Source organism: Phasianus colchicus, chromosome 14, assembly GCF_987193195.1.
Source record: "Phasianus colchicus chromosome 14, bPhaCol1.hap1.1, whole genome shotgun sequence".
NCBI lineage: Eukaryota > Metazoa > Chordata > Aves > Galliformes > Phasianidae > Phasianus > Phasianus colchicus.
In genome coordinates, this window is record NC_143449.1 from 19,211,547 (window position 1) to 19,280,305 (window position 68,759).

Here is a 68,759-nt window from a genome sequence, read left to right on the forward strand (position 1 = left end):
CTGCTCCTCCAGAGTGCTAATTGGGGTCACGGCGTGGTTTTTGGAGTGATGCTGCTCTGAGCCTGGCGTGAGCCGACTGCTCTTTGCGCAGCAGTGCTGCCTGGGTGCCGGGCGCTCTTTGTGACATGACAGATCTCCAGTGGATCTCCATATTCCCACAGAAAATGGGTTCTCCCGGCAGGGAGTCTCTTAGTAGAAAAGCCATTTCCAAGGCTGAGGAGGCTTGCAGGAGCTGGATGTCAGTATTTCAAGCATCAAATGTTAAAGACGAGCAATGGGCTGCTCTGGAGCCTCTGTCTCTGCCCATCCATTTGACCATCCCACTGGCATGGCAGCCTTGGTTAAAGTTGGGTATGTGATTCTTTCGGTGGGAATGGCTCAGAAAGGGTGAAATGGGAAAGAAATGGGAGAAAAAGAGGTGAGCCAGTGTCAGCACTTGGGAGGTCACAGACCTGGCAGCTGAGCAGGGCAGAGCACAGTCGTCAAGGAGGCAATGGGGCATGTAGGGGTGGAAGGCATCTTCCTCAGAGTTCCTTTCCCCTGTGCTGAGCCACCCCTCACTTCCCAGCAGCAAGCAGCTGATTGCAGGAACGCTGCAATCTTTGAAACTGAGGAAAAACAACAACAGCAACAGAGAGGAGCAAAAACAAAACCTAGGAGCTCTGCTGCTTCCCGAGGTTATCCTCATACCTACATCCCAGAGGAACCATCCTGGCCTGGCGCGGGGCAGCGCAGTGGATGCAGAGAGGGCACTGCTGGGTGGGGGCACTGCTGGGTGGGGGCACTGCTGGGTGGGGGCCTCGATGGGTGCGTCGGTGGGAAGCGCTCCCGGAGCCGGGCAGGGGCTGCTCCCTGGGACACAGCTCGTAACGGCTGGCTGGGGGCGAGACGGGCAGATCGCCTGATAAAGATGTAAAGGGAAACGGAGGGTAAATACAGTCACCTCCAGAACTTCCCACCAGGGTGTTAGCACTGAGGTTGTAAATACGCTGAAATCAAAGACTCATAAAACATGCAAATTGCTCCGTGTGCGTTTGTCTGTCTCCTTCCCATGTCTTTGCCCCTCTCCCCCTTCCTCTGGATTTCTATCTTTCTATCTCTCTTCTTTCCATGATCTCGTTCCCCTCCCAAGGAGCCTGTCGGGGCGAGGGAGGGAGTCTTTAAAGGCATTTTTGTGGTTCTGGGCAGCAAGTCAAAAAAATATGTGCTTTTTTTCCCTGCCACCCTGCCCCCCTCTCCATTCCAGACTCAGGGACACGTCACCCCAAACCTACACAGCCATCAAAATAAACATTAATTAAGATATTTTCCGTGATATTCGGTGTCACAAATTACCAGCCCCACAAAAGAAATGCTGCTGTGCAACTCCTCATGATGTCAGTTTATCCCTTTTGGCGATTGCTGAGATAAAACATCTTTTCTCTGGTTTCCACTTTCTGCCTCTCGCCCCATCCTGCTGCGCACCGTGAGCCAGCACTTCCCAGCATCCATGGAAAGCACTGACGGGCTGAGAAGGAGAAACCTGCGACCACAAACCCTGCACCAGGATGCAGAGCATGGGTCCAAGCACTGTGTGTGTGCGTGTGCAACAGCACGTTTTGCCTAGATGGGAGGATTTTACATCTGCATGTGAAGCTGGAGCTCCCTCCTGACCTGTGGAGTAGGTGAGGATGGGCCTTGGGGTACAGAGGAACTGAGGTGCAGAGTGCAGAGATGAAGAGATGCAGGATGTAGGCTGTGGGGTGCAGGGTTACAGGGATGTAGAGTGGGGATGCAAGTTGCAGGGATATGGGGCTACAGGGATGCAAAGTACAGGTTACAAGGATGTAGGGTGTGGGGATGCAGGCTGCAGGGATGCAGAGTGCAGGTAACAGGATTACAGGGATGCAGGCTGCAGGAATGCTGTTTGCAGAGTTGCACACTGTCAGGGTACGAGGTGCAGGTTGCAAGGCTGCAGGTTTGCAGGATTGAAGGGTGCAGGTTGCAGAGATGCAGGGTGATAGGGATGCAGGTTGCAAGGTACAGGATTGCAGGATTGCAGGGAGAGGGTTGTAGGGATGCAGGGTTATAGGGATGCACGGTGCAGGGTTGCATGGTACAGGTGGCAGGGTGCAGCATGCCTTAGCTCACTGGCCCGGGGCGCAGGGCCTGGGCTGCTGGGGCAGGGCACGGCGTGGGCCGCCCGGCGCAGGACGGCTGCCAGCAGCTGGAGCAGCTCAGGGTGGGGAACAGGAAAGGGAGCCCCACTGCTGCGCCCCGCGGGGAGAACAGCGGCTCTGCAGGAGGGCTCTGAGTACACATAGACTCTCTGGAGCCTCCCATGTAAATCCTGGCAGGGCACAGCCAGCTCTGAGCTCATTCACGTGAGATCACCGAGTTGGTCGGGGCACGCGCGGGTGGGTGCACACTGCAGGACCCTGCCCTGCCCCAACCCAGGCTGGAACGGAGAGAAAAACTCAGCCCTCCCATCACGGTGGTGTGGTTTGGTGGCACATCGCTGTGCTGACATCTCCCAGTGGGTCAGCAGAACCCACCATAATGCTAACACAGAGTCCAGGGGCAGCGGCTGGGTGGAGTCCGTGTGCCCATAATGAGGGCACATGAGATGCTGCACAACCCGGGAGCAGCACGAGTTCCTCTGCCTGCAGCGTGCACCTGGCTGCAAAGCACAGCCACGAGGCCCCTAGCATTTTCCCCGTGGGCAGGATACAGCCCTGGTTGCCTTCTGTTCTCCTGCCACCCTCAATCATCTTTCTTTTAGTGTTAAAACCTTGTGGGATATTTGCATGCCATTGTGACTTCCCTTCGCCATTCCCCGTCCAAAGAAAACAGATCCATGTGTTTTAAAATCTCAGCTTACATACCATTCCTCCGGCTCCTGCTCCTTTTTGGGGTTTTTCCTTCTTTTGGTGGACCAGTAACCTGAAAATGCACTCTTGGTTTTCCCTATGAGAGGTAGATGAGAGGAGCTCACACACTGGCCGCACACTGAGCCCCTCTCTGTGCATCCCATGGCCACAGAGCTCTGCTGCCAGCTCCCCTGGGACCATCCCCTGCCTCCTCCTCCCCAAGCAGGCCCTTCAGGGTTCATTATCATCTGGGCCTCAGCACCTTTTCCCCACTGCCCCTGGCTCTGTGTGTTAGGGAGCTGCCAGACAGACACAAGGAAGGCTGGAGCCCATGAGCTCTGTTCCTCTGCCAGCTTTCCCCTCATCTAGAGCACAGCTGAAGAAATTACTTTGCTCCCAGTGTGTGGAAATGGGGTATGTTCCTCCCACCCTTCGCAGGATGCTGTCAATGTCCCACCAGCAGCTGCTGTCCTGCACCCAAACTCCTCTCGGAAGAGAGAGGAAAGCTTTGAGTTCAGTGTCTCTCAACCACTTCAGAGGCATTGCTAATTTAAACCAATATTCTTCCCTCCCCAGGGATCCCAATGAAAGAGAGCTGCTCCACTGAAATGCTTAAGCATTAAACCTGTGCTTGAGTTCCATTAAAATCCCCAAAGAGAGCAGGGAATGGCCGGAGCTGGGGCACTGCTGAGCGCTTTCCTGAATTGGGATCCCCAACTTCTCTGCACCTGAGGCTGCACATGGAGCTGCAGCTCTGAGGCCATCCTTCCCCCAGCCCCCAGCCTGACCTTCTTCTCTCACTTCTTGTGTTTTCTTTTTCTTGCAGGGATTCTTTCCTTCCCTTCCTTTCCTTCATTTTCCTTCCTTCATTTTCCTTCCTCCCTTCCTCCCTTCCTCCCTTCCTCCCTTCCTTTTTTCCTTCCTTCCTGCCTTCCTGCCTTCCTTCCTTCCTTTTGTGACCAGTTCTGCAGTGGTAAAATCACACCACACTCCTTGCCCTTGTGGTGTTTTTTTTTTTTTCTTTTTTTTTTTTTTTTTCCCATTTTTTTCCAGGCAATGGTAGCTTACAACACCTTAATTATCGCATCTCTCAAAACTGGTTAAGGATTTTAATACTTCCTTCCCTGGACCATAATGCAGCAGATTTCCCAGCCCCATAAAACGTGGGTTCTGGAACCCAAGCATTCTGTGCTGCTGATTTCCACGCTTGCTCCTTATCCCAGCAGCCCGATGCCCGCAGCCCCAGCTTGCCGCCAGAGACCAGCGGGTGGGAATTGCCTTTTCCCATGGCTGGAGGACCTGGGAGCGCACAAAGGGCCAGGCTGGTTCCCTGCAGCCCCACACCTGCTGCCTGCACAGGTGGGACGTGGCAGTGAGGAGGCTGCCAGCAGCCACAGCACATTTTCGGTGGGAATGTGGGCTTTTAATTTAAATCACATCACCCAGCTAGCGACTACGTTGCGTCATTTTAATCAGCCGGCACATCTGCAGAAGGTGCAAGTTTCCAGGAGTCTGAGCACCAGAATGACAGTATAAATCACAGCAAGGGAAAATCCTTGACATCACCTTCATTTCTGAATCCGATCCTGTGGTCCTGCAGGGTAACATAGGCTTTCTGGCACCCTCTCAGCCTGGCTGTTTGCTATTTAAGAGCCACACGGCTCATCGGAGAGCTCCGTGCATCCGGCATGCCGCTATTCCAAAAATCCATCTGTTTCCTTATGGAGGGCTCCTGGCTCAGCCACGAGTTCTGATTCCTCACTCCCTGCCATGCAGCCCCACTGCTTTCCCCTCTGCTCAGCCCAGGGCCGCACGAGTTCAGCTGTGTGAGCCCTCACGTGTTTCAGCACAGAAAGTAGTTCGGGCAGCGTCCCCCAGGTCCCGCCGTGCCCACGCCTGTGGGACAAGTGGAGTTCATTCCCTCCTGGCTTTTATTTAGGTGAGTTTTAAATAACTCCAACCAGCTTCCCTGGGGGAGCCATCCTGCAGATTTCAGCACTAAGCACTTTCTCCAGGTGCTCAGCCTAAATTCTCTTTTGCTCCATTCCATCCCATCGCTCTCTTGCTATAAACTGTCTCAGGTAATTTCGATATGAAGAGGCTGTGGAATACATCTGATGATGCAGACCTTCATCCCTCGATGAGGGTGTGATTGTAGGTGCTAAGGAATGGGCAGTGGGCACTGGGATGGGCAGAGAGCGGCTGCAGGGCTGGGCTGGGGACCCTCAGCTGCAACAGGAGCATCCTGCAGTGCTGAGGGCTCCACAGCTCATGACAGCAGTGACACTGGATGCTCCAGGCAGCTGTCCTGGGGAGACATCAAAAGCAGCAAGAGCCACCCTTGATTGCTGCACCAGAGCTGTGGGCCAAGCCCCCATTGTGATTTTGTACCCCCACAGCCTGCTCTCCTCGCAGTGTCTGTGTCTGTGCCACAGAGGAATGCCTGACAGCTGGGCTGGGGCTGGGATGCACGTGTGTTTGTGTTTGCCCCCACGCCCCTGTGCACATCTCTGCCCAGGGGATGGGATCTTATGGGTGCTGCTTCCCCCGGTGCCTGGCTGAGTGCTGTGTGCAGGCAGCAGGCTGGGGGCAGCACTCTGGGTGCATGGAAAGGGGGAGAAGTTTGGCCGTTGGGGGGTCAGGTGTGTTTGTGTGCAGCACAGTCCCACTGTGCACACTGCACACACGTCGTGCTCTCTGTGCAAACGGCCCGTGCACACTCTCCTTGCACGCAGTGTTTATGCACACACTCTCTGTGCATGCACTGCTTGTGCACACACGCTCTGTGCCCTCTCTGTCCCTTTTGCCCTTCCTGGACGTGCCCCTGAAGATGGGTGAGGCACACAGGCAAAGCCTGGTGAGGAAACCTTGGCTCAGTTCCTTGTCCTCCAGACCCAAACTTTGCCTCAGGGCGCTCTGTGTCTGCGGGGAGATGTGGATGGGGTGAGGCTCTGCTGGTGGCTGGAGGGAGGATATCCCCACTAACCCAGCATGTGCTGGGGAAGGAGAGAGGCAGAAAATGGGGAGAGCATTGAATTCTCATTGCTTCTGGGGGTGACAAGCAGGGACAGGCTAGATGTCAGCTTGCTGGTAGTGTCTCCCCACCTTCCTGCTACTTGTTTAGGTGAGAGGAGGGCTCACAGAGCCTGGGCTTTTGGGGAAGGATGGGGTGTCCTTTCCCTACTGCACCTCCCCAGCCAGCATTCAGCCCAGCAACTACTTTGCAGTCTTTCCCCTGCTGCCCCAAAATAGCAAACCCTTCCTCCTGCCCCTGCCTGCACACAGCCCTTGGGTTTCACTGGTGTCACAGAGATCACCAGCTGAGGCCGGGAGCCATTCCTCAATCAGTTTTTTTGTATTTTTCTTCTTAATTCTGAGGTATCAGCCTCAGTTGGTGTCACAAATTTCCTTGATTGCCTCGGTTAGAAAAGCAGGGTTTGTGTCCGTGGTGATGGTGGCAGTGGGAAGGTGTGTCCCATCCTCACAGCCCGGTGTCCATCCCTCCATACCAGCTGGGCTGCAGCCCAGGGATCCTCTCCCTGAGCCGGGCTGCCTTTCCCACGCCAGGACTGTTCGATTTTGTGTCCATTCTTCCACTGAGAAATTCCAGTACAGGAAGAAACAATAAAAACACCGAGTTAGACTGGATATTGACACAGCCCAGGAGCACACAGCTATACTGGTGTGTCAGGTATGTACATACCATTTCAGCCCACGATAAAGAGGCACCAGGTGACCTTTGGATGCTCGCTGTTGACATTGCCTATCTTAAGCTTGTAACGAGTGCCCACAACAGCCGGCTCGCGCTGCTCACATGGCTGCGTTTTCCTTCATCCTAAGGATGCACCAGCGTTGATTAGCACCAAACTGGTCTCCACTGGTTTGGTTTGGGGTCTGAGAGACCTCAACAACACAACCCCAACGTGCCGGGTTGTTTGCAGACAGACCCTGGGCCTCATTTTCCTTGGAAAAAAACAGCTGAAACGCCGAAGGCAAAAGGCCTTTGTGTGCACCAGCACCAGCAGGGTTGGGCACGGCGGAGTGGAGGTGGCACGGCGCTGTGCTGTGCTGCACGTGAGGCTGATGGGCAGTGCGTTTCAACGCCCAGCGCGGGGCTCGGGCGGCATCCCAAGCTGTTTTGCTTCGTTTCCTCTCTGCCCATCGCAGTCCTTTTGGCACCGGCAAGGCGTAAAAGCACCATTCTCCCGTTTCAGAATTCCTCGGCTCCCCATCTCCCACCTGAGCCGTTGTGCTGTGAGCAGGCGTCGCCATGGCAACTAATCGTGATGTCATTTGCGGAGATTATTGGACAGGAACACCTTGGGGCTGCCACCGGCCGGGGGTGGGGGGGGGTCCTCCTGGCCGCAGCTCCGGGCACCGGGACGGCACCGGGCTGTGCCCGACGTGTCCCTCGGAGCGCCTAGGGGCACTGGGGCTGGCCGACCGACCCGGGGCTGCGCCCGCTCCGTGCCACGTACGTGTTTCTCTGATGGGAAGCAGCGATGGGAGATGCAGGAGGGAAGTCACTGACGCTTTAATGCAGTTTTCAATTCCCCAGCCAGCTCGCTTAGAATAATTACCTTTGTTGCAATATAACTCATTACGGTAGGCTCGAAATCCTCCCACCTAAAATGAAAACGATTATTTTTTTTTTTTCCTCCTTCCTCGATTTTTTTTTTTTTTCTGTCTTTTTTGAATTAAGGTGTCGTTGGAGAAGCAATTGATAGACTCATTCATTTAGTTTAAATCAAACCGACAATTGTCTCCAGGACTCCAACTGGCTGTGAGAGGCGCGGTGTAACCTGATTTAAGGAGCCGGGAATGGCCTGGCCGAGGGAAAGCATCTGCACAGCTTCAATTTAACAACACATTTAATTCCCGATTTTAATTTCTTTTTAAACAGAAACCCAATAAACGTCGATTTCAATTGGATGGCAGGGGTGTGCCGTGCGAGGCGCCGGAAAGGAGAAACGTGCAGAATGAAAGAGCGAGGGCGCTGAGGGCATTTAAGGCTGTCTCAAAACGAGGGGATTTTGGATTTCCTACATGGAAAACGATCCGACTTGGGAGTTTATGTTTTAAAAAAGTCGTAGTAGAACGCGAGCTGCCCCTGATGGAGGCACCCAGCCGACTCCAAGTGCTTGGCTGATACTTTGAATGAAAATTCATTTCAGATTTCTCGTTGTTGAACGCAGTGACCTCACTCCTCGTGACGAAGCTAAAAATCAGAAGCCCCAAACCTTAGAAAGTTTCAGAGAGGAAAAAAAAAAAAAAGAAAAGAGCAATCAGCCGGAGATGCTCCGACTTGCAAATCTCCCCTCTCCGTCCCCACAAAAGGGGACAAATCCCTTTTAGCGTGGCCCATTTACCCGCACTTAAGGGGCAATAAGCCTCAGCCGGAGCCCTTTCACATTCCCGGCAGAACAACGCCCCGTGTTCCCCCCCCCCCCGGCGGTGCTCAGCGCCGTGCCCGTCCCGAGGGGCGTGGGAAGCGCGCGGCAAATCTCGGCGCGGCACTCGGCCAATCAGCGGCCGCCGCGGTACCGCCAGGGGGCGCCATTGGATCGCGGCTGGGCCGGGGGGCGGGGCCGGGGGGGCGGGCCGGGGCCGGGCTGTCTGGGCGCCGCCGGCGGCTCTTAAAGGGCACGCACCGCCCCGACGGCCCGGCCCCGGCACGGCCCCCGGCCCCGCCCGCTCGTGCGGTGGGGGGGTGCCGCGAGGCGGTGCGTGCCCTTTAAGAACAGACAGTGGGGGCGGAGAGAGGCGTGCCCGAGGCTCGAAGGCCCCGTCGGGGCGAACGGCGATTGGCCGTTCCGCTTTGAGTCGTCCGTGCGGTTGCCTGCGAAGGGGAGTAGAGGGGGCGGCACGGCGGGCGGCGGCGCTGTGCGAGCCGGGACGGCGGAGGGGACGAGCCGGAGCCGCCGTCGAGGCGAGAGGAGGAGCGGGAGGAAGAGAAGGAGGGCGGCGGCGGCGGGGCGCTGCCCGCGGGCTGCGCGGCGCCGATGCGGGGCTGAGGAACGGAGAGCCCTGCGGCATGGGCGCCTGACGCCCGGTGCCGTCCCGCCGCCGAGGGACGATGGCGCGGCCCCGCGGCGGGCGGTGGCTGCTGGGGGTGCTGCTCGCCCTGTGCCGCCTGGCCGCGCCGCTCGCCAAGAGCCTGGAGCCCGTCTCTTGGAGCGCCGGCAACCCCAAGTACGTGCGGCAAAACGGGGGCGCGGGGGGTGCGGGGGGGCCCGCCTCGCCCTCCCCCGGTGGCAGGATAAAGAAAAATATATATATAGATATAGATATATATAAAAACCCAGAGCGAGGAAAAAAAAATCTATTTAAAATAACCTCGGTGGTCTCGGAAGCGGAGCGGTCGGTGGTGCCGCGAAGAGCGCCCGCGCCGTGCGGAGCTGCCGCCGGACGCCGGAGCCGCCCGGAGCTCGAGGCTGCGTTCTACGGACGGACGGAACCCCCCCTTGGAATATTGACCCCTGCAGCGCTGCACCGGCGGCGTTCTGCTCGCTTCGCTGCCGCCCGGGCGGGTGGTGCCTCTTTTTCTTTGCTTTTTTTTCTTTCTTTTTTTTTTTCTTTTTCTGGTCCGGAATGTTGGGAGCGCGTCGCGTCCCGCCTGGAGGCACCGGGAGCGCCCTGCAGCGCTCGGGCTGCCGAGGAGGGGGGGCGTGAGGGGTGTGGGGGGAGGTGGGCTCCGCTCCGGGCTTGGATTCGGTGTGGCGAGCCCAGCATTAGGCTGGCTTTTAGTGGTATTTTTTTTGTTTTTTTTTTTTCTTTCCTTTTATAAATAGGCTGTTGAGGAATCTGGGGAGGAGGAGCGGGCTGAGCCCCCCCGGAGCGCTGTGCAGGAATCTGGGGGCTTTGGTGTGGGGGGACCGAGCTGCCCAGCACTGAGCCGGGGGCCGGTGTGTGTGTGTGGGGGGGGGGGGGGGGGGGGGGGGGTTTGGCTCCGGCTCCGGCCTTCCAAAGCCTCAAAAACGGCGCTTTTCTGCCCCAAAGCAGGTGTGCGGGTGCGGGGCTCGGGCGGTGCCGTGCCCCCCTCCTATGTTCCCCCCGGGTGGTGCCGGGGGTGCGGGCTGGGAATCTGTCCTCCCTGTAATATGGGCACCGCGGGGAAACCGAGTCCCAACCCCCACCGGCTGCGCCCGTGGTTTCGGGACGCGAACAATGCGCGTGGCTTTCCCTTCGCTCCCGCAATGGAGAGGGGCGAAGGAGCCTGAAAAGAGCTTTAAGCGCTCGGCGCGGTCACTAATGAGCCGTCGATGTTTTGGGACCGATTATATCGGGATGTTTTTGGTAGCCCTCTCGCTGGGTTTTATCTTGTAAATCGCGGGCTGTTTGTTTATCTTACCCCTTCTCCGCTTTGAGGGAAGAAATAATCTGGTTTTTATCTCGGTTCCCCCCCCTCCCCGTCTTCCATATTTCTCAAAAGAAAAAAGTCCGTCGCGCTCTCGAGGTTTGGAGGGATCTGAGCCCACGTGGAGCCCTTCCCAGTCGGACATTCGCTTCAACCCGAACGTTTGTGGTGTGTCCCGAAGGGGCTGCGGGGAGCGCCGTGCAGACAAAGTCTTGAATTCTAATTCAGCGTGTTGGAAAAGCTGGAAGAGGTCTCTGGAGGCTGTAGGAACTCCAATAAGTTAATTCTCTCTTTTTTTTTTTTTATTATTACTTTTTTTTTTTTTCTCCCCCTCTTTTTGAAGATCCGTCTCTTAGCTCGGAGCTAAAAGACATAAAAAGGGGAACTTTTCCCCTTAGGAACTGATCTTTGGTGTTTCTAAGTCTGCTCAGTCAGCACGGAGGGGTGGGAGGGTGAGGAAAAAGCAAATTGGTTCCAGAAACCGCCACCACCTGATACGAAAAAGGGGCTCCGTTGGAGTTGGGGGAGTTTGCCGGGCAGGGCGGGGCGGTGCGGGTGGGCCGGGGGGGTTCAGTTCTTTGTGCGGGGCTTTTGGAAATGCCCGCAGCCGGGGCCGATCCCGGGCCGTGCCGAGCCGTGCGGTGCAGCTCGGGGCCGCGCAGCTGAGCGGCCGGGATGGAGCGAGCCTGGAGGGAGCGGTGCGGGTCCGGGCGGTTGCGGGGCGGCACGGCGGAGCGGGGCTGAGCGCCGGGCGGTGCTGCACGTGCGAGGGGCCGTTGTGTCGCCAGCTGCACGCTGCCGGCTGTGGGTTTGTGTCCATCGCTGTGCGAGTCCCCAGCCTTGCGGGTGGGGATCCGTCCTGCTGTTCTCGGGGCCGGCTGGGTCCCTTCCCTGTGTGTGTGGGGTTGGGGGCACGGCTCGCTGCTGTCACAGCCGTGCCGTGGGGTGATGCTGCAGGAGGAGGTGCTGGAAAGGCAGCGCCGTGCCCGGAGTGGTGTGGGCTCACGCTGTGTCGTTTCCCATCCCCATCACCCCTCCAGCTTCTCTTTTGCTTCTTTTTTTTCTTCTTCTTTTTCTTCCCTTTTTTTATGCCTTTGTGCTGGTGTGGAGTTGGGCAGAGCCCCTTTGCAGCCGCTCCTGCCAGCACAATGAACGGGCATGTTTTTAAGAAGGGCCAGAGAAGCCTCACACAGTGAAAAGGCCCAAACTGCCCCAATCCTGCACTCCTTGGGACCGCTGCCATCCCCGGGGTCACCGAACCACGTGGGTGCTGGGCTCCCATTTCCGATCCCAGGGCTCCTTTGGCTCTGAATGCAGCACAATGAGCTCTCGTGTTTATTTCTAGAGTAAAGAAATAACATAATGAAGTGGAACTTTCCAGCAGATAGGAGCAAAACGTGCTGTGCGTTGGACACTTGGCCTTGGTGTGCTGCTCTGACTGATGGAAATATTCCCCTGCCCTCTGTTATCCCCGGGCAGCCCATGGTGTGCATGGGCACAGTGCATGGGTGGTTCTCATCTGACATTGTCATCAGAGGGGCACTGATAACACAGCTGATAGCAGGATGATTTCCTCACTTTCCTACACGTGTTGGGACCAGCTTAGTCCTCAGCTGGGAAAGCTCCCGGTGCGAGCTCTGAGCTCCAGACTTGTTGCTGTAATTGCACCGTGAATAATTCCGTGTCCTTAAAGGAAGGAAAACGCAGGCGTGCAGTGGCTGTGCTGGGTGAAGGGCTGCCATTTGGCAACGCTGTGCCTGGGGCAAGTTTGGGCTCCATGTGGTGCCTCTCGTGGATGTGAGCAGAGCCCCTTTAAGGGGTCTTGGCGAACCGATCTGGTTTTAATTTTATCCCATCGTGTCTGACGGGGCTCTCTGCAAACCGTTCCCTGCGTTTATGGGAGGGGGAGCTGGAGTGTGGTTCCAGGGATGGAATCGGCCCTTTCGCTACTTAGCAGTCAGTGCTTGGGGTTTGCTGCTATTGTTAAACAGCCCGGAATGGCACGAGGAATTCTGGCGAAATCCGCTCTGCGATCCCTCGGCTGTAATTCAGGAGAAATATTGACCCTGGTGGGCTCCTGCGCCAAGCGTTAAAAGGAAGCGTTCCTAATAAAATATGGGTTGGAAAATTCATTTCGGCCTGGAATTCGGCTCTCCAGAAAGCATTTTAATAAGGAGGTGGGGGAAATGGGACACATCATCCGCACAGCTTTTAGGGATCTCTCGTTCCTGCGCAGCTTTTCTCTCTCTCCCTTCTATAAATCCTTCCCGATTTGCTCTTGTTGTGGCCCTGCAGGGCCGTGAGCAACTTGCTAAGAACAAAACTGAGAGAAAGAAGTGGGGTGGGGAGGGAAGGACAGACAGACTGACCAGACGCAGCCCGACGTCTGATCCTTGGTGGTATTTTTGTTCTGCTTTAAAGACTTGATGGTGTCCTGTGGAGTTCTGCAAGCGTGGTGCTGGGGGCCCGGCGTTGTGGCTTTGTTTCTGTGCTGCTCACTGAGGGTGCTCGGGGGATGCTGTGCCATCGGGGTCTTCATCCACGTAGCCACATCCTGAGCTCATGGCTGTGTCTGGGGGCTTTGTCTGACCTCCTGAGGCTGCTCTGGGTGAGGTGAGACCCAGCAGTCTGAGCCCAGCCCTAAGTTTCCCCGCAGAGCCTCTCCCAGTGGTTGGGGTGTTGGGATGGCTGAGTGCTTTGGGAGCGGGTCTGCTCCCTGCCTGCGCTGTGCTGGGGGGACCTGGGGCTCTGCGTGTCTCCTGGGAACGACTTCATTAACTTCCATAAAAAAAAAAACAACAGCCAGTGAGCGCCGAGCTGCGGCTCTTGCAGTAGCTGGGTAAATACCACTAGATTCTATAAAATGGATTTAACTGCTTCCTTTAAAAGAGGGGGAGAGAGGGGAAAAAAAAAAGAAAAAAAAAAAAAAAACACCGAAAAGTGCTGTGATGGGATGGCTGACTGGTTGTAAAAGTGCTGGAGCTTTCTCCAGAGCAAAACGGCTGCTGAGTTCCTTGGGGCTGTGTTGGGACAGCGCTGTTTGTGGGGGTGGTTTGTGGGGCTTCTGCTGGCGGTGGGCTCTCCTGTGTGTGAGCACCCACAGGTGTGTGTGTGCATAGCAGTGCACCGTGCATCGTGGCAAGGCTCCTCCCAGGGCGTGCAGTTGTGCTGGAGCTGCACAGCCCCCTGCATGGCACACGAGGAGGTGTCCCTGCGGTGCCGTTCCCTTCCCCATGCAGGTTGCTGCCACGCACCGTGCCTGTCCCCATCCCCGCCGCTCCTGTCCCCGTCCCCGCCGCTCGGCAGCCAAAGAACGCTGAGCCCGGTGGGAAAACATCTTGTAGCGATCAGTAGCACATGCTACTTGGAGTCTGGCAGCCGAAACAGGGTGGGGAGAAACAAAGCTGAAATCCATTCTGTGTCTAATTAATGATGGCTTGTATCGGGAGCGCAGGAGGACCACGGGCCCGGCGCTATCGCAGCGTCACATCTGGGCAGGAATGCGGTGCTGGCGTGGGGCTTTGTTGTGCTCTCGGCTGCGGAGAGCAGGGTCCGTGCTGCTGCCTTCTGCTGAGTTTTCTTTTCCGTTTCCCTTCCCGTTCCTTGCTTTGCTGGAGGAGAGAACGCTCCTTTCCAGCATCCCGGAAAGCGTTCTGTTCTGCCAAACCTGGGCAGCACCCGAGCATCCCTTGGGGAGGCTCTTCCTGCTGTGTGTGCACTGCCTACGGGTTGGCACCAGAGCCAGACAGCGGTACTGGGCTCAGGGCAGTGCTGTGCGTGGTACCGGGCAGCGCAATGCCAGCAGCTGCAGGTGCCCTGTTCCACCACCCCACTGAGGCTGGACTTTACTGTGTGGGATAAGTCCTGGCTAATGCTGCTGTGCTGGGCCAGCTCTGTGTGTGGTGCAGGTCAGGGGCGCTGCAGGCACTGCGGCCACCCCCAAAGAGCACTTTGGGGTGGTTTTCCCTTGTTTGAGCCTGCAGCAGCTGCTGTGTGAGCTCTCCCCACCGGTGCCCCACGTGGAATCTGGTGTTGCTCAGTGCTGCGGTGGCAGAGCCACTCCGGCTGTGCCGTCTGGGCACTTGTTTCCCAAATTTAAGTGGGTCCTCCTTGTTTTGCTTGGGTCTGAGATCCAGCCTCGATGATCTCTGTTGCTGTTGTGTCCTTTGGGTGTAAGCAGCAGCCCTGAGGAGGGGGTCAGAAGTTGGATGTGCTCCTCGCTGGGTGTACTGGTACTGGGGAATGGGCAGGGTGCTGTGTGATGTGCTGTCCAGGGCAATACTGCCTGCGGGATGCTGTGCCAGCTCTCTGTGTCCCATCTCAAGCTCTCAGCATGCACCAGCATTGGGTGGCTGCTGTGAGAAGCCCACAGTGTTCTTTTGCTGCTTGTTGGCTATACGTATGCTTACCCCACTCACATCAATCATGGAATATTTGCGTGCATTCCCTCTCATTAAGACTGAGCAGTGGTTGCAGGCTCCTCAGCCCAGGGCTCAGTGCTTTCCTGCTGCTGCTGCCGTGCTGGTTTTGGACGGACGGACAGACGGAGCGGTGCATGTTGGAGCATGGGGCCGGCACTCCTTTGTCTGTCCTCGTGTAGTAATGCAGCCCAACGCGAGAGGGAGGCCTGAGAGTCCCCCCCAGATCCGGGCCCCTTCCCCACCTGGCTCTGAGGGGCAGTCCAGAGGGTTATGGGCTGGGAAGGGGTGGTGCGTGCAGACCCCTGCGCTGTGTGGGGCTGGACCAGGTGCCAGGGGGCTGTGTGTGTGTGGGGGGGAGGAGCAGGGGGGGCTGCAGCGCACGGGCAGCATATGGAAAGGATCTGGGTGTAATATCCCGGGCTGCAGAACAGCTTTGCTGAAGAGGCCACTTCAGCAGGGGACGCGGCGCGGTTAGTCCTCCGGCTGACACATCCCAGGCCTTCCTCCGACTTGAAAGAGCTCGAGCTCGCCTTTGAATCGGAGGATTTATGGCCCTTTTAGGCCTCTCCAATAAAAGCAGCTCTCCCTCCTCAGACAGAGCCCACCGTCTCCCTCCTCCGGGCTCATTATCCTGGGGATTTGTGCTGTTCGCTCCCGCTGTGCTCCTCAGATGTGCAGCTGAGGGCGCGGGAGCACAGAAGTAGAATGGGGGGAGTGCAGGTCCTGCCCCCATCCTGGGATGCAGAACATCCTCGGTCCCCGGGTTTGGGGCTGTGGGATGTGGGAGAGCATCGTCCCACGGCGCGTGGTCCTCGAGCATCCTTAGCCCCACAGATCATGTCTGTTTTATACAGGCACGTCAAGCCTCAAACTGTTTAAAGAGAGGCTTAGGAAAGAGTCCAGAGAAACGACATAATAATTATTGTATTACAAATTGTTTCCTTTAATGGGCCCTGTCGGATCGCTCAGTCTGTGAAATGCATTGCATGCCCTCCCCCGGCCCCCACCGCCCCGCGCTCCGCAGCCTTTTTCCACTCGCGCTGCGTTGCTTACAAACGGAGCCCCTATGGAAAATTCCTGCAGTTCTGGGGTGTGTGGGGCAGGGCTGGGGGCTGCCCTGCAGGGCGGGGGGAGTGGGAGTGAGGGGTCCCGTTCCTGCAGGGCTGGCAGTGTCTTCTGCCCCTCTTTTGGGTCCCAGCTCTGTTCGGGGGGTGCTTTGTGCCCAGGGTGCTCCCTGGTTCTGTGGGGATGCTCCCACTGGGGATGCAGGAAGGACCCAGCTGCGTTTTGGTACTGCAGCATGTAAGGAGAGGAGCACGGATTTTTTCCTTGCCCCCAAAGAATCGATGTGCTGGAATTGAGCAGCAGGTTACATTTCTTCAGCGCGGAGCAGCAAATATGTTTTAAATTTGGCAGCCGGCAGCGGAGAGCGGGTGGGAGAAATTTTCCAGGTATTGCGTTACACTTTCCCCTAAAAGGGCTCTGCTTTGGTGCTGGGGATTGAGGGGAAGGGGCAGCCCCCGGCGTGGGGAAGGGGAATGGTCCCTCGTGGGGACAGCGGTACGTGGGGCTGCGCCCCTGAGGGCTGCGCTTTGGGCCCCCCTGGCTGAGTTGTGTCCCGAGGCAGGGGAGTGCTGGGGGCTGGGATGAATGCTGGGCTTCCTCCCTCTGGGCGCGATGGGAAATTTCCACCTGGCACCGCCCGGTTTCTCTGGCTTGCCTGGTGTTGTGATTTATCCTAATCTCCTGCTCTGATGTATTTAATAAACGCTTCATGCAAGAGTGAGCCAGGAATTCACTGCGAGCACGGAACTGGGGCTGGGCCAATTAGCCAATTATTTTTAGGATCTTTTCTTTTTTTTTTCTTTAAGAGAAAAATCTATGAAAAAAACCCATCTCCAGGTGGCAGGGACGTGCGTTGCCTTCTGCTGCACCGAGCGGGAGCTGGGGCTGCCCACACTGCAGCCTGATGGCTGTCCCCAGCATTCCTGTGCATCACGGTGGCACTCGCTGTCCGCTCTGCAGCTGGCAGTGCTGCACCCCGTTGTTCCCAGATTCACACAGTGTAGGATATCCCCAGTCAGTGGGGATCCCTGCAGATGACCGAGTCCAAGTCCTTTGCAGCAGGATGAGGAATGGAGATGTGGAGCTCAGTGCCCCGTTGCTGTACTGGCTGGGCAGAGCTGGACCACTCGGGTTAGGGTTTCAGGAAGCCGTGCGGAGGTGCGAAGAGCTGAAGGCGGCTGGAATTTCCCCTTCAGCTGTGTTTGTTTTTCAACCCATGTTATTCTTACTTGGTGTAAACTCGGCAGGGATGCGTCCTTGGTGCGCGCACCCCACTGACGGCACAGGCTGTGGTGGCTGCATTGGCTCTCGGGGACTTTTTCCCCCTGGATGAAGCAGAGGAACAGCCCCAGCAGTGCTCCTTTGTGTCGTGAGACTTTGGTCCCCCAAGGGTTGGGGAGGACACCAGGTGGTGTGGGCAGGAGGTGCCCCTCACAGATTGCTCAGGGCCAGCCCCAGTGGTGGGGACGGCCCTATGCTGCTCCCCACAGGGGCTGTGGTGCTGTGGGGCACGGCGGTGCCATGCATGTCCCCTGCGGAGGAGCAGCACCAGGTACTGGGGGCTTTAATGCGGGATGGTGCTTTTTGATCTCTGCCCTGACTTGGTGAGCGATGGAGCTGATTCTCTAATTATCCCCTTACGCAGGGCTGCTGGGGCTGTTTGTGCTTATACCATCTCTCGCAGGAAAAAAAAAAATAAAATTAATAAAAGCCCTCCTGCCAGGGCGTGTGCAGGGTGGGGAGTGCAGCGTGCTTTCCCATACAGCGCCGGAATCCTGGAGCACTGTTCATATAGCCCTGGGTGCTCCCACCCACGGCAGGCAGTTTCATGCTCCTTCCCCAGTTTCATAACATCATAACATCCAGGAGAGGCACAAAAGTTTTCCAGAACCTCCTCCCTTTGTGGTGTGTGAGCAGGGCTGGGAGCTGGGTGTCCATCTGAGCGCTGCTCCGGCTGTGCTGTGCTCCTTGCTCTGTTCCTCCAGCACTGGAATGGTGCTGATGCTCAGGGTGCTGCTGTGCTCCGGGTTTGTTTGGTGCCAGTACAGTAGAAGCACTTTGCCTCTTTCAGCTCTCCTTTCTGGGCACGGTTTGGGCTGGAGGTGCACGGGCTCTGCTGCAGGGTCCAGTGCTGCACACACAGCAGTTGGTGGTTCATGGGATGTCAGGCTGGCACATGGAACGTGAATGCACTGTGGCTTTGTAGCAGCACAGAGGAACTCCTGTTTTCCCATCCGATGATGTGTCCTCCCAGCTCCCCCCATGGCTCTGCACCCTGCGTTTGCAAAGCAGCCGTTCTGCATGGAGCAGCAGGAGCATCTCTCTCCTTCCTGCTTCATTCCAGATAAAGAGCTCTGTGGGTAGAACGAATGGTTTCCTTGCACCGGGATGGAGAAGGGGTGACAGGCAGCGAGGCGGTGGGCTGATGGCTTCCAGGAGCTCTGTCTGTCATGCTGTGGGTGTTCCCAGTGCTGGGCTCAGGGCATCGCTGTGTCTGTGGCACTGCTGGGTCTGTGAGCCCTGTGTGGGGCTGGGGGTCCTGCGGGGCTCCGGGAGCTGCATTCTGCCCACCCCCCATCTGCTCCTGCGCCGTCTGCGCTGCGTTTCTTGGCCTCCGCGCCTTCGTGCAGAGAGCAGCATCGCCAGCAACGGTATTAATGATTATTTATTGGTTCTTAATGCCAAGTAATGTAAACATCTGGCTAATGCAGCGCAAATGTGCGGTGCGGTGGGACGCGGGCTTATCTCCAGCGCTCAGCTGGGCTGGAAGCACTTCATGAATTAGGCCGGGAAGGGAGCGCTGCCGAACAAATGGGGTTGTTTGGATAAACTTTCCTCGAGGTAGAGATTCCCAGACTCCTCCGCCGCTGCCATCCTCGTTAATGACTGCCTTGCAGCTCCAGCAGTATCGCAGGGGCAGGAGCGCGGCTGTTCCCCACTGCGCTCAGCTGGGTGCTGGGAGAACTCCTGCTCGTGTGTGACGGAGCTCTGCTGTGCTGCTGCTCCCCACACTCAGCTTCAGGGCTGTGACTCTGGCCCTGCTTTGCTGTCTGTCGATGTGGGTTGCTTTTTTTTTTTTGGGGGGGGGGTTCATTTTTTTCAGTGCAATGAGGATAAATGCAGCCTGTTGGTAAAGGTGCTGGGGGAGAAAAGGGAGCAGAGTGGCTCGGCTCGTGTTGCAGGCTGATGGACAATTTCCCCTGCTTTCAGCCCCGGACAAAGCTCGGTAGGAAGGAGAAAGGAAAATGTGAGCAGAGAGAAATTTACTACTCCTGTGCTTTCTGTAGTGCTTCTGAAGGTGAGAGTGGAGTCACTTTGCCTTGTACAAGCTCAGCAATTCCAGATCATCCCCGGAGAGCTTCTGAAGCTGTGCAGGGAGGAATAATGCTCGGGGTTAAAAATAGGCACTTGACAATAGGAAGGAAGGACTGAAAAAGCTCCGTGCTAAGGGAAGTGGACAGGAGCTGGGCGAGAGGTGGCTGGATTACACTGCGCTGCTGGAGCTGGGCTTAATGGTTGCAGACCGGAATTAAAGCTCATTTGTGCTTGTCATAACCTGAAGCAGGTTGTACTCGGGTTTGGGTGTCAGTCAGCCTGGGAATAGTGCCTCTTTTCATGCAGGTCTCCCAAAAGTTTCTTTTCCCACTGCTTGGAGGCAGTGCCTTGGGACGTGCAGCCTGCAGGGATCTGGGCTGGAAGGAGTAATTCTTTAAACCCGACTGAAAATGGCTTCTCCTACCAAACAGCGCAGAGGAACCCAGCGCTGGGAGAAAACAGCCCATCTCCTCCACTGCACTCCTGGGGTGGAGAGGGAGGACCTGAATCCATCACCCTGGGCGCTTCATTGCGTTTGGTGGCACCAGGTCACGGCAGCCCCCTGTGGGGTGTGGGACCACTCATCCCAAACCCATCGCCCGGGGCTTTTGTTAATGCTCATTAAAACCATCTGTGGTTACCGGAGCCTGACCAGAAAGCCAGAGAGAGCCGGGACCCATGGATGGGGCTGTGGCCAGCACCGTGCCCCGGGGCGGCCGCCAAGCAGCGGGCTGCCTCCTGCCTCCTGCCTGCCCCGCGCGGATGCTGGAGCGCGACCAGCAGCGATTCCGGCTTCTTGCTTAGTTGAAAGCTCCATTCTTCCTGTCCTGTTTCTTTAACTTTGGCAGCTTTCTTGCAGCGTGAGGTGCCGCAAATGCCTCGCCGACAATGGGGCCGCGAGGTGGGGTGGGAGGGTGGAAGGAGATGAAAGGGGAAAAGTAAAATTGAAGCATGTCTGGAAGTGCATTTTGATGTAAATGGGACTTTTTGATGGACTTTGAGAGACACCAGCAGAAAGGGCACCGGCCTCCTTCAGCGCGCAGAGCTCTGGGCTCTTTATGTGATCAGGAAAGGGCACTTTTTGATCACTGCGACGCTTTGTTGGGTGCACCTACAATTAGCTGGAGCACCTACAATCAGCCAGTGTTCCCACTGACCCCGTCACTGCCCGTGTGCCAGTGAGGGGCAGCACCACGTGCCCGGCGGGTGGGCAGCAATGTGATGGGGATGGTCAGAGTTCACAGGGACAAACCGGCTGTCTTCATCCTCCCCTGCTTCTGGGAACAGAGCAGGATTTAAGACTTGGTTTGGAGAAGCGTTTTGTAAGAGAGGGGCTGGGTGCTGGGCGCAGCATCCTTACCCACTGCTTCTCAGAGGGAGCAGACAGCTGGGGAGTCTTGTTCCAAAGGAAACCAGCTGCTGCTGCCCTGGGGAAGGCTGCATGCAGTGGGGGGCATGGCTGAGTCCTGGGTCCTCCAGCCCTTCCCTGCTCCCAGGGCTGTCTCCAGCTCTGTTCTTTTGATCCTGCCTCACCCCAGCCCTTGTCCTTGGCACCATCTCAACACCTCTCAGTGCTGGTGGAGATGCAGCGTTGTCTGTCGTGAGTCATCTGACATCCTTTCTGTAGCTTTTTTTCTTGTCGTCGTTTTCCTTCTCTATTTATTAAATGGGAGCACCAGTTCATCCAATGAACCTCACGCCATAGAAGCCCATGGTGTTGGCTGCATGAGAGGCACCTCCATTTCTCCTGACTCATTGCAGCGTGCTGGTGATGGGCTGTCCCCTCCTGTCACCTCTCCACGTGCACCTGTGTGGCACAGCTGACCTTGTGAAGGCGAGAGGAGGAGAAATGAGGACAGGGCTGCTCCTGGGGAGAAGGGAAGGGGCAGGCAGGGAGAGACACAGAAAGGTCGGGCAGCTCTGGCGGCTGTATTTGTGCTGTCAAAGCGAGCTTGAAGGGAGGAGAATGTGCATCATGTCTCTGCTGTGCTGGTAGAGCTGAGCACCGTGAATTTTGGCCGCATGTGGTGGTGGTCCTTGTTGTGATGCTTTGCCATCCCATGGCTTCAACAAGACCGAGTGCTGGGTTCTGCACTTTGGTCACAATAAGCCTGTGCATCACTGCAGGCTTGGGGCAGAGTGGCTGGAAAGCTGTGCATAGGAGAGGGGCCAGTGATAGGATGAGACGTGATTGCCTCAAGTTGCAGCAATGAAGGGTCACTTTGAGTATTAGGAACAGACTTTTCTGCAAAAGAGCAGTGGTGCACAGCACAGCTGCCCAGGGAGCGGTGGGGTCACCATCCCTGGAGGTGTTCCAGAACTGTGGGCATGTGGCATTGAGGGATGTGGTGATGGGCACGGTGGGCTGGGGTTGGGTTGGGGATCTGAGAGGGCTTTTCCAATCCCAGTGATTCTGTGTCATAGAAGGGTTTGGAGCTGGGCTTCTTCCTGTGCCTGCTGTGTCCCTGCGCACGTCATCATTGTGCACAGAGCTGGAAATGTACTGCTGGTGTAAAACCATCAGAAATGACCTACCTGTTGGTAACAGAACAGCAGGCCAACTGCAGGAGAGCTTGTTTCTTCTTCTGACAAGCTTCTGAGGCAGTCCTTTAATCTCTAATCTAGGTTTACGGTCATTTTTATTGAAATGCCGGGCTCTGTGAAAAGTTGACATGTATGACCATCATAAAACGGGAGTTATGGGAGCCCAGAATTGCCTTGATGGTCCAAGTGTCTGCAGGAAGCGTTTTTAAAATCTGTAATCAGGATTTATTGGCTTTCGTGGCTGAAACTGTCAGTAGAAAATAAAATAATCAGCCCGGGAGGTTTCTTCCCCTCTCCCTTTGCTGCGTGGCTGTGCTCTGCTGTGCTTGGTGCTGCGGGCTGGGGCTGCTTGGGCTGAGCTGCAGGACCGGGCAGGATCTGTGCCACTCAAGGCGCCCTTGGCAGCTGCTTTCAGCAGCACAGGGATGGTGCCTGAGGCCAGCGGTGCGTTTTTTCTAAAAGACAAGTGATTTGTGTCAGAGCTCTGGGGTGGGAGCACACCGCCATGCTTCGCTGCGCTCCCTGCTGATATGTGGGTTCCTAATGGCACGAGCGTGCCTGCTGCTGTGCAGTAAGGGGACACCTCAGTGCCCCGATGGTTCTTCACGGGGAGGAATTTGGTGCTGGGGGATTTGATAATTTGGGGGGTAAGCCAAGCTGACCCGTGTGTTTTGTCATCCTTGGTCACTGCTGTACCTCGAGGGCAGCGTTGCTCTCTGCAGCGCCCGGTGCAGCCCTTGCTCATGCATGCATGCTGGGTGCAGGATGTGTCCCATGCTCTGGCATCCAGAGGCATTGCTCTGAGCACCTCCTGGCTCCTGCTTCTCTCCCTCACCTCTGAGCCATGCCAGCCTTCCTCCACTCCTGCACTGGTGATGCTCTGCTCACCTCCAGGCGATACAAACCATGGTGCAGTCAGGATTGGCCGCGGTGCGGTGCCCCATTGGTGCCCCATCGGTGCCCCATGCCCGTACTCTGCTCGGGACCCGTTGGGTTGGGTTGGTGCTGCGCCGCAGTCAGTGCTTCCACGCAGTTGCCTCTATCAGCAAAACATGTAATTTCCTCTCAGAATGATGTCAGGTTTGTCAAACAGAGCTATTCTTTGTGAAGAGGTGTGGGCTGCCACTAATTGGCGCGCGTACAAACCTATGTTAACAGGTTTAGTCGAGACTGAAGCGTGCTTATAAACTTGTCCCATGTAATGCTTGCAGTGGGAGCTGAGGATTCTGACGGCTGTCCCCTGGCTCTGCCCTGCAGCTGGGATTCAGCACAGCGGGGCTGGGGGCTTCGTGCCCATGCAGAGAATGTCTTCTGTAATGGAAGAGCTTTCTTTTCTTTTTAACTTTCTCTTATTATCATCGCCCTTAATCACGTGGGGCGACTTCTGAGAGTAGTTTCCTAAATGCCAATTTTTACCCAGGTTTTAAAATTGAAATTCTTTTTTTTTTTTTTTTTTTTATCCAAAGGCAGGATATAAATGACTCTACTAAAATTAGATTAATCCTAATAAGAATGTCAGTTATCATTTCTGAATACATTATTTTTTTTTTTTTTAAATTTTACATGCCTCTTTAGCTATAATTGCTGGTGTAATTTCTTACATAGACATAGGCCGTCCTCACGGTTGACAGCAATGCTTAATGCAATGTCGACACCGCAGTAAGTTCTAAATTAGTGCATCGCAGTCCTTGCAGACGTTTTGAACTTTCTCCTTAATAAGTTTGGAAAAAATAAAAAGACCTCAAGTGCAAAACAAAATGAAAATGCAGTTGGGTAGCAGGGTGAAATGAGGCGGCGGTGGGATGCTGCAGCAGGGAGCAACGCTGTGTGCCCAGCAGGGCTGGGCTGGTGGCAGCTGAAGCCTCGGTGTGGGGTGTGTTGGCTCCCCAGGGCCGGGTCTGCTCTGATTGGGGATGCTTGTGATGGCTTCCTGGCAGAAATTGAGGGATCTATGGGGGGATTTTTGTGGGGTCTGGCAGGGCAGAGCTGGGGACTGCTCCAGTAACACCCACACTGACTTTGTGGCATAAAGCATGGTAACTACAGCCCCTTTCCTGCTGGGGGTCCAGAATGCCCGCTGCCCTTGTGCAGGCAGCCAAGTGCATTGCACTAACACCCTGCAGTACAGCAGGACAGAGCAGCTCTGCTCTGCATTCAGCAGCGATGGCAGGGAGCACTGTGTATGGAGAATGGCAGCCTGGCACGGGGGGAATGGCAGCAGCAGCACTTTGGGGACATCCTGGGGGACACCCCATCCTGGTGGCACAGCACACGGTGGGGAAAGGACTGTGGCCAGCTAGTGGGGATGCTGGGGTATGGCCCTGGGAATGGCATCTGGCAACAGAACTGCAGGGGGAGGAAGTGGTTGGGAGAACTTTGGTCTCCTGCGGCATCTCGTCAGCTTTCTTCCATGCGTGTGGGTGGCAAGCTGGAGGTTTTTTGTCTCTGGGGTGGGGATTGTGAATGGTCCCCATCCGTGGGTTATGCCGGCAATTGGAAACGGCTGGTGTGGGAGCAGCACGAGGGTGGCCCGGGGAGTGGGGATGGACGGGGTGCTTCTACCCTGCTCCTCTTCCTCCTCCTCTATGCTGGTTTATTTCTAGGCTTTAAACCAGAGTGAACATGCTGGCCTCAGGGGCTGCTCCTGCTTGCCATCCCTGCGATCCTCACTTGGGCTAATTGTGAAGGCTGGTGGCATGCGGTCCTGTTGTCCCTTTGCCTGCTGGGACCCCGGTGGGACTTTCCCAAGGGCTCTTCTTGGCTTTGCTTGCCCTGCTGCCATCTGTTTTCTTGCCAGGTGCCAGCACATCCCTTCCCCAGGCTGTCTGGGGTCCTGGGCAGGGGGATATCTCCGGGGTAACTTCAGTGCTGGCCGGCGGTTCCCAGGGAAGTGGTGGGGAACGCTGTCGGGCTGGGGCCTTAAGAAAAGCTGTCCAGGAGAAAGGCAATTTCTCTCTTCCTGCCCTATCACCTTAAAGCAAATAGCAGAAGGCTCGGCCAGAGAGAGCTGCTGTCTTTTAGCTCCTTTGCTATTTGCCTAGCGATGCAGAGGAAAGGCCAGCCAGCGGGGTGAGATTTATGGGCCCTCCCAGGGTGCCTGCAGTACCCTGCTGCAAAAGGGCAGTGGAAGATTAAAGCCCTCTGTAGGCTGGGTTTGGGTGTGGGGTGACACAGGCTGGCCCCAGTGGGTGCCAGCCACACTGAGTGCTGGGGTTTCATAGAAGTCAGCGCTTGGGACTAACCATGAGACCAGTGAACTCATTTCCCTTTTGCAATCACAAATCCTGCCTTAAAGACAGACAGGCCGGTCTGCAGTGTGACGGATTGTTGGCGTAGGAGGAAGTCCACGGAGCTCCTAATGACATGTCTGGAGAGCTGATTTTTGTGGTGGTGGCCTCCCTAAAGAAAGGGTTGCTGCTGGGCTGGGGCGAGCTTTCTTTAGCGTGTTGTTAAAAGTCTCTTCTGATGAGACACTGCTGTGCTGGTGGGGAAGGAATTCTTGCAGCAGTGCAGGTCCAGGTACCCCTGCTGCTGCAAAGGGAACAGCTTAAAGACTCACGGAATGGTTTGGGTTGGCAAGGACCTTGAAGATCATGTTGTCCAACACATCTCTAGATCTCCAGGCTTGCCGCTGCTCTCCTCTGCGTGCTAGAGAGCCGGGCTTGGCTCGGCTGTTTAAACTGCAGAACTTGGAGCTGTTGGTGCATTGCTTCCTGCCAGCTTGCACACCGTGTGCGCCTCAGCCCTGGGTGCAGGGAGCTCCGTGCCACCCGCTGGGTCTGCACCATGTCCCCGGAGAAGGGCAGACCTTCAGCTCTGGCAGCTGCTCTGACACTGGAGAAAGTAATGGGCTTTCTTGTTCCTCTCCGGCTTCTCATATTCCCCAAAGGAGGTTGTACATTTTATTAAAGTTCAGCCGTACGTGTATCTGGCCTAAAAATAAAAGCGAGTACGAGCCAGATCTCTTTCAGCGAGGGGCGAGGCTTCAACCCGACACGGCTGCGCTGCGCCGGCCCTGCCGTGGCTGTGCTGCCGTCCCTTTGCTGGGACACGGGGGGGCTCGGGGGCTCCCGGCCCCTTCCTTGCTAAGCCCCCAGGGCTGGGGCTTTATCCTGTAGCTGTGTAGGAAACTGTGGCTTCTGCATCTCGACAGGACCTCCCATGGTCTTAGGAGGGGCTTTAAGGAGAAAGGGGCCATTTTCTGCCCTGCCAAGTGACTTTCAGGAACGCAGCCTGAGGTGGAGGCTGGGTTTATGCTTTCTTGTGGAACAGGCTCGCCAGTCCTGGGTGAATCTCTTACTTTTTGTGTGCATGAGGACAAGGGGGGAGGAGGGGTGAAAAGAAAACGTCTTTTGAGCTCCGGTGACTCATCTTGAGCTTTTTTGTCGTAGACCCATCCAAAACAGCCTGTGGTGTTGGGTTGAAAGTCTTGTACGGCCAAGTATAGCGTGAAGATTACAGGGCTGACTCAGAGGGCAGGAATATCGTGTGACCTGGTTACTGGGGCAGTTATTACACGGCTGGAGCGGACAGTCGTTATGGTTATTGTATGCATGCATTTCGTTATAATGGAGTGGTTAAGAAAGCCTGAATAAGTTCTAACGCGGGCTGCAGTCGAGCCAGTTCCCAGTAATGACACGAGGGCTCGGAGAGATGTGCAGCTGCCTGGGAAGATGGCGCTTCCAGACTTAGCCCAAATTACAAAACCCGTTTCGCCACCCTGGGAGTCAGCAGATCAAAAGCAGCGGTGTTAGTCACGGGGATGGAGCCCCGGCCCTGTCCTGCCCGCGGGGCTGCTGGAGCCGGCACGACCCGTCGGTGCTGGGCTGAGCATCCCGTCGCACTGTGCTAACTGCTCCTGGGCTTCTCTCCTCTTTGTGCCCGGTTTCTGATGTCAGGATGAATCTTTCAAGCTGCAGCAGCACTTAGCCGAGGCACGCTGAGCCGCAGAGCCCAGGGTTGGCATGCGGGGTGCAAAGAGCTCTGTCACTTGGGGAGCCCCCCGTGCCCCTGGGGATGCAGCAGCCCTTGGTGGTGGCCTGTCCCCACTCTCTACAGGCCCCTGTGGGACCCTGGTGCTGTTGTGATCTGGTTTTCTTTTGGATTCCCATGTCTGGGACTGGTTGGGTTTTGGGCACAGCATTTGCTCAGGCGCTGGGACACAGCGTGCTGCAAACAGAGAGGCGATTGCTTCCCCGCGCTGTGCTGCTAACTGCAGCCTGTAACTCCATCCCTTCCCTTGTTTGCTTTCATTTCTTAATTTTTGAGGCCAAGCTTGTGGAGGGAAGGATCCTCCAGAAGGTGCCGGGGCTGGAGCCAGACCTTGGACTGGGAGAGCAGTGCTGAGCCCCTGCACAGGGCAGGGGGCTGCACTGCTCTGCTCTGGGCTGCATCTGCATCACAAAGCGGGGCCTGGCGGGGAGGTCTCGCTCTGCTCTCGGGTTCCTCGGGCACGTGAGTGCCGCTGCCTTCCCTTCCAAGTGGGCGCGCAGCCGCCGTTGTGTGCCATGCCAAAGTAATTCTTTGCTTTGGAACTGGGAGGCGAAATCTCCTCCATCTTATTGCTGAGGGGTCAGGGAAGAAGTGGGAACCCCGCTGGTCAGACCTTGTTCCCTTTTAACCCACCTCTCCCTCTCCTCTTAGCCTCTAAATGAATGGAGAAGGAGCGGGGCTGCAGCCAGAGCACGGGCACGGGCGTTCCTGGGCCTCCCCCAAACCAAAGCAAAATAGAAAAACAAACGGAGCTGAGCGGGGAACCCGATCCTCTTCCGTCGGATCATTTTGTGTCTGCAGCGTCCAGGCTTTGGGTTTTGGGTCTGTGCCGCTTCGGAGCAATTCTAGCTTTTGAAATTCCTGGTGGTGAGCAGGGCTTGGCTGCGGGACGTTGTTCCTGGCCGGGCTCCTGCAAGAGGAGCTTGGGCTCCTTGGGGGGCTGGAAGGCGCTGGCTGGCCTGGTGGTCCCACTTGGTTCCCTGTGCCTGCCCCTCTGTGCTTTCCTCTTCCCTCGGCACCTTTAGGTTTCGTACTTGGTGGGGCCCGCAGTGTGCAGCTCTGGGCATGGTGGGCTGGTGCGATACTGTCAGATGGTCAGTAAGGAAACAATGACTCAAGCTGGAGTGTTGGAAAGCAGGCATTTTTTAATAGAGATGACATTCAGTTTATATATTATCACCTGTGCTACTTATGCAGAAGTTTTGCAAGAGGTGTGTTACATGCAGCAGGACCTTCTATTTCCTTGGTGCAAAAACTGGGCAGAACTTCCTTATCTCCTTGGTTCAGAGACGCGTCACGTTCTGTTGTCTAAACAAATTGCAGGGCAGGGATATCATCAGCAAACTTAATAATATATTACACTTGTACAGGGGGGCCGTGAGCACAGCAGAGGGGGAACACTCGCTCCCCTGCACCTCGGCAGGCTGGGGCCCCGCGACCAGAGCTGCGCCTCATTGTCTCACTTTTCTCCCCATTCCTACGCCAATTAAAGAGCCGTGTTGCCATTCATGGCCCTTATGGTTTTGTTCAGTTGTCTGTCAGCTCTTGTCAAGTCCCTGTTCCCTTCCCCTCCCCCATTTTAAAAAACAAAACCTCTTACAAACCCCGCTTTGAATCGCATCTTACCTCATGCGCAGCGTGGGGCCCCATTGATGGCGCGGCGCGGGGCTGCCGGCCGTGGCTGCGGGCTGAGCGCTCCCCACGCCGCCTTTGTGGCCGCCGCCACCGCCCTGCGCCGCAGCCTGACAGCATTAATTAGATAGCACGGCTTGTCTTTATTTCTGCGAGGGGAGGTGCGGGCTGATAGGGTTTGGGGGAGGAAATGGAGAGTTTCTCAATTTTTTTTTTTTTTTTTTTATTGTTGACTGTTATTTTGGCCAGCTGCTCGGTTCTGTCGCTGGTGGAGCAGAGTATCGCGCCGGGACAATAACGAGTGTGCAGAGTGCCTATGGGCACAGTGCAGACGTGGCACCCAGGATGCATCCCTTGTCCTGCTCCAACAGCATCTGCCCCTGGAGAGCGGGGCTCTGGTCCCCCGGAGCTGCTGTCACTGCTTGCAGAGAGCGCTGCAGGTGGCAGCAGCAGCCTGCGCCAGTGGTCTGGCCCCAATTAAATCTCCTCCAAATGGCCTCAATTACCGGCTTGTTTTTAATTTTCCTCGCAGGGTTGGGATAAATAGTATTTGTTTGTATGGTTTGGGTGCAGCGCCTGCATGCGTGGGGTGCTCACATCGGGGCCTGGCTCTCCTGTAAGGGCTCCATGCCTTCCTGCTCTTCCTCCTTGGGCAGGGAGGATGCACACATCCCACAGGGGTGGGTAGGCAGTGGGAGCGCTCTGCCGTTGTGCTCTTGTCATGCAGAAGAGCTTTCACCTGGCAGGAGACGTGCGCTCTGTGTGCTGCATTAGCTTTGGCCAGGTTCTTCTGGTCATGTACCCATTTGGAAACAGAGCTCATCTCATTATGGAAACATTTGCCTTCTTGTGGGTGCTTTTATTCTGTCACTCAGCTTGGGAACCTCCCTCTGCCCATGCAGGGACTCAGCATGCCCACCTCCAGCTCTCCTGCAGCTCAGGGGCCACATGCAGCTTGCTGGCTGTTCCCTGGCTGGGGATGTCGCTGGCAGCAGTGCATGCAGGCAGCACGGCATAGCGGCGTGCAGCTGTAAATAAGCTGTTTCAGACAAATGCCTTTGTGCAGGCCAGAGCTGGGAAGTGGCTGTAATGCATGATGGCAGTTCTGCGACACCTCGGTGCAGTGTGCACATGGTCAGCGCTTCTCCAGCTGTGTTCAACCCGCTCTGTTTCTTCACTAGAAATCCAGCAGGTTCACCAAATGAACACCGGTCTTGCATCAAAGGAGCAAGTGTGTCCTGATGATTAAAGCCCAAAGTTACCCCAGAGATCCCCTAGCTCCAGCAAGACACAAAGCTGAGAACAAGCACAGGGAATGGAACTGCTCTTTGGCAATCAGAAACCGTCTTCCTGCTGCCCAGCACCTGTGGCATCCCTGGCAAGAGGACTGCTGGAGTCCTCTTCTCAGTTGGTGCTGCTGGTGGCAAGCATGATGTGATCTGGAACCTGGAGTGCTTGCGGACTGTGAGAGTGGAAGCAGGTAGCTGAGCATGGGCAGAAAAACCTGCTTGGAGGCTGTGGGAATGGCCCTTTTTTCCCAATGTGCTGTGCTAGTTGGTCCTCAGCCGGACGTCCTCTGCCACATGGTTTGGTGCAGTGATAATGAAAGAGGAATCTGCTCTGATGCGGAGGGACTGTGCTGTCCCTTGTTGGCTGCTGTGGAGGAGGAGCAGCTCCTGCGATGGAAGCATGCCTGGTGATGGAGGCGGGGAAGGTTTGGTCCACCTCTGCCTGTCGTGTTGGATTTCTTTTCTTCTGGGAAAGAGAGAGTCTGTGTGTGGAGAACAGCCCTGTGCACCTCCTGAACAAAGCTCCCATCAGTGTTTGTTGTGAGGCTGCTCTCTCATCCACTTGCTGAGGTGTGAGCAATGCCTGCTGTGCTCGAGGCGGACCGGCAGCTTATTTGGCCAGCTTGTGCTTGACACTTGCAGTCCTGTTTCCCAATGGCACCAGCTGAGCAAAGCCTTGCTTAGGGATGGGCTGCTGCAGCCGGGCTGCTCGTTCCTTGGGATGTGGTGGTTCCGGATCACGGCTGATAGGGATTGGCGCTGCGTGATGGGATCTGCTCTGCTCGGGTAGGAGGGAGCTGGGGTGTGAGGTGTGCAGAGGAGCTTGCTGTGTTGGAGCCCTGCGGGAGGTGTGGGGTGGTCCTCAGCACCGCCAAAGCCATTGTCGCCCCGCAGAGACACGCGTGGGAGCTGAGGGCAGAGCTTCCCCAGCTCCGCCATTGCAGCCTCCTGCTGGGAGCATGAGGTGTTCCCGCTTTATTTTTCCCCCCACAGCTGGTGTTTACTTGCCTTCTGCTTACATTTTAACTCCGGTTTGATAATAAACCCCAATCAGTCATCAGCGTGCAAAACTTGCAAGGGATTACATATGCTGGAGAAACATTTACTTAAGCAGATTTAAGTCCATCTAAAAAGGGGCCTCCTCCTGGGGGGGCTCCGTGGCTGTGTGGTGTGGCTGTTGTGGCCCTGGCAGGTGTCCGGGGGGGCTCTGGAGCAATGGGATCCTGTTCTGGGGTTCCCGCAGAACACAGACCCCACGGACAGCTCATGTTGTGGGGGGACCCTCAGAGCAGGGACCCCAGAGGTGTGTGTGGGGGGGGTGTCTCCAGGGGCTGCACATCTCCATTCTCCAGTGCATTCAGCTTGCATCGTCTTTATGGCTTATTTCATTTCCCCCCGTTCTTCCTGTGCTCCCCCTGTGGAAGCAGTGGGGGTTTGGGGCGCGGCGCGGGGACAAAATGGCAGCCGCGTGCGGGGGGGTGGGGGGGGGTGGCTGGGCCTCGTTGCCATGGCGACCCGTTTCTGCCTCACTGATGCGTCGTGTAAATCCGTTTAGAAACGAGAAGGGCCTTTTGTCTTTGGGAGGGTTGAATGGGCCTCATTAAACCTGAAATGTGGAAAAAAAGGGCCTTAAAGTGTGACCGGGAGGGGAACGGGTCGAGTGGGGAGCGGGGGGCTCTGCGGGGTGGTTTGAGAAGGCAGGGCTGCAGGCCATCCCTGGGCTGTGTGGGCACCCCGCTTTGTGCTGGAGGGAAGAACGGGGTCCTGTTTGCACAGCCCCTTTTTGGGGGGGATGGTGGGTGCTGACAGCAGTGCTAAAATGCTCCATGCCTGCATCCCCCTGCTGAACGAGGCTGAGGGGCCGTGGATGGGGTGAAGGGAGTGGGGGGCACCAGGAGGGGTCACTCCCGGAACCACTAACGAGGCAGATCCGTCGTTAATTCAGCTGCTGCGTCGGGGGGCGGGCAGGGAGCCAGCGTCGTGTTTATCATTAAAGGTATTAGGAATGATCCCAGAGAATTACAGAGCGGGGTGCATTGCTATGGAGCTGGTTAAATGCCTGGAGGAAACGGGCCGGGGTGATTAGCCTCGTGCTGCGGTGGGAACCACCTGCGGTTGGCCTTGGTGGAGGACAGGAGCTGGTGGGCAGAGAATGACTGCTAGCTTCTTTGCTAAGACTCAGGCTGTGGGGAAGGTTGCCCAGGAACCTGCTGGTGTGAGGAGTGAGGGTTAAGGACAGGAGGCTGCTCCTGGGGCTCCGTGACTGAAGGATGGATGGAGAGCGTGGAAGAGGGAGCGGGTGGTGGAAGGAAGCACAGAGGTTGGATGGCGTAAAGGACCAATGAAAAACACCGACTTTCAGTGATTGTGCTTGGAGCCAAGGCCAAAGGAGCGACCACCCCATGAGGCTGCTTTGAGGCTTACCTGAGTCACTGTGCTGTGTTCTCATCGCCCCAGCACAGAGCGGATACTGCAGAAATAGAAGAGGTCTGCAGAAGGGCAGTGGAAATAATTATACAGAGATTAGCAGGAAAAAAGAGATCGAAGGCTGCACTTAACAGAGACTAAGAATAGAAGAGCACATGAAAGAAGTGGGATCTGAAAGCGTGAGGATGGGGAACCACGTGCTCCTATTTACCCTTCCTTGCACTGACGAAGAACTCGACAAATGGGAAGGTGACAGACACAGATGGGAGGTGGAGGTGAGCAGGGAACTGCTTTGCTCAAGTTGTAATGAATATCCTTCCATGGGACATCTTTGTTCCAAGAAGCTAGCAAGAGTCAAAAAGAAGAAATTGGATGGTAATAGCACTATAGATTGTAAAAATGAGGTTGTATGGACATGGGCCCTCCTGCTTCTACCATGGACCGATAGCTGAGTAGGAACCTGAATTTACTGGTGTTCCGGCATTGTGCTGCTGCTCCTGCACCTCTCTGGGATGGATGTGGGCTGCTGGAGGCCGCCTGTATGGGCAGGAGGGCTTTTCTTAGGCAGAGAGCTCTCCCAGCTGTGATGTGGTGGTGGTGGGCTCCTGAAAAGCAAGTGGGAACAAGGCAGGCAGCAGAGGGCTTCTGCTTCTGGCTGTGGTTGGACACCAGTGAAGCCCTCATGTGTTTTGTCACTGCATGAATGCTTTTTGTGAGTTTTTCCATGGAGTCTCCAGCTCTTTTACTCAACTACTTCATCTTACAGAACTGCTGGCTGCTTCCTGTCTTGGAGCACATTTCTGAGCCATGGGGACCTACGGGAGCCCTGGGGATGGTGTAGCCCCCAGATAGCCCCCAGAGCAAGCCCATATGCTCTGTTTGGAGGTGAGTTCTCCTGACGTGGTCCTCAGCTCCTGAAGGTCTAGCAGGACCCGTAGCTCTTGCACAGCAGTAAATGCCACATCTGAATGGCTGTTTGCTGCTCTCTGCTCGCAGCATGTCACTCTGCCAGGCCCTCCTGCAGCCCTGGCTGCTAAGAGCACATGTCCTCTTTGCAAGATGGTTATTTCTGGATTTCTTTGAAGAAAACAGCATTTAGCATATGTCACCTTGTATGTATGTCAGAATTCATGCTTTGGAGTATCTTATCCAAGGAGGGGGTAGTTGTTCTGTGTTGTTTTGTTTTCTGCAAAGCTTGAAATACAGTAAGAGGCACGTTTTGTTCTTCAGACACAGGGAAATGTGATGCCTGCCCCAGAGGTTTTGTAGTTCTCATGGCACAATAAGTACCTGGGCTGGGAGATAGGTTGTTTGAAAGCACGTTAACCCATTCTTTAAATTATGTGTATATTTACCAGTTTCCTGTGTGCTGATATGGACTGGCAGAGCTGTGATGCTTCAGTGTGGAACCAGAGGGAGGAGGCAGCAGGCACTGCGGGATGTGTCTTCCTTTGCTTGAGGAACATTCTGGGGTCAGAATGTTCCTCAGAGTCCTGTAAAGTGACTTGAGTGCAGCCTGGTGCAACAAAGGCCACAGAAATCCCCCCGAGTAGCACAGCGGCATATTTTGAGGGATTATCCCTTATCACTCTGGTCCTTTTCCTCTCCAATTAAATCCCCTTTGCGATGCCAGTGCAGCCGTGCCTGACACCAGACACTGTGCAAGCTGGGGAGCACGGAACCTGTGTCACTGCACTGGTCCCACTTGTTGCACCCCTGTCCCTTTGTCGGCTCCCGCTGGCTGAGGGTTCAGAGGTTGTCCTTTTGGTTCCATCCACGCTGGGGCATGGGGCTCCCCCAGCGACCCTGAGTCCCTGGCTGGGTGGGGGGCTGCCCCCCGGTTGGGTTTCTCAGCTCAGGCATCTCCGGCTTGCAGGGGCTGGCTGCCAACAGAGCTCCCCTTGTTTACCCAACTCGGAGGAATCGGTTTACAAGGCTCACAAATACCCTTTTCACCTTTCCCATCAGAAAACACCTCCCGAAACAATGAGGAAATTGGACGCTGCCACCTGATAGCTCCCTAGGAACCTGCAGGGCCAGGAATTTGTGGGGCTGTGGGGCCGGCTGGTGCGCGGGGCTGCACACCCGGGATGCAGCACTGGGAGCCCGGCTGGGTCTGTGGGTGGCAATGCCAGTGCCACCAGCTGATGCTGGTGAGCCCGCTGGGAACGCAAGTGACTCAAGTAGCTGTAGTTAATCTTTCCCACTGTGTCTGACACCAAAAGAAAGGATGCGGAGATGTTTTCCGTGAGCTGGTAACTGGTGGTGGTTACAAATACTCCATGAATCAAAGCAGAAACGTCCTCCTTGTCCCAGGGGGGCCACGTGGGGAGGCTGTATGCTCCATGAGAGGCGCTGGGTTGCAGGGACGGATGGAGCTGAGCTCGAGCCAACCGTGTGGCCGTCAGCCTGCCTGCAGCAGCGCTGCGCTCAGGGGTGACAAAGCCCTTCAGCTGTCTCCTGCGGCTGCGAGGCTCGATCTCATGAAGCACTTGAGATTTCTAGATAAAAAGGAGGCCCAGCTGAGCTGAGCAGAGCACGCTTCCCGATTTGCATCGGCTTTAAGTGCCTGCCGCTGGTTTCGTAGTGACTTGAACGGCTCCAGCCTTTAGACCTGGGAGGTCCTTGGGGAAGAAGCATCCCAGCGCGTGCAGCAGCCCGTGCTTCTCCAGCCCAGCAGCAGCTTTGCTTTCTTTCTTGTATATTTGATCCCAGCAAAAGCAGTGTGTGCAGAATGGGCACCTCGCATGCTTGTGCTGGCACCAGTGCAAGATGCAAGCGTGTTCCTGTGGGGTGGTGGGAGAGCAGGGGGGGCAGAGGGTGACAAGGCTGCTTGGTTCTGCTGCCTTTGAAACCATCGTGCTGTGGTTTGCTCAGAAGAGCAGGGCTGGCTGGAGGCTTTGGGTGGCAAAGGTGCTGGGGAAGGCGCTGCAGGCTGTGTGCTGCCCGCTCCCTTCCTACTCCATTCCCACCCCATCCCCGCCGCGGGGTCCACTCATCCCCAGTGCTGGCTGTAGCTGTCTGAGGCTGGGACATAAGTAGGTTATTGCTTTGAGCAACAGCCATCCTCCTTCTCAGTGCTTCACCAGTCTGCCGTATCCTAATTTAAGTTGTCTAATACACTGCATGTCTCGAGCCGCATCCCCGAGTGCTTTATTATGCAGATGTCAGTCACAGTTTCATCCTTAAGGTTGAATTGAATTTGATTCTGCTCCCCACCTTAAAGCAGGGAAATCATCCTCTGTATGGATGAGGAATACAGCAGATCCTCCCCAAAATTACAGTATGTGCTCTTAGGGCTCAATGACTTTCCCTTTTAATTTAAAAGTAATTTGTTCATTCTTTCCAGTTAACATCAATTTGGAGATGTGTCCTTGTAGGGATGAGTCACCTTGTGCCAGGAGTTTGAGCTTTTTTTTTGCCTTCAGAGACCCTTTTCAAGTAAAATTTCTCATGTGCAGAACTTGCTCTAACACTGTCCAAGGGTGACTTCTCCAAATGCTTGGTGCTTTTCTCTTGGCTGTTCTTGTGAGGAATGGTGCTCTTCACCTTTTCCACCCAATGGGAGGATGGCTGCCGCAAGCCAGTGCTTGCAAAACACCTCCAAATTTGAGGGGAAGAGCCTTGATGTATCAATAAGGGTTCAAAGAAACGAGGGAGCTATTTTGTAGGTACTTTCAGGGGTCTCCTATCACTGCTAAGGCTGAAGAGCCTTTTCACTTGGAGGCAGTCCTGCTTTTAGAGAAGAGAAGGAGCACGGCAAGGGGGAAATGGAGGAGAAAACATCTGTGGGGCAGAGCTCCCGGAGCCGTGGGATGACAGTGACAGAGTGCTGCGTGCGGTGACGGTGAATGGTTCTTGGTGCTGGTGTAAAAAGCCTGGAAAATATTCCTGGGCTGATGCCCAGGCAGAAGCTGTGTGCTTCTGAAGTTGAGATGGAGCGTTCGTGTTAAGAAAATTGGTTGTGATTTTTGTCCTTAAAAACAAATACAACAGACGTTTCTGAGTTTTGTGAGATTAGGGTATGCCAACGGGGAGCTGTGTTTGGATGTTCTCAGTGGCGTTCCTTTATCGTCTCTCTCCCTCCCCACGTTTTCCCGTCCTGCTGCGCTCAGAAATTGGCGTGACCCGACCCGGAGCCGCGGGGATGGCATGCGGGCTGTGCTGGCACTGCTGGGAGGTGGATGGGAGCCCTCTGCCCTGGCTCCGGAGTCGCGAGACATCTGCTCGACTTGTTTGCGGCTTCCTGTTTGGCATCTTTTGGGCAGAAGGGAGCTGGCAGAGGCTGAAGGAGGGAATTTGAGTCACTCGGGAGCCCTTTGCCAGAAAACGTCTGACTCAGCCCAACTGCGGAGAAATGAATGTGGGATCCAGCTGCCTCGCAGGGTGGGAACCTGTGAGTGAGCATGCAAGTGTTTACTTGTGTTGCATGTCTGTGGCCTCGAATAGGGTGGGGTTGGTGAGCAAGGGGAGGGAGGGGCAGGGGCTTCTTTGCATCTTTGACTGAACATCTCCTGGGATTGCATCAGGGCACAGGCGATGGGTGGGGGAGGCCTTTATCGCGTGTAATGCTCTGGCTGGGGTCCAGCTGACCTACTTGGTGGCTCACCTGGAGCACCGGCTGCTTTCCACCTTCCTGCGGCAGCCTGGCTAAGAGGGGTGAAACTTCTGCTTTGTTCTGGGGCTCCTGGAGAGCCTTGACCCAGAGGTTGTGGCTTCTAAGAGTCAGAGCTGCTTCTACACAGCTGGTCAAGTGGGGGTGGTCAAGATTGCCCCCGTTCCTTGTGACCTGCTTGCACTGCTCAGGCTACTGCGTTCTGCTGCCCTCGGAGGGGTGTGAGGGGCTGATGGGTGGTGCAGCCAGCACGCCCAAATCCAGCTCCATGGCTGAGGGCAACATGGATGGAGGGCAGTCACAGCTGCTATCCCCACTTGGCCTCGTGGAGTTGCTCCATGGGCTGACGGTGAGGTGCAGGCAATGCCTGCTGCTTCTGTCCCTCCCAGTCCTGCAGCCGAAACCCGACTCAGGAGCCCTTGCCGAGGGCATCGGGTGTGTGTGGGCTCGGGCTCCGCCTGCCTTCCCTGGCGTGTAAATCTCGTGTAGCGAGAGGCCCACAGCCCGGGCTGCTGCAGCTCTGGTTTCAGCTCTGCGGCCTCTTGCTAAGACTTGCACAGGAGCCACAGAGCAGGTTGGTCCTGTATGTTTGATGCTGTTTCCTTGGTGCCTGGAACCTCAGCCCGCGCCGCTGACGCTGGGAGGAGGCAGCCCATTGCTGTGGCATGGGGCAGGGGCTGCAGGGAGGAGGGGAGCTGTGGATGCGTGCAGCCCGGCGGAGCACAGCTCCGGTTTGCACAGATTACATGAGGGAGTTGCAGCAGAGAGCTTTGCAGGAACATCCATTCCCATGTTATCTTCCATCAGAACGCATCACGTTGCCTACATCAAAGTAGATGCTCTGCTGCTTCCCTCGTTGTTGCCCTAATCCTCTACTTCAGAGTATTGCTCTGCTATAATGAAATCTGAATGTTAATTATCAGCACATTGCCTTCTTTCCCTCCGCAATGCCCTGCCTTCCAGCCCCAAATAGCTTTCCTCCCTCCTTGCTCCTCTCCATCCGGTCCTCCCACGCTCCTGGGCATGCTGCTGAGCCGTGGCAGCGGCCGGGTGGGTAGGAGCTGCCCTGCGAGATGCTTCCCTCCCTACCATGTAAGGACAGGAATTCCTCTGTGAGCGGGGTGGGGAGGGATCCCTCCCCACTGCTCCCTAATTACAGCCGGCCCTGCAGGAAGCTGGCTGCCTTGCCTTGGGGCACACCGCATGGGCAGAGCCCAGCCCGGCTCTGTGGGACGGCAGAATGGTGGGAAGGTTCTGGCCTTGCTGTTGGGAACAGGAGAGCTTCGTGTTGGTGTCAAACAACAAAAAAAAGCAGTTTGTGGAGGGAGGAATTTATGTCCAAAATAAATGGTAGGCTGTGCGCGGGGTGGAACACTGGGTGCGAGTGTTGCTAACGTCTCGCCTTCTCCTCTTCTTTCAGATTCATGAGTGGGAAAGGGTTGGTCATCTACCCAGAGATTGGGGACAAACTGGACATTATCTGCCCCAAGGCGGAGCCGTCCAAGCCTTACGAGTACTACAAGCTGTACCTGGTGAAAAAGGATCAGGCAGATGCCTGCAGCACTGTCATGGACCCCAATGTGCTGGTGACGTGCAACCGGCCCGAGCAGGAGATCCGCTTCACCATCAAGTTTCAGGAGTTCAGCCCCAACTACATGGGCCTGGAGTTCAAGCGGCAGCAGGATTACTTCATCACATGTGAGTCGCCCTCCTCTTCCTCGCTGGGGGCTGCGGGGGCCTGCGGAGTGTCACCAGGCGCTGCTTTGGGACTTGGCTGCTGCTCAGTGCTGACACGCACGGAAAATATTTCCCACTGGATGGGAGAAGGGAGGAATGTGCCAGCCGAGGGGTCCTGGGCCCTTATCTGGCAGCGCCAGGAGCCGGGACGGCCCCTCCAGCAGGGTGAGACCTGCCCACAGCCGGAATGGTTTCTGTGTCTGGAGAGGTTTCGTGGCTGGAGCTTGTTTGTGGAGCCGGGCTGTGAGGCTGGAGCGCTGCAGGGCCGTCCTGTAGGGCACTGCGATGTTGACGATGTGCAAAGTGTCTCAGCTGTCCTTGCTGCCTGCCATAGGAAGCAGCCTGGGGAGTTGCTCCTGGAGCTTGTTATGATCTAAGTGGCTGTAAAATCCTACACGTTGGCCTGTTGTTGTTTCCATCTGTAACGTGGCTTTGTAGAAAGGAGGCTGAGTTTCCTCTGAGCACACAGATGATGTGCACGGGGTGCACCTGTGGGTACCAACCAGCGCATCTCCATCATCCGTGGTGGCTGTGAGCTCGTTGCTGGGGCTGCATTCTCCCCTCCCTCCTGGTGCTGGGCGATGCCTGCCTCCTCACTCACCCTCTGCCCCATGCCCTGGGATTTCTGCTTGGCTGCTCGCATCGCGTGCGAGCCCACAGTGCAGCAGCCAGGAAAGGGCACGGCAGCCCTGCTGCCCCCTGCGCTCACCGTCACGTGCTGCGGGCTCATCGACGAGCAGCCTGGCACAGGGGTCAGCTGAGACTGCAGGCTGGGGGACTGGAGTCGGTCAGAGACGTATTTTTAGCCTGAGCTCTCTGCTGTCAGAGTGGTTGGCCAGGATCCTACAGGCATCCTCCAACTTGGGGCCGTGGGGCAGGAGGTGCCGTGGTGATTCTGCCAGCCTGAGAGCTCCCTGCTGCCCTATCTGGTGTTGGAAATTGCTTTATTTTCACTGCAGCATAATTTCACTAAGCCTGGGACTGAGGAAACAGCCAAATGGGCTCCTGCAGGTCAGATTTCAGCCCACCCTTGGATCCTTAGCATACATTTGCTCAGCTCTCTATAATGCTTGGCTTGAGCACAGGATGGTGCAAAAGGGATTGCAGCAGTTTCTCACCAGAATGGCCCTTCTGCTCACCTGCTCCCAGTCCTGTGGTGCTGCAGCTGGGTGAGAACCTGGTGCAGCAATGAGCTTCTCCTGCTGCATGCACCCCTGGCAGCTCTCTCTTGCAGCAGCAAGCCCACCACCAGGGAGGATAAGTGCATGGGTTTCCTTGTTGCAAACCCTGTGCACCTGGGTGCCAGCACACCTGTCCCCACCATGCCACCTCCTCAGCTGCTTGTGTCTGTGTTGTCTGGCTGCTGGTGTGAAAGCAGTCTCTCTTTTTTTTTAATTATTATTTCTCGTCTTGGTTTTCCTTTCTCCTTATAGAGTTAGAAGACTGCAACTGCATCTTTATTCCACTACCGGAACACTGAACCTTGTCCCACATACAGCAATTTTCTATGTTTGCACTGAAATCTGGTTTCCATCCGAGCGCTGGGGAATCTGAAGGCTGTCACACTCCCACTGCAACCCCCCCCAAGTCCCGGCCCCCGCCCCAGGAGCAGTGCTGGTGCTGCAGTGCCCCCCCGGTGCCCCCTGCCCGTGCGGCTCCGACCATTTCTGACTTTAATTTCCCTTGACTGCTCCGTGCTTTGAAGCGAGCCCCGGCGGCGCGGGGGCCGGGCGGCCGCTGTGCGCTGCTCTTTGGCCCCTGGGTGGGCTGGGGATGCTCCTGTGATCTGCCCGTAGCCTCTGCCCAGCAGCCCCAGGAACTCCTTCTGCCAAGAAATAAAATAGCCAAAAAAACAAAGTCAAAAGTCTCCCGAGCAGACCACCCACATGTTGTCTTTTTTTTTTCCTCCTTTTTTTTTTTTTTTTTTTTTGTTGTATTCTCCTTTCCCCCGGCCTGCCCGCACACACAAAAGGATTTTTCTTCCTTTTCTCCTGCCGGCCCTAAGCCGGGGGATGCAGCACACGGGCGGCTGCAGGACTGTGCCGTCCCAGCCCCGCTGCGAGCGCCTGCCGTCCCATCCCCGCCATTCAGGGCTACCCCCCCGCTCCCCCGCGTCACGTTGGATATGCCAAGCCTCGTTTAGGGCCACTTTTATCACCGAGGGACACTCAGCCCTCGGCTTAGGCTGCTTTAGCGATGAAAAAGGCTTTTGAAAGCAAACGTAACCTCTCCCCATCCTCTCTGCGTCCTTGCGCCGAGCCCCTCAATGCCAGCCGGAGGCTTTCATTAAAAGCATCTTTTCTCCCGCGGCTGGACAGGGGAAGGTGATTCCTCTCCCTAAGCCTTTTCATAAAGAAAAAGATGCAGGAGCTCCTGGCTGTGCGGCGGGGCCATGCACAAAGGCTCGGCAGGGCTGCAGGACAGGGCGCAGTTTGGGTGTTTGGTGCTTTGCTTCCATTATTGCTCCTTGGCAGATGTGGACTCAGGGCAGCCCATGGGTTCTTGTGTGTTTGGTCCCCTGCTTTTGGGGTCTGGTTGGCACGTGGTGATGGGGAAAGGGGGAGGTTCTCTGCGGTGCAGTCCCTGCTTTGCTCTGTGGGGAGGGTGAATCCAGCAAAAGCAAATTCTCGCTTTCTGCCCACTGGGGCTTCCTTTCCCAAGCACAAAGCCCAGCTGGGCAGGCTGCTGGGCAGTCAGGGGAGGGCTTGGGGTGGGTTTTCCCTTCATACCCATGTATGGATGTGGGTGCTGCTGCCTTTCCGAGGGTCAGCAGTGAGGCTGCATTGTGTGTAGGGGGGATTTAGGTCGTGCTGGTGAGGAAGCAGTCACTTGTACATAGCTGCACTGGGAGGGAAGGATGGCTCTGAGTGCTTGCAAACAAACCAGCAGATGCTCTGTGGGTTTACAGGAGCAAAACGCTATAGGAGGTGAGAACTGCAGAGTTGTGCTGTCGCAGAGGTGTTGGTGGGTCCCGGAGATGTCTGTTGCAGGGTCTCAGACCTGGCCATACCTCGTTTCAGCCTTATCTGCTCCAGTTTCCTGTGATTTGTTCTGTTTCTGTGCGTGTCCTCATCCCCTGCCCAGAAGCATCTCTCTGGTTTTTTGGGTGCACCTCCTTCGTGTTCCCCTGTGAGCGCCCTGGGCAGGCTCTTGCCCGACCTGTCCCCCCCCAGGGCGAGCAGTGGGAAGGCAGCTGCTGAATGCCCGTCCTCTGCAGGGTCATTAGCTGAAAGTGCTGAAGTAGAAGGGAGGCCACAGAAGATATGTGCTTCACAAACCAAATGCGTTTGCTGTTGATTGTTGGTCTTTAAGCCCTTCAATCCATTTTTGATGTAATAATGTTTGTAATCCAATCTAACATTTTTGGCAGCAGAATTCAGCAAGACCAGATACATTACACCGGCTGTTCCCTTAAACTCCTTGTCTTGCATTTCTGTTTTTAGATGCAATTAGACCCAACCTGGCAAGAGCTATTGTTGTCAGCCATTGCTGCCTCTGCGATGTGGGTCTCATCCCTGGGCCTTTCTTCCTCAGCACTTTTCTATTTCTATTCTAGATTGAATTTTAATGTGGAGATGAGGGTCACCTGTGTACTGCCAAATGCCAGAATCCTCCTTTTCTTTCTCTCTCTCTCTTTTTTTTTTTTTTTTTTTAACTTTTTTTGGGACACATTGCTGTACTTCCTCGTCCCCTATGTGCACAGCTGCAGTGCTGCTGGGGGGGCTGTTTTGGGTGCCCGCCAGCCATGCGCTCTGCTGCGTTCCTGCTGGTCCCATTTGAATGTGGCTGCTTTCATATGCTCCTCATCTCCTGTCCCACAACTCGCTGGGTGAAATCAAGTTGAAAGCAAAAGTGCTGTTTGATGCTGTGATGAGAGCTGTGAACTTCTGCTGATAAAACCCCAATTAACCAACTTCCTCATGCTTCACCCAAATGGGCTGCAGCTGCGCAACCTCCTTGCCCTTGCGACATGGCTGCTGGGACATGCTCTGGGAACTGAGCTGTGGGCATGGGCTCCTCCTCCTTGGCTGGTGGGTCTGGGGGGCCCAGAGCTGTCTCCCATTCTGGGGGGGCCCAGAGCTGTCCCCCAGTTTGGGGGTCCCGGAGCTGTCCAACTTGGATCTGGAAGTCCTGGAGCTGAGGTTCGGTGTGGGGTTCCTGGAGGTCTGTGGGTGATGGGGTAATGGGGGATGTGGGTGATGGAGTAATGGGGGATGCCCCGCTCGGGTCCCTGCGGGAGGTGGCAGTGGTGTGGGGGACGAGCAGGCTCTCGCCGTGCCTGACTCAGAACTTCAAAGCCCCTGCGCTGGACATGTCAAACCCAAATAATGGCCCTTAGACAACACGCGGTTCCTTGTCTCGGAGGCTTGTCTGAAGACCGTGACCACGGTAAATGCGATTTTGTTGAGCCCTGTCCCTTAAGCCTCTGCCTCTTTTCTCTTCTCCTCCTCCCTCCTGACCTTTTCGGCTCAGCGCTGTCCCCGCGCAGCCCCTGGCAGCTGATCTCATGGCTCAGCCTTTCACGGCGCTAATAGGGATGAAAAGCCCCATCAGAAAGGGCCCGCGTCCCTGCGCCCGGCCGGGAGGGCAGTGCCCAGCACTTTGATCTGCTGCTGCCTGCTGTGCCCCGCTGGAGAGCCCAGCTCCCTGCCAGCAGCACGGGGGGGTCCTTGGGATGAAGCGCAGCATTGCCAAGAGGGACCCTGTCCTCAGCAGTGCTTTCTCCATAGCACAGGGAAAACCGAAGCGTGGCTGCTTTGGGAGCGAGTTTTTACCAAGGCACTTGAAAGGCTGCAGGAGCCTTCAGCTTGAGGATGGCTTGTAACAAGCTCCCAGCGTGTGGGCACGCCTGGGGGTGTGCAGCAGATAAGCACAGGCAGCTGAAGCGCCACGCTTTGTTTTAAATCCCTGCTGCTCCCCGAGCCCCTCGTGCTGCTTTTCCTTTTGCTGCCTGTGCACCCACAGTGCTTTCATGGAATCACAGAGTACCCAGAGATGGAAAGGACCCAAGAGGATCATCAAGTCCAACTCCTGGCTGCATAGAGGACCGCCCAGAAATGCTTTCTTGTCCTTGGAGATCTCAGCCCCCACAGGAGCTGTCTGCACTTTTTGCATTGCTGTGGGCTTGCCAGCGTCCCTTAGCTCTGACCTGTCCTCACATGGAATGTGTCGTGTGTCACTTCTGCTGTGCTTCTGTAAACCAAGCCTGTGCTGTGGGCTCTGGGAAGCGCTGCACCACCTGCTCCATGTGATGTGCAGCCCTGCAAGCGAGCTGGGCTCCGGCATGAATGAATTGTGATATGTAGCTCCTTTGCATCTTCTTTTAATTTCTAATGGTCTGTGTTTTGAAATCCTCTTGGCTGGCCCGTCTGTGCTGGCGGAGGGCTGCCCGGCTGCATGCTCACCTCCCAGAGCTTGTCTTGCTGGGGAGGATGAGCTTGTGTTGCTGTTTGAAGCCGCTTTGCCCTAGGAGTGATGGTTTTGCTGCTGTGTGATGACGCCGTGCTTTGATCCCGGCTTGCCGCGTTGGCACAGGGCTGTGGGGCCCATCCTCCATAGTCCTGTGACCACTGTGCAGGTCTGTGCTGGGGACCAGCCTTGTGCTAAGCATCTTCTGGAAGCATCCATCTCCCACGGCTCAGAGAAGCATCAGCCCCACGTCCCGGAGCGGGGCTGGGAGCAGGAGGGTGGTTGGGGCTGCTTCCCCTCCCAGCTGCAGGGCTGTTTGCACCCTCTCTGCTGCCAGCAGATTCCTGGTGTGCTTTCCTCTTGGCTGTCCCTCAGTGCGCCCCAAACCCTCTCCCTCCCTGCTGCTTCCCACCTTCTGCATCTCCCAGCCACAGCCAAGCCCAGCAGATCCTGCTTCCAACACATCTGCACGTAAATCAGCCGCTCTGCTCCCTGATAACTTTGGCTTTGCTCTGAGCCTCCAGCTCTGTGTCTGGGCAGTGCTGACGCAGCCCTGCTGAGCCCGCTGCAGCCATGCATCTCCGTCCGTCTGTCCTTCGGGGCCCCGCGACAGATTGCTTGGTCGGAGTCACAGATGTTTTGCTACCTAACCAAGGAGATTTACACCCTGTTAAAACTCAATAAGTGCTTTCCTCCTGCCCGGGTCCCAGCGGGGCCCACAAATGACTCTGGCAGAGCATCAGGTGGAGAATTACATGGCACTTTTTTTCCTGTGACGTGCAGCTCGCTGCTCAGAGCTGCCCCTGAGCCTCTGCAATAGTCTCTCTCCTCCTGACGCTGCTTTTTTTTTGGAAGGGGGTGGATAGATGTAGGACAAAGGCTTCATTCTGTGACCTGATCCCACGTGGACTCTCTTGGATGCAGGAGAGCGTGCAGCTGAGCGGTGCTGCTGCACTGAGCAGTACTTTCTGGCCCTGACAAGCTTACCTGCCGTGTGGCTGTGGCTCTTAATTACAGTGCTAATTAGAGCTGATTATAATTTTTCCGTCAAAAAGCTGCTTTTCTAAGAAATTACTTTCTCGATGTCATCACTTGTGTTCAAGCATCTTCCTCTGTGTGGCACCTCGGTTCTTGCCCAGGGGCAGCAGCAGAGCACCGCTCCCGGGAGGTGGGCAGGTGACCACGCGGCCAGGATGCTGAAAAGCAAATCTTTTGTTGTATAATTCCTTGTGCCACACCGAGCACATCATCACCTGGGTTGTGGGTTGCATGTAAAAGGGTGAGGGAAAGTGGGAGCCCAGCAGAGCCCAGCAGTGTGTGTCTGCTCTGCAGGCTGATGCTGTTCCCACGTTCCGTTCTGCCTGTTGGTGTGCATTCTCTCCTACCCCTGCTGGAGCTGTGCTTTGTGCTACAGCTGCCTCTCTCTAAGGGATGGGGTTAACAAAGTGTTTTATTGGTCCTGGTGTTGGCTTGGCCCTGACCAGCAGAAAGCTTCCCTCTCCCCAGACAGACCCTTAATGCAACCACTTAATGTTTTCCAAGGTGTGTCTGAGCCTGGTGATATTCACCAAGCAGTGTGCTAGCGATGTGCTGGAACAAAAAAAAATATGCAGTCTGGAAGGTGTGAGTTCTGCAGGCATCCAGCAATGGGTGCAGCACAGGATCTGTCTGCACGGCAGGGCTTGGGCACCACAAGCCCCCAGTGCCTCCCTGGGGCTGCAGGGAGGACGCCTGCTTGGTTCAATGTTTTATTTATTTACAGCTAAGTTTGTTTATTTATGTATTTATATATGTAATATATATATATATATATGTATATTTAATTTTCAACATGCATTTGTTTATTTATTTATCCAGCCTGTATTTATGTAGCCAGGTACACCCAGGGCTGTCCACTTGCTGCTGGTGGGTGGCAGCACTCTGCGCATCCCCCTGCATGCACCGCTGCAGTCTGTGGTGCTTTGTGCCATCCTCTCCCTCCTGGGGGACAGCTGGAGCTGCGTGTCACCACCGTGTGCCACCAACCAGGTCCCCGCAGCACGGCTGTGCCAGCGGAGCTGTGTTGGCAGTGTGCTGCTCTGCATGGGGCTGTGCCTGTGCCTTAAGAGCGAAGCCACAAAAGCTGTCTTTGCTGGTGGTTCACAGCTGTTGTTGGGGTTGGTGCTGGAGCTGTGACGTGTGTGGGTTGTGGCAGTGGGGGCAGCAAACAGTGCTGGGAAGTGAGAAGGATTTGCACCCCGCTGCTCTTACAGTCCCAGCTTGCGCGCTCCTGGGACGGTGCGTTCTGTGACGAACATCCACGTTTTTCAGCACTCTTTGTGGGACCCGAAGAAGCAAAGAGGAAGAGGCAGGGAATGAACAGGGAGTGCTGCTTGTGGAACGCAGCTCACGGTTAGGACAGTGCCGGGGGCTGCAGCAGGTCCTCGAGCTCTGGGGTGCAGGGTGGGAGCAGACCCCAGTGCTGCCGTCAGCACGAGCTGTGCTGCGAGCGGAGCTGGGCTCACCGGCTGCTGGCAGGCCGTGTGAAACCCAAGCCCTGTGCCTCCTGCAGCAGCCCGGGGCCGGCCTGGATGCGTGCGCATTGCTGGGGCTGCGGGGCCCCTTCCCGGCGCAGCTGCTGTTGGGATCGGAGGCGGCTCCCAGCCCTGCTGGCAGCCCGACAGCTCCGTCCCCAGTGTGTGGGGGGTGCAGGGGCTGTGTGTGGGGCTCAGCTCCCCCCCAGCATCAGTGGGGAGGGGTAAAGTAATGGGGGTCATAAGAGGAATGTGTGCTGGTGCCCCATGGCTTGGAAGGCGGCACGTGTGACCGAGCACATGGTGTTCCTGCTGGCAGTGTCCCTGTGCTCTGCAATGTCCCTGCGGTCCTGCAGTGATGTGCTGGCCCCAGGGGGGAGGAGGGAGCAAGATGCTCTGGGATGGGGCTGAGCACCACTGCAGCACATGCACCAATGCAGCGCCTGCAACGTGGTCTGTGAGGGTGCAGAAAACAACCAGACAAGAGGGCAGGGAGGATGGCACGAGCTGTTTTTGTTGTAAAGCTTCCTGGAGTGTGTTTGCAGATCTGCACGGGATCTGCACCCAGAGGTGCTTGAGGTGTGTGCAATCCGAGTGCAGGGTTTGGGGCTCACCGAAAGGAAGGGAAATCCGCCGTGAGCACCTCTGCGGGCTGTGAGATAGAGTGTGGAAACCTGAATCTTTGACACTTCTGGGGGTGAGGGGAGGGCTGCAGGCCAGCGGCCGCGCCGTATCCATGCGGTACTTGGCTGGGTCTGGAGCAGGGCTGTTGTACACAGATGGAAGAGTAATTAAGAATAATAAAAGGAAAGAGACTTGGATTCGCTACAGTCTCAGCACATTAATTGTGCTTTGGGGCCCAAATCATAACGGAGTCCTGCTAGAGGGAATCCAGAAGAGAAACCAAACGTCTCGCTCTGTCCAAGGCTGACCGTTTAAGAGACCCTTGCCTTTATCTGCTGCCAGGTATTACTTCCAGAGGTTCCAACTTGCCAAAACCGAGCTCTTGTCTGAAATATTTTTAGTGGAGGAAACAAAGCGATGGTGCAGCTCTAAGTGGAGTGGTAGGAAGGCAGAGAGGATGCACTGGGAGTGCAGTGGGACGGGAGTGGGAGTGCTGCTGGAGTTCCCTCCCATCCCCATAGCAGGTCCATGCCCATCCATTGACGTGTGCCACGGGCTGGTGCTGGGTGGGTCCTGTGCCCGAGGACCAGGGTGAGCAGTGTCAGCCCGCTGAGATCCTGCCTGTGCTCCACTCAGGCTGAGCATCTCTTCTAAATTGACAAGCAATTACATGGTTAATAGTATCAATGTTAAATCCTCATCGCTCAGCAGCCTGAGGCTTAATGCTTCATTAAGGCAAAGGCATCTAATAGCTCTCCAGGCTGGGAGCTGTGCTGTCTTTAAGCCCGAGTAGAAGTGATTTGTCTGGAGGCTGCTTTTGTTCTCCTGGTCCTGCAGGAACTGTGAATCCCCTCAGACCCACAGGGATGTGGGAAGGTGGCACTGGGCACTGCTGTACCCAGCGCTGTCACTGCCTGCACTGCTGGGGTGTGAGATCTGCCTCTTCCCATCCCTGCATCTCCCCAGCTGCGTGCATCACTTTGGGGGTCTGCCCTGTGAGTCACCTGAGGCCTTAGGGCTGCTGCCATCCTACAGCAGCCTCGTGGTGCTGCGGGGATGCAGGGATGTGGTGCGCAGGGGGCAGCGGGTCTGACCCTGCCTGGTGGCTCTGCCTCACTTCTGTGTTTGCTGTCACTGGCTGTTTGCAGCATCCCACCCAAACAATAATCTTCTCACTGCACCCGCTGTGCGGTACATATATTTAGCCTTTCTCTCCCATGCGTTGCTTTGTGTTTGGTGATGCCATTTAAAATCTGTGCTGCGCGTTGCTGCCACAGCTCCAAACCCGTCTTAGCAGCTCTTACCAGCAATACCTGGCCATCACCCGTGAGCTTTCATCTCATTGATGGGAAGGTGCTTACCAGGTTGCACACTGCTCCTGAGCCACTCCCGTGGCTGCTGATATATCCTCAGTGAGAAGCAAGGCATGCACCTCGCCTGCTGGTGCACCTGTGAGCTGCCCTTCTCTCTTTGTTCCAGCTGGATTTTAGGTGCATTGGGCATTTTTCACATGAAATATCCTTATTTCCTTGCTTGTGCTTCTCCAGCAGCCCTGCTAACCTGCATGGGGACTGCCAGGGAACACAGGCACTCACCACTGCATCCCGTGCCCACAGCAGCCCCTCGGTCTCCCTTCACTGCTCACATACAGCCTGTCAGAAGCTGTGCTGCTGTGTCACTGGGATGTGGCTGTGCTGCCTGTACTGCCGGCTGTGCTTTGGCTGTGGCCTATTTTGGTACAGCCGGAGCTGAGGGTGCACGTCCTCATTTCAAGCCTGTTTCAAGAGGCTGCACTGCAGATGACAGCCATGGTTTTTGGGAGCGTTTTGCCCTTTTTGCTGCCCCTTTCATGTTCTCTCAAGTAGCTGCTTTTTTTTTTTTTTTTTTTTTTTTTTTTTTTTTTGTGGCTCCCCTTTCAAAGCTACTTTTTCTACTCGTAATTATTATGATCAGGATAAGAAGAGGCTCCTTCAACAAAGTCTTGCATGCTGCTTGGGAGAAAGGACGCTCAGCTGTGTCCTCTTCAGCCCATCCATGTGATTCTCCATCTGGCACTCTTTTATATTGTTTGAACATTTAATATTTTGGTCGTATCTGAAAGCCATGTCTGTGGAGTTATTTTGGAGAAATCGACGTCTCCCGTTGCTGCCACGTGCTCTACCTTTGCAAGATCTCCAGCACTGCAGCCATGCTTTCTTTTGGTCATTTTGCTATTATTAGTTATCACCTCCTAAATAAGACCTCACGGGGTCTGTGGAAGTGGTTGCAGTGCTGTTCCCCAGCCCTGCTGGCTGTACGGGAGCTGTGTGGAGCATGGTGCTGTGATGCTCCAGGATATAAGACATGTGGGCAGGCTGCAGTTTGGGCTGAAAGCAGGTGGAAATGAGTTTGTCCCCAGGAGGTGCTGCCCAGGGGATGGTATTGCCCCATTCCAAGATGCAGGACTGGGGTCTGTTGGAGATGGAGCAGCCCCAGATGTGCGTGGAGCAGCCCGTGTCCCCTTTTGGTGCAGTGTGATGCTGGGGGGGGAAGCTGTTCATGGAACATTTTGGTTTATTTCACCCCAAATGCAGTACTTCTGGCCTTGGAGTGCGGAGTTGCTGTCTGTTCTGCAGGAATGTGCTCCCTCAGAGGTCTTTATGGGCTGTTGGAGCTTGGGCCTGAACTTGGCTCAAGACGGGAAGAGTTCATGCAAGCACTGGGAGACATTTCTCTGCTTTCCCCATACCTTTGCATTGAGATTTATGCTGGTGGTGCTCCTGTCAAACTGACCTGTGAGCGTTCAGCTCTGTCCATGGGCTGCTGGCTGCCCAAGAAGCTCTAATGAGCAAAACACTCGCTGAGGTTGGATTGCAGGAGGGTTTTGGACCGAGCAGAGGGCTTGCAGCCCCAGCCCTGGCATGGTCCAAGCTCACGTTGCAAGCTCAGCTGTGTTCCTGAGGGCTCCAGCCCCACAGGGAGATAGCATAAGAGCTCCCACAGCTGTCAGACCTGTCCTGGCCCTGCTGCAAAGCATTACCCATTCCTCATCCTGGTGCTGCACCATGGCTTAAGGTATTCCAGAACTGTAGAGATGTAGCATGGAGGGACACGGTCCGTGGGCATGGTGGGATGGGTTGGAGTTTGGTGACCTGAGAGGTCTTTTCCAACCTGAATGACTCCGTGATTCTAAGGCTGCCCGGTGGGTGCTTGACCTGGCTGGTTTGGTGGTTTCCCCTCCTGTGCCCCATCCTGCTGTGGGTACCAGGGGATGCAGCTCGCTGTTTTCCCACAGGAGGGAGGCTTAAAAAATCTGTGCCGGCTAAAGAAAAAAGTTAATGTGAATTTAACTGACTTCTGCCCTGCAATTAAAGCCATTCGAGCCCATTGGGGCTCTGAGTTTACATTCTTTACTGAGGCACAGTGTGTAATTATATATGTATAATTTAAACTGTGCATATGCATGTGTTCCTATTATACACCAAGGAGCAAAGGAAATTATCCAGGAATTAAAGGGGGAGGCGGGCGCAGGCACTGAGAATGGCTCACTTGTGTGGATGTGGTGGCAGGGGGAATCTGGAGGGCTCACATCCTCATCGCTGCGAGCATCTCTGGGCCAGGCGTGCCATGTGCTGGCTGCTGGCAGCCACAAGTGAGGAATAACCCTTCACGTTCTTGTGCTGCACCTGGTGGGCACTGTGCTGCAATCAGAGGAACCTGGAGCTGCAGAGAGTGCTCTGCATGGCTCCTGATGGGTAAATACGTGGGCAGTGTTCATGCTGCTTTACAGAAACCACCCTGAGGTGGTTCTGTAGGGTGGGAGATGTGCAGAGTGGTGGACGCATCTTTTTCTCTGCTCCTTAGCATTGTTCTAAGCTGGCCCAAGGGGACTAGGCACAGACAGGAGAGCTAAATAAAGCCAGCTTGTCAGCACTCTGTGTTCCTCACAGCTCTGTAACCCCCGCCTTTCACCCTTACAGCCACCTCTAATGGGACACTGGATGGCCTGGAGAACCGGGAAGGAGGGGTCTGCCAGACGCGCTCCATGAAGATCGTCATGAAAGTGGGGCAGGGTGAGTGCTGGTCTGTGGGCACCCAAGTGCCTGGTGCAGGAGAAGGGCTTCCTCTGGCTGCATTTAGTCTGAGCGAGGCGAGCTGGGGGAGCTGAGGGATGAGGAGCTGCTTTGTTCCTTGCTAAGGCTGTCAGGTTGAATTGGTTCTGTTTCCGTGCAAATAAGTTGCAGCTTGCAGCAGGCTGCCATTCCTGGGGTGCTCATCATCCCTCCACGCCCACAGAGGAGCTGAAAACCCTTCCCATTTCCCTTTCTGCCTGGCCGCCATCGTAGACCTTCAAGTTGACCTCAAATGGCTTTGCTTCCTGATGCAGCTTCCCCCAGCTGTGTGTTATGGCAGCCTGTCTTTTTGGTTGGGAAGCTAAAGCAGGGCCCCAGTCCCAGCATGTGGTTGTTTCTAGATTCTGGGGACAATGACACCGGGCCAGTTGCTGTTGAGAACATGGACAACTTTCAGAGTTGATTCAATGGGCTTCAGAGTCTCTGCCCACAGGGCCTCCCTCCCTGCACTGCCGAGTGCCTCCAGTTTCATCCATGCCACAGGCCTGTGTCAGCCCCACCGTGGATGCAGAGCTCCTGCTGCCTGCTTCTCATTATTTTGTTTTCACATTGGGGCCAATATTTATAACAAACAAAAGAAGCAGTGCTGCAGCCTTGGCAGCCTCCCTTCCTTCGTGGTCCTCCTGCTGCCCTGCAAGGAGCGTGCTGCAACCCACGCACAGGGGGTTGGAAAGCATGAAAAGATGTTGGGTGTGGAACAGGGATGGGAAGCACCTTCCCCCAAATCCTGCATCCTTATGCCTCTTCCAGGAGGAGCCCATATGCAGTGGTGTTCCCTGTCCGCATCCCTGTGCCTACGTTCTCTTACCGTTGGGCTTCCACTCTTCTATGTTTAAGCCACAGCAGAGTGGCTGTGTTGGGGTGGCCAGCTGTGCTAAGGTTGTCTTGAGATTTCTTACCCATCACTTCTCCTCTCCTCAGATCCGAATGCGGTGATCCCGGAGCAGCTGACGACGAGTCGGCCCAGCAAGGAGGCAGACAACACCGTGAAGATTGTGACACAGAGCCCACGCCACAAAGTCCCCACGGTGGAGGAGCCTGGCAAGCCAGGTAACTTCTGCAGGAATGTGCTGTGCAGGCTGGAGCTGTTGCCTTCGGGGTGGCTCTGTGCTGAGTTTGGCATGCGTGCTGCAGGATGCTGGGCACGGCGTCCCTGCACCTGCTGCATCCCTGTATCCCCAGCGTCTCCCCAGCATCTCACAGCCCAGCTCTGCACACGGTGGCCCAGTGAGGTGCTGCTGAGCAGAGCTCTCAGGCTGTGCTGGCTCCGGGCTGTGCTGGCAGCAGTGCAGCAGAGAAGTGCTGTTTCAGCACACTTCTCCTCCTCCTCCCTCTGCTGCCCATCTGTTCCTCCACGTACATCTGAGAGGTTTTGGAGGAGTTGAGGTCCTTGGGTTTTTGAGCCGAGCCAGTGTGAAAGCCCTTTGAAGGTGGTTTCCTGAGTTCCTGACCCTGCTGAGAGAAAAGTGAAATCAGATGAAGTAGGGAAAAGTTGCTCTTTTCTTCTCCTGCGGCGCAGCCAGCCAAGCGACCGCCCCTCGGGGGCCGGGGTCAGCAGGAGGTGGGGGTCAGTCATCGGATATTGCAGGGCTCTGGGCACCAGACCCCGAGATCATTACTGTGTGCAGAGCTCCCAGGGTGCACCCTGGTCACAGCCCAGAGCTGAGCCATGCGCCGGATCTGGCGGGAGTGGTTGGGGTGAGATGTCCCATGTGGGGCTGGGGTGGGAGGGCAGGGAGCCCACCTGCTCACACTGATGCCCATCTCCCTTCCTCACAGGCTCCGTCAACCAGAACGGCCAGGAGACCCAAGGTCCCAGCGACGGGTTCTTGAGCTCCAAGGTCGCCGTTTTTGCCGCCATTGGTGCAGGCTGCGTCATCTTCATCCTCATCATCATCTTCCTCGTCGTCCTCCTGATCAAGATCCGCAAGCGGCACCGGAAGCACACGCAGCAGCGGGCCGCAGCCTTGTCCCTCAGCACCTTGGCCAGCCCCAAATGCAGCGGGAATGCCGGCTCAGAGCCCAGCGACATCATCATCCCCTTACGGACTACAGAGAACAACTACTGCCCGCACTACGAGAAGGTGAGCGGGGACTACGGGCACCCCGTCTACATCGTGCAGGAGATGCCCCCTCAGAGCCCAGCCAACATTTACTACAAGGTGTGAGGAGCAGCCTGGGCACGCCACGCAGGAGCGCCCGGTGGGGCCGGCAGCGGGAGGCAGCGTGCCCGGCCATGGCACGGCACGGCGCGGGAGCACAGGGGTCTGGCGCCTGGCAGCGCCGTGCTCACCCGTGCGCTGCCTCTCCCTCTTTGTATTTAGTTTTGTAGTTCTCAGCTTTTGTAATCCCAAGACTTTGAGGGTGAGCTGCCAGCATCCTCCTCTCCTGCTCCGGACTGTGGTTGCAGCGCGCGCTCTGCCTTCCCGCGCCCGCCTGCACGCCTCCGGCACCCGCGGACTCCCACCTCCCCTTCTGCACTTTGGGATTTCCCCTCGTCGCCTCCACGCCAAGTGCCCGTGCAGGGGCCTGGGAGCTGCGATGGACGCCGAGAGGAGCAGCGAGGAGCCCTGGGAGGAGGAGGATGCTTCGCCCAGGTGCCGAGATGCAGAGAACTGTGCAGGGAGGAAGCTGGCAAACCCGATTTACTACTACTACTATTATTATTATTATAATTATTTTAATTTTTTTGTAACATTTTTATTTTTGTGAATCGTGGCGGGACCCCCCGCCCTGGGCACATGCCACAGCCTCCTTCCAGCACGCCGTCCTGCTGGCGCAGGCAGATCCGCCGCTGCCGTTTTAAACTTTTGTGTTCGTAGCTGTTGACTCTTGTTTTAGTCTCTTTATAAAAAGAAAGACAGAAAAAAAAATCACATAAATGATGTCTCAAGCATTCAGCGCGTGGGGGTCCGAGCACTCCTGCCCATGGAGCAGCAGCAATCCTGGGCATTCACAGGGCATCTTCCTGCCCAGGGCTCCGGGCAGTGTGGGGCAGAGGAAGGCTCCATGCAGGTTCCCGTCAGGCTGGGACTGCTGGAAGCAAAATGTGGAGCAGCTGTGGGTGGAGGGAGGGCAGGGCTGACAGCACGTCCCTTGTCACCGCTCCCATCCCAGAGCTGGGGCTGCAGGTGGCTGGCCCGGGGTGCAGCCCTGCAGCACTTCTCCTTGGAAAGGAAAACTGGAAAACAATCATACAGGACATTGCCAGGAGCAAGCTGATGTCTGGGTCACCATCCATCCATCCTTCCATCCATCCTTCCATTCATCCACCCAGGCAGGGCTGCTCGCCCTCGAGGAGCTTCACCTCCTCCTTGTCACCTCAGCCTCATCATGCCCTGGCTCGTGTTTGCAGGGGAGGTACTGCAGTGCCACAGTGCTCAGTGCTCCACATGCAGCCATCCCGCAGCCACTGATGCAGTTCTCAAAGCCCAGCACCCCTGGGCGCTCACCCAGCCCCTCCATCACACCGCACTGTGCCACTGCCTGGCCCATCTCATGCCTGGAAGTGGAAGGGCTGAGCTTTGGGCTGTCCTGGTGGGACGCTCCCAGCTCTCTGCCACCCTGGATGCACACTGGGGCCGGTGATGGCAGCCCTGTGCCCTGCTTGTCTCAGCCCTTGCGTTCCTTTTTCCTTTCAGAAGTAGCTGCTTTTGCTCAGGGAGTGAGTGCGGGGCGAGGGGGGGCTGCTGCCTGCCGTGTGCCCCCGGCCCTGCTTCTCGCCCTGCTCTGGGCACGTGCCTGCGGCCCCAAACCAGGCTGCAAAGTGCCCAAAGAGCGAGAGAGCTGCTCTGCCAAAGTGCCTTGATGAGGAGAGGGCCGGGGGTGGCAGGAGGGGGCAGCCCTGCTGTGCCATCGGGGAGGGGCTGGGGCAGGAGTGTGGTCCTGAGCGGAGCGTTCCTTTGTGTTGCTTTGGTTGTGTTGTTTTGAGGTCGGGATGGAGCAGTGTGGGCAACCCCAGCTCCGCTCCCCTCCTCTCTGTGGGCATCCCTTTCTCCTCACCCCCCACAGAACACCTCCAGACCCCCTCAGCCCTTTGCCTTCCCCTACGGGTGTCTATGCAGATGCTGCGCTGTGCCGGCGCTGCCCCACGCTGTGGGCTCTGCTCTCCATCGCGGTAAATTGTGTCTTAAAAAAAAATAATAATTTAAAGCAAAGCCCTCAAATTCCCCCAAAATAATGGTATGGAAGTCCCCAGGGGCTGTGGCAGCAGGGAGGGAGGTGATATATGGAGGGAAGGGCTGGGCAAGGAGCCCCATGCCAAAAGCCAGCGGCCGCGTCCTCGTGGCGGCCACCGAGCAGCTGCATCCTCTTCTGCAGCTCCGTGGTGGCACTGGGGTGTGGGTGGTGATGGGCAGACCTTGTAAATAGGTGTGCAGGGAGTGGGGAGTGGAGCTTTTGGGTCTGGCTGAGCCCCCAGTGCTGTGCCCTGGCACACAGCATCCCTTTCTGCTGCTCGCTGAGAGCGCTGCGCTTGGTTTTGGGTTGTTGGTTTTTTGGTTGTTGTTTTTTTTTTTTTCTTTTTTTTTTTTTTTTCCCCGTTGTTGTTTCCTTTTTGTTTCGTTTGGTTCGTGTAAATAGTAGTCTTTTTTGGAAGAAATAATGTAAAGATGTTTTGTATAAACTCTGAATTATTTTCTGGTTGCTTTTTCTTAGAAAAAACAAACAAACAAAAAAAAGAGAACTAAAAAAAAAAAAAAAAGGAAAAAAAAAAAAGAAAAATTTAACCATGAGAACGGGTGTAAAACATTGTCATACTGCAATCCACCCTGAGCCCCTGCGGGGGTCCCACAGTGCCCCTCGGGGGGGTGCTGGGTGCTGCTGTGCAGAGTGCTCCCCGTGCCCCACTGCAGGAGGGTGCTGAGTGCAGGCTGAGGGCTGGGAAGTGCAACATCAGCAAAAGGAGCATCCCATTCATCTTTCTTTTTTTTAAAAAACCCATCAAAGCAGATAGAAACCCCCAAACCTCCGTGCAGCATCCAGAGGTCCTGCTCTGCTGTTCCAGCCCTGCAGAGCTGCTGCTGTTGCACGGCCAATTTTTCCCACTGCCCCTTTTTTTATGGGCAGGGGGCAGCCCAAGGAAGGGGGTGGCACTGTCCCCAGTGCAGATGGTGGCCCTGGGCACCCCAAGTCCCGGCTGCCCCCTGGAGCCCGTGCTTTAAACCCACATGGCATCCGCAAAGGGAAACAAGTGGGCAGCCCCAAACCTGCACCCTGCACAGCAGCACCCCGCACCACGCCCGCATTTCAGAGCTGTGCCCATGCGCACCCCCTGCATAGCATCCTTCATGGGGTCCCTGCAGGCACACGCAGGGATGGGGGGTGATGCCACTGCCCCGTGTACCCCCCCACAACGTGGGCTTTTGTTTCTTCTCGTCATGTCCCTCCTTTCTCTCCCTCTCGCCTTCTCCCGGCTCTCCCCAGCATATCATCGCCATCGGTAACCCGCTCTGTGGCAGCTGAGCACCATGGAGCCGTGATGGAACCTGATATATTGTTAAATAAAAGGTTTTTTTTCCTATGGAAACCTTGGCTGTCTCCCGTGTGCTTTTTTGCTGCCCCAAGGTTGTGCTCTTATCACTCAGCCTGGCTCCAAAGGGCTGGGACAATGCAGCATGGCATTAGCCAGGTGCTGTTCATGTGTGGGGTGAGTGCTAAAGCAGGGATTTTGGTGCCGTTTTGGTGCCGTTTTGGTGCTGTGTGTGCTGTTCCATGGGGCAGCTCTGCACCCAGGGATGGGGATGGGGTCAGGGTCTGCTCCCCAAGGAGGAGTGCTCATGCCTCCTGGTGATGTATTTTACCCATTCCTCCTTGCATCTTCATTTAATAAGTTACTAAAAAGTTGTTTTAGGAAATGGGATGGCAGTAAATCCTTAACAGGTGGGGCTTTAACCGGCTCCAAAATGGGCTCCACCATGGCCGTAGCTCCAGCTCTTTATAAGCTGCTGTAATGTGGCACTTGGCATGCCATGGAGCGTGGTGTGAAGGGTGGCTGCTGTGGCTGTGGGATATGGGATGTCAGGTGGGGGTGCAGTATGGAGGAGGTAAAGTGTATGCTGTCCATGAGCCGCCTCCATGGGAAACCCAGAGAGCCCAGGGCAGGAGCAGGGCTGGTGCTCCCCTGTTTGCTCAACAGCTTCTCTGAAAATACATGGCAGAGCTGAGGCTGTGCCTATTGCAGACCTCGTGTGGGCTGCGGGTGCTGAACTGTTCCATACGGTGCTGCTGTGATGGCCGAGGGGATGAGTTGGGTTTGTGGGGTCTCAGGGGAAAAATGAGTTTAGGGCACCAAAAGAGAATGGAGGAGGAACTTCCCCTCAGCAGATGTGCAGAGGGTGTTGGATGAAGTGGGATGGGGAGATCAAAGCAGCAGGTGGGTCTGCAGCACTGTGCCAGCAGTGGGCAGGGGCTGCCTGAGCCTGGGGTCAGGGGGAAAGCGGGCCCTGGGGTGTGACATGTGGGCTCATATGTGGTTTGTTGCTCTCAAATCCCTCTCCTCCGCATGCTTTGATCCCGGTGTGAATTAAATAATGCTTTTAATTTTAAACAGCTTCACAGGGCTCTGATGGCCAAAGGGGAAAACCATGAGCGCCCAGCCTGCTGGGACCTGCCTGTAGCCCAGCACCCAGCAGGGGGGCATTGCTGCAGGACCGGGGCACACAAACAGCACCCAGAGCATGGCATGGAGCTGCCAGCCCCTGGAGTCCCACCCTGCGTGGCCATGGGCACAGAGCAAGGGCAGACCCAACGGTGCATCATCCCATACTGCACGTGGCCGCACCTCCCCCTGCTCACAGCCCCAACCAACACAAGCAGTGGCAACGGGAAGGGCTTTGCTCAGAGAATCCCTGCTCCCAGCTGCAGCACAGCGAGGAGGTGCAGGCTGTGCTCCCCAGGGCCAGCTGGTGCCGGGCGATTGGCAGCATCTCACCGTGAGCCTGCAGATCTGGAGAACCCATTACAGCTGCTGATGCTTTTGGACATCCATCAGGCCTGGAGAAGTTATTTTAATTATAAAACGTAAAGGAGCTTTCTGTCAAGTTTATTAACTCACCCTTGGCCAGATCCCACCCGATTGGCCGCCAGCTCCATGCACTCCTGCACACCCTGAGCCATGGGCAGAGGCCAGGCAGTGTGGGCACATCTGCAATGCCACCTGCATGCAGCACTTCCTGCTGTGGTGTGAGCCAGGATCTGGGTGGACACGGCAGTGTGCTCAGGGAGAAACCCCTCTGCAGACCCCGCCTGCACAGTGCTGCGGAGCTGCAATCCCTCCTAATAAACCTTGGTCAGGCCAGCTGCCACAGCAAGGACTGGGAGGTTTATCCTTGTTTTCCCTGTAGTATATCTGAAATAACTAACAGGTTCCTCTGCTCAGGGCTATGGCTTTTCCCACACTGCAGCCTCGTGCCGCACACCAGCCCGCCTGCACCTGGCTTCTATGCTCACACCAGGAGGGTCCTGGAAGATCCATTAGGGCCGTGGTATGCAGCAGGTCCCACGGGCTCTGAAATGGGAACAGTAACTGCAGGGCCCCATGGGCTGCTTGTCACAGACCCATTGCAGAGCCCCAGGACAGCAGTAGGGTTATTCCCACAGGACTGGGGTCAGTCTGTGTCTCAGGGCTGGGCACTGCTGTTGGATTGTTCTGCACTGAGCTCTGCACAAAGCTCTGCATGAGGCAGGAGAAGGCTTGTCCCATGGCAGGGCTGCTGCTGGCCCAAAATCCATCTTCCCTGCTGTGTCTGTGTGTCCTGCTGTGGAAGTGGGCACATGGTAAGGAGCTCAGGTGGCAGCTCTGGTGCAGGAGAGGAGCAGCAGAGAGGGGAAACTGTCAGGCTGGAACAAGGGTGAGAGACTAGAAAAGGAGCTGGGAAGTGGAGGAGGGGGAGAGATTCCTTCCAGCGGGGTGAGGCCCAGCAAAGCAGCAGTCTGAGGGCAAATCCAGTAGTTCATCACTGGTGCAAAAAAAAGGAACGAGTGCGAGTATTATTCTGCAGCAAATGTAAATTAATTATGTGCAAGGTTTTAATGTTACTGAAACAAAACACTTTGAGGGGGTCTCCTGGCTGCTGGAGCAGAGCCTGAAGGAAACTGAGAGCTTTTCCTTTTTCTAGTCCTGACTGAGGACGAGAGGTAAACGGGAGATGTCAGCGCTGTGAGCAGGGGGGGATCCTGCCGGTGTGCTCTGCGTGGTGCAGCCACTTGTTGTGCACAAGGACCCGTCCCTGGCGCACAGAGCACTGCGGGGTGGACGTGCCCTGGGGGTTGTGGCCGGGACTGTGCTCCCAGCGCTTCGCCCAGCCCCGTGATGATGCTGTGAGCCACTGCCGCTGTCCCCAGGGTCACCTCGGTCTGTTTGGGTTGGGAAGGGCTGGGGCTTTGGTTTCAGCCGGGCTTTCCCCTTCCCAATTCCTGCAGCCTGGTGTAATTCCCCTGAGCGAGCCCAGCGCCAGGTTCTGGCTGGAAATTGGCTCTGGTTGTGGCTCAGGGGTCATTGAAACGCGGCTGAGCCAGAAGGAAAAGAGAGACGGCGGCTGCAGAGGAAGCGGCTCGGGACGGCTCTGCTCTCCGCTGTGCCACAGCCAACGGGAGCCGGGCCCGGGGCAGAGCAAAGCCCCGTGCCGGGGGATGCTGGAGAAGAGCAGCGCCGGGCGGGTGGCAGAGGGCTGGGGCAGGGCACGGGGAATCGGCCTCACACGGGAGCTGTGGGACGGTGGAAAAGTCTGCCAGAAGAACAGGCGAGCGGCACGTCGGCCGCAGCCAGCGGCACAAAGGCATCTGGCTGCGGGGTTTATTTTCCTTTGCATTAATGAGAGGAAGGAGCCGGGAGGCCCCGCGCTGCGGGCAGGTGCCTCACGGCCGCAGCCTGTGGCGAGATGGGAGCGGGGACGACTGGGCCAACGCGGGTCCCTGCAGGACAGCGGTGCCATTCCTTGCGTGCCCCGATTTGAGGGATGTGACCTCGGGCGGTGCCCGCTCAGCTCGCTCCAGGCAGCAGCACCCAGCGCGGCGCGCAGGTTAGCCGCATCCATCCCTGCTTCGGCTCTAAGTGCAAAAGCAGCCTGGGAGAGCGCCGCGTGGCGAACTTCAGCTTCCTGCTGCTCCACGCAATCGAGTGTCGGCCATTAATTATGTGCTTAACAAGCAAGTCTGGGGAGGAACCCTTGATTGAGGGACAGCAGAGCCGTGCTGTAAATGGAGCGGCACGTCCGTCCCGCTCGGATACGGCCGCGCACAGCACCGGGTGCCTCCCACCGCCGCCCCTCGCCCTGCCCGGCCCCCAGCAGCCCCCGCTGCCTGCTGGGCTGTGCTGCTCTTGGAAGCGGCCGCGGGGCTGGAGCGCTCGGCGTAAGGTGATCCTGCGTCAACAAGGCAGCAGCGCCGAACAAAGCTCCTCTGTCTGCGCTGCGGCCGCGCTCCCGTCGGGCGCGCATCGCCCAGCGGGGTCAGCAGGAAATTAATCCCAGCCCGGGGTGAAAGGGTTAATGAATGCTGATTTTACAAACATCGGCGCTATCCTTCCCCAAACTAATAGAGGGGTAATTAGCTCTTAATAAAAGGGAGCCCTTGGCAGAGCTGCTGAGCGGTGCGCAGGGACCACGTAGCCACGATGCGGCAGAGGGCTGGGGACCCTCCTGCACCTGAGTGCAATGGAATGGCTCCCCGGGAGCAGAGCCCAGGCTCCCTGGCCCCGAGACCTTTCCTGCCTTGCTGGAGTGCTCCGACCGTGCCCCAGCAACCTAGGGGCATGCGTGCAATGCTGGCTGTGTGCACAGCAAATCCCAGCGTGATCGGTGTGAATGGGAGAGAAAGGGCCTTTCAGGGAGTGCAGCCATGCACGCTGCTCCTCCGGAGAGGGCAGGGAGGAGGCTGCTGGCTGTGCCACTCTGCGCCATAGCTGCATGCCCGGGGGCATCGTGTTAGCACGTGGGGTACAAAAGCTGCAGAGCGATGGGAGATGGAGGTCTGTGAATTGCAGACAGTGTGACCAGCAGGATGCCCTGCAGCACCCTGAGGGCTGGGAGATGGCTGAGCAGCCAGCGGGGCACGTTCCTGTTCCCCAAAGAGCTGGGGGAACATTTCTGATGGATGCTTCGCTCGACAGAAGTATGCAGCTTTGGACCGGGCTGAACTATTCATACATTCTGGATTCGTGGCCAAGAGAGTGGATTTTCAAAACTACAGAAATGTCTCGCTTTGACATTTTTTAAATACAATATTTTGGCTTTGCCTTTGGAGACAAAGCACGGAGATCAGGTTAAGCTGCGCAGAACGTTTTCTTAAAGATAACTCTCTTCCCTAAATAAACTTTTCCTTGGCTGCACAGCGCGCGTGTTTGTTTGTTTATCCTTCTGGAGACAAAGACATTCCCTTCTGCAACGTTCCTCCTTTGCTCCGGGCCTACTCAGATTGATTCCTTTTCTATATTATTATTATTATTTGGTTCTTGGATGGAAAATCAGTTATTTTCACGGTTATCACAGCCGTCAGCTTTTCTCCCACCTTCCTGCCATGGTTGTCATCAGAGGAGCACTTTGGGGTGTTGCTACCCCCAGGCTGCTCCTTTTGGGGCAGTTTGCTGTGTTTTGGAGCTCCGACCCTCCCCATCTCCCTGCAGCTCCCCACGCTGTGTGCCCCCACCTCGGTGCACATAGGCAGCGCTCTCTAATGCACATTGGCAGCTGCTGCCGCCGCTTCCCTGGGGCCGTGCGGGATGATGAGATGCGTCCTGACGGCCCGGCCATGTTATACAATGGGCGGGGGGTGTGGGGAGAGGAACCCCCCCGTGTGGATGGGTCACTCCTGGGCCGATGCTGCAGCAGATTGGGATGGAGGCAAAGTGGTGCCGGGCTGTATCTGTGAGGTTTCCATGAGAGTGCTGTTGGGTGAGTGCAGAGGTGGCCCCTGGCCATAGGGGCACTTCCCAGAGCTCTGCAAGCAACACGGGCACGGGACACGGCTCCAGTGACCCCTGGGAGAGGTTGGATGCAGCAGCCAGAGGTGTTCTATTTAGTGTTGCAGTAGGAGGGGGCTGCTCTGGAAGGATCCTTGCTGGTGGCCGTGCCTCGTTCCCCGTTGCGGCAGCTTTGGGGCTCTCCCCAGCAGCGTCCCCAGCCTGGCTGTGCATCCCAGGACCGGCTCTGCGGGTGTGACAGGCGTGAACGCCGCAGCGGCGACATGGCGACGTGCCCTCATTCTTCACAGTGGCCTCTGTGTGCAACTTTTAATTGCTTTTGTGCCGTGGGTGGTGAGCCCGGCTGCCCAGGATTCGCGGCGCCGGCACCAGCCAGCGCTTCCTCGCTATTGTCAGCTCCGGCGGCCGGGCCCCCGACACCAGGCAGCGGCTAGAAGGGTTCCGAGGGGCTCAGAGGCGGGTATGGGGGGCAGGGAGCAGCCCCTCGGGCTAGGGCGGCAAGGTCAGGGTGCTCCTGAGCCATTCCAGGTGCAGGAGAGCAGTCCCAGCCCTGTCTGTGCCCGCTGTCGTCAGGCAATCTCCCCCTATGTGCTGCAGGGAGGAACTGAGTGAGGGCCACAGAGTTGGTGCAGTGGGCAAGGTGCTGCTGGGCAGCTGAATGTCTCTCAGGTGCCTGCTTAAGGGTGGCTACACTGTGGGCACCAGATACTGAGTGGGGACAGCAGTGCATCTCCGTGCCAGTTCTTGTGGGACATCCTCAGCTGCTGAAGGATGGGGATGGCAGGGAGATGTGCAGGATGGCTCTGGGGGTGGTGTGCATGGGTCCCCACCTCATTTTCCTCTGCCCCAGCCTCCAAATGCTCGCAGCTGCTGTGATGTTGTCTTCCTTCTGGGTGGAGCAGGACAACCCGCAGCTCTCAGCATCCCCCTGGCTGGCAGCTCGCAGCTCACGGCGAGGAGCTGCTGGGGCCACCTGCCTTGGAGCAGGCTGCTCTGCTCGCTCCTGCCCGTGCCCCATGGGGGTGTGCTGCCAGGGCTGGGTGCTCCAGCACACAGACACCCCACCTTTGCCATAGGACTGAGTCCCTCCTCCAACCCACATCCCTTGTGCTGGGTGCTGAGTGAATCCCTCTGGGCACACAGCTCACAACGCAGCCCCAGCTGTGCTGTGGGGCTGTCAGGCCCCCTGCCAGCATTATAGCACCCAGCTGAGCCCATGGAGGCTGAGCCCATCCTGGCCCTTTCCCAGCAAATCTCCATGCCCAACAGGAACCTGGGGCAACAAGCAGGGTGAGACCTGGGGGAGGCCATGGCAGATGGCAACAGCTCCCAGCCCCACACTGTTCCATAGTTGGTGTAATTACTATTACTGGGGATTTCAGCCCCTTCTCCTCTCCCCTCTGCTCTGCAAAGTGTGTCTGGGTTCCACGATCCGCAGCCGATGGTTTCTAACTTGTACTTCCTTGTCAGGCTGAGGCAAACAGGTTTGCTATTATTATTTATAGCAGTGAGACGTGGCCGGTCCCCAGCTCCCCCCGGCTCTGCCCGACGTTGCCAGGGGCTGCTGGCATTTGCTCAGAGAGGACGGTGGTGCAGCAGATGCTGGGACTCGGTGTGCCTTGGGGTCATCTGCCTCCGTGCCCATCCTCACCACGGCTCCCAGCTGTTCTGGCCCGGCCCTCGGCTGCCGTGTGAAGGAATGTTAATAAGTGCCGAAATGAGAGAATAAAAATATAATTGTTCCCCTCTCCAGCGCACGTCGGCTGCTGAACTGATGTAAGGGTTCCTTTGTGCAGGGCCAGGAGCTCTGCTGTCCCCGCGCTCGGCGGTGCTGTGCCTGGTAATTGCAGGTGTGCCCCGCTCCGGAGATGGAAATTGGAAGCAGCCGTAGGGCTGGCGGGGTGTGCAGAGGTCCCGGAGCCCTCAAACCACCTCCATTGCTCCAGGCCTGGCTGTCCTCTTCCACGGATGCCTGTGGGACACAGCTCTCCCCATGGAGCTCAGCACAGCCCCGGCTCCCTCAGTGTCCCCTCCGCACCCAGCGCAGGGCTGTGATTTACTGCTGCCTCATTGGCGCTAGCAGTGCTGCCCATACCCCTTCCTGCAGCCGCTTTAATGACCTACTTCTAATCCGGGGACTGGGATAAATTAGAGACAGAAAGGGCCCAGGAGAGGTTTTGTTTGGCATTTCTGTGTTTTTTTTTTCCTTCTTTTTTTCTTTCTTCCCTCTATTCCAGCTTTGTGCAGTACATCTGGGAGCCCCCTCTGCTCTCGGGGACGCTTTAAACCCTGCTCCTTGAAAGACTCCCCCAGAACAGCTCCTCTGCCACTCTCTTTATTGCGGTGATTAAACTTCTCTCCCCACCCTGTATCAAATCCAGCTGCAGAGCTGAAGAGATTCTTGGCAGGAGACTGAAGGCAGAAACAATGCTTCAAGTGGAGGAGGGGGGCCAGGGGCCAGAGCTCTTCCTAAAGCCCCAGAGAGCTGTGGGGCTTCATTAAGAGGATTTTTGCAGCCTGTGGTCAGAAAACCCTTCGACTTTGTGGCTGTAAAGAGTACATTGCTATCACCTGTTTTGCCCAAGCAAAGGAACTAGAGCACTCGGTGTCCAGCACCTGGGCTCTGCTGGGCCTGGATGGGCACAGTGCCCTCAGCTGTGCTGGGCAGAGCTCTGCTCCTGCTGCCAGGTGCTGGGGGTACAAGGAGGGGAGTTAAAAGCAGCCAACATCCTCCTCTCCAGGCTCTTGCCTGTGCAGGATGCTGAGAGGTGCCCAATGTGGTGGGATGCTGCTGGGGATGTGCTGTGCCTTCCATGCAACTGAATGGCAGCCAGAGGATGCAGGAGCAGGAGGTGGGCAGGGAAAACAGTGCAGGGTGAAAGGCAAGGAGCCTGGTTAATTGCTGTGGTGTGAGCATTCCCAGGCTCTCTTGCACTGTTCTGTGGGTGCTGTTTCTGAAAGCTGATGTAGGTGGTGTGCGTGGTGGGGCAGTGAGGTGCCCTGGGTGCCCTTCTCGTGGCTCCTGTGTGTTTGTGCGGTGTCCCACCCTGCTCCCTGCAGCACTGAGGAGGAGGGGATGTGGGGAGGGAGGGTGTGAGGGCATCTGTAATGCTGGGGAGGTGAGGCTGCCTGGGGCGAGGGGTGAGAGCCGGCCCTGTGCAGGAATGGATGTGAGAAAAGCTCTGTGCTCTGGGTGGGGAATCACCGGGGGATTAAAGGCTTAATAAGATCAGAGGGACAAAGCAATAATTAGCCTAAATTATGCTGTAATTTAGGAAATTAAAAACAAAGCCTCTAATGCTGGCATAATAACTCTGCCAGCGAACAGGGGATGGCCAAGGGGGGATGTGGCCATTTTTCAGGGGGAAGGGGAGACTTGAGGGAGCAGCTGGAGGCTGAACCCGGAGGGCAGTAGGGGGGGCTGTGGGTGACCAAAGCCATGGTGTTGGGTGCTGCTGTGGCTCCCAGGGCCGGGGTGGGGCTTTAGCACTGAGCAGCAGTGTGCCTGGGGAGAGAAGCAGCAGAGACCCCGCGGCTCAGCTCATTACAATAACATCAAGATTAAATGGGCTATAGAAACATCTGTCCTAAAGCTCCTTAAAGGATCTGAACAGATGTAACAAAAATAGATTTACATTTAATATATTAAGTTTTTCCTCCCTTAACGTTTAGATCATTTGTTCTTTTCTAATAGTGCTCCATCTCTGCCTGGGTGTCCCCAGCTACCGCTGCCTGCTCTGCCAGCACAGACCCCAATTCTGCTGCGTGGTCATTGAGAAAACTCCTGTTTCATGGAGCTGGGGGAGCAGAGCTGGCTGCTGTGGGTACATTTGCATTTGGCTCAGTTGCCCAGTTGCAAATCAGGGAAGTGTGAAGAGAAGTAGGGCAGAGCGATGCGAAGAGCGGCTGCTGACCGGCCCTGCTCAGGCTGTGCTGCTGGAGGTGCCTGTGGGCACAGCTGCTGATCCCAAGTCCTGTGCAGGCAGAGCTGGCTGGCAGCTCCCAGCAGGATCTGCTGCAGGGTGAGGGTGGTGCTGGGGCTGCCGTGTTCCTGCAGCTGGGGCTGTGGTGATGTCAGCTGTGTGTGTTGGTCCTGGTACCCAGACAGGAGGGTGGGGGGAGATGGTGGACCTTATTTGCCCTGCACTGAGAAATGGACAGGGAGAAGTTTGCTCAGCCTGGCCAAATGGAGGCTGGGAGAGGATATAATGACTCCTAATAAACAAATTTAGAGGAGTGATTGCCAGGGAGGGAGATTAACCACTTACATTCCATGATGATATCAGCACTAGATCAAATGGCTGTCAATTAGTGCATGCATCCAGGCTGGGTATCAGAATGGGGTTCCTGAACTGTCAAGCAGTGCAGGTCCAGAGCAGCCCTGGGAAGAGCTGGGAGCTGTGCGTGGGGCTGCTTGCTTGGCCAAAATGCTGCTTCTGTCCTTGGAGGCTGCTCCAGCACATGGCTGCAAGGAGTGAAGCATCAGGCTGGGTCCTGGTGCTGCCTTCATTCAGCTTTCCACTTCCCTCATCCCCTCCTCATGGCTCCAGTGCCAAGCAGGATGTTTTTGCTTTTCTTTGAGTTCCTGTGTTTGTGTTTTTGCTCTGTTTGGAGCTCGCTGCTGGTATCCCTGCAGTCCTGAGGCCTGTATTTGCAGTGTGTTATTTGGGTCTATGTTAGCTACAGTGCTAGAGGGTTTGGTCACAAGGAAGCCATGGAACAGCATCCATTAGGTACTCTCTTTCCTTCATTATCTGGCCCGCATTTTTTTCCATTCTTCCCTTTGTTTCTTCCTTCCCCATCCCTGTTCTCTCCAGCCTTTCCCTTATCTGCTGTTCCACTTCCTCCCTGGAGGAGATAGTCCTGCTCAGATGTCCATGCATCCATCACAGGCTCGGGAGCTCTCTGAGGCCCTTTGCTGGGACTTCTCTTTTGCTGGAGGATCTGCTGAGCAAATTGCTTAGATGGGAAATGAGCACCTGGTCTCATTAACAGTGCCACATCCGAGAGATGGTAATTATCTGCCTGCGAGGGAACGGGGCAGCAGATCAGCTGAGAGGTGGAGGTGGCACTGTTGGTTTGAGCTCCTGTAATGTCATCAGTCTGGGGGGCAGCTGGGCAGGGATGCAGCACCCAGTGAGAGGAGCTGTGGGGACAGATGCTGTGTGCTGGGGACAGTCCCTTTGTCAGACTGCTGGGTGCACCCAAAGCATCGCTAGCAGTGGGGTAAACCCTGTGCAGGGGAAGCAGTAGGAGGCTTCCATCTCTTGTGGCTGCTTGCAGCCATCAGGGTTTTCTGCTGAGAGTTTTTGTGTCCTTGACAGCAGGTGCTATCAGGCTGCTGGGCTGGGCAGGGGCTGCATGCCCCCTCCTGCTCCTAAACAGAGGCTTTCAGAAGCATTTCACATGGATGGGCTCTGTGGCTTTCCATGAGCCCAGGGACAGAAGCAGCATACTGCTGTCAGGCTCAGGCCAGGCCCCCACAGCCCCTTTTTGACCCCCAAACACCCCTCTGCTGCAGAAGCTCACCCGCTGCATCCTGCATCTCTGCTCCCTGAGTGTATGCTCACAGCTCTGTCTCTGTTTCCTCCTGGTTTTGGGTGCAGGCAGCCGTGCTCTGAGTGCACCCATGTCCAGCTGGACCCTGGTGAGAACTTGGAGACTGCTGGGTAACTTTAAGCAGATCTGACAGCTCTCCCAGGCACGTCATTCCAGCACGTTTCCAATGAGACAGATGCAAAGCAGTGAGGCAGCAGTTTGGGGTCAGCAGCAGATACAAGGTCTGGGGGGTGGGGAGCCCTGTTCTGGGTACCTGGCTGGGTGGGAGAGATACTCTGTGCTTGCATAAGGCATTGGGATGCTATAAAGGCATGCAGATAGCAGAGCTGCCGAGCCTGGCTATTTTCACCAGAAGGAGAAATCTCTGGTTTCTCAATAGGAAGCCCATCTGAGTGAGCTCCTGCTCTGTCCCAGTGTTGCCACGGCTCCGTCTCTCTTTCTGCCTTATTTCTCATTACATCAAAATGATCTCAGCCCTTCCTCCCCTGCGGGTGCGTGGGGTGTCTGCAGCGTGATGCCCGCGGTGGATAATCTCCCAGCTTTCACATGGAGCGGGAATTGGGTCACTGAGTGCGGTGGGGGCTGTGGCTCAGGGCCGCTTCCTCTGAGTCAGGGCTGATTCAGCACTGCCGGCTGCTGCCAGATCCGTCTGCTGGGCATCCCCTCCTCTGGGGAAACATGGGGGCTTTGGGTGATGGCAGCCATTTAAAGCAAAGAGTCCACCTTCGGAATGGAGAGATGGCTCTCAGGGCGATGATGGCATTCAGCCACGTCCTGGGGATACGGGGCAGCTCCATTCCTGCTGTGCTCAGGGCGCGCTGCTCTCAGCAAGGAGCAGGTCTGCTCCTCACAGCAGTGCTCTGCTGGCGGGCACCTGTGTGTGTCACAGCGCAGGGATGGCCCTCCTGTCCTCTCCGTGCCTATTGCACTGAGCCAGGTGTGGGCATCGTGGTGATGGGGCATTGCAAATAAAAGCTCTGCTCACAACCAAACCTTGCTTCAAAGGGTTACCCCCGCTGTCTGTAACAGTTTTAAATCCATCACTGGGAGATTAAATTCTAAAGGGATTTTGGCTTTCAGTATAAACAGCGGATTCTTAAGTACCTCTTCATTTTCTGCATTTGTGAAAGACACAGAAAGGCCTAAAATCCTCTGAAATCCCTGAGCGTTATTGCAGCCCTGGGCGAAGTGGAGCTGAGCAATGCTGTGCTCTGCAGTGATCTCAATAGGTGGATGGGTGGGTGCTGTGCTTGCTTCATGCCTGCTGCAGTCACCACTGCTCCTGATTGTGTCACCTCGATCTGTGCGTGTCCCGAAGGGGTGCACAGGAGCTCTGTAGCTGTGCCGTGTGTGCACACCCTTCTGCTCCCTTTTGCAGTAG

The 68,759-nt window shown here is 56.3% G+C and overlaps 1 protein-coding gene across 3 annotated transcripts; it reads left to right on the forward strand.

Annotated features, from left to right (window-relative positions):
* Positions 1-8,623: 8,623 nt before the first annotated feature.
* EFNB1 (ephrin B1) lies at positions 8,624-56,434 on the forward strand. 3 transcript variants are annotated; one of them, XM_031593975.2, is made up of 5 exons: positions 8,624-9,041; positions 37,927-38,204; positions 50,749-50,841; positions 51,823-51,951; positions 52,681-56,434. In XM_031593975.2, exons 1-5 carry the CDS (start codon positions 8,926-8,928, stop codon positions 53,067-53,069), a joined length of 1,005 nt encoding a protein of 334 aa, XP_031449835.1. In that variant the 5' UTR covers positions 8,624-8,925; the 3' UTR covers positions 53,070-56,434. The 3 variants fall into 3 exon arrangements, with proteins under 3 accessions (XP_031449835.1, XP_090006659.1, XP_090006658.1); XM_090150533.1 differs by lacking the exon at positions 8,624-9,041 and adding an exon at positions 35,495-36,287; XM_090150532.1 differs by lacking the exon at positions 8,624-9,041 and adding an exon at positions 37,058-37,793.
* Positions 56,435-68,759: the final 12,325 nt, after the last annotated feature.

What these genes read in the sequence shown, in the direction of transcription:
- EFNB1 (XM_031593975.2), top strand. Translation starts at nt 8,926, where the DNA reads ATGGCGCGGCCCCGCGGCGGGCGGTGGCTGCTGGGGGTGCTGCTCGCC. An exon ending in TGGAGCGCCGGCAACCCCAA is followed by an intron (nt 9,042 to 37,926) that starts GTACGTGCGGCA and finishes CTCTTCTTTCAG; the next exon opens with ATTCATGAGTGGGAAAGGGT. An exon ending in CGTCATGAAAGTGGGGCAGG is followed by an intron (nt 50,842 to 51,822) that starts GTGAGTGCTGGT and finishes TCCTCTCCTCAG; the next exon opens with ATCCGAATGCGGTGATCCCG.